Genomic DNA, 72089 nt, shown 5'->3' with positions numbered 1-72089 from the left:
GGAGAAAGGGCATCCCAGAAACAAAGGGACAGGTGACCAGTGAGAGTGTAGGTGTGTTTGTGTGACTCATTTGCCCATCATTATTCTCATATGAATCAGTTTTAAAACCAGGACTTGGACCAAAACAATTCATCCTGTTTAGAAATGTTTGATGATTTTGCAGAACCAACCAGTATGGTCTAAGTGGAACATTCTTAAACACAAGAACATATTTCCTCTCATAGAACTGCATTACCTAGAGTTAGCAATTATTTTTTTTAAAACCAAGGCTGTCTGTGAAAAAGGCAAGGGAGCCCTCTTTAAAGCTCTTGCTATTTCACAAAAATCTCAGTTGCTCTTTTCACAGCCCTAAAAGTGGAATTGTGGCATAAGATGGGGAAAAATTGTTCTCAATTGTTCTAAGTGATTATAAGTCACCATCCATTATAGTGTGCTGCTTTTATTTTTGCTCTGTGACTTGTCAGGTTTGGGAAGGAATAAAATATGTTCTTGAATACTGTGGTAAGAGAAAGATATTTCTGCATTTGATCAAACCTTAGATGCCATTGACTGTACCATTATGTACCATTAAGAAAGGGGAAAAAACCTGTTGACTAAACTGTAACACAATATAAAATTCGTTCCAATTTCCGAGATGTTAAAATGTGAAAATGAATGCGCATTTTTGAATCTATGATATACGGCATTTATTGAGTGCCTTTTATATACCAGGTTCCGTTCCTGATCCTTGACAAACATCACCTCAATTAATTCTTATAAAAACCTAGTCACATGGGTATCCCTGCCCCCATTTTACAGATGAGGAAAGTGAAGCCCAGAGAAGCTAAAGACATCGGCTAAAGATCACAAAGTTAGCAACTGGAACAAGTTCATCATACCTTCCTCTTCTCAAACTTCTGTTCTTAATCTGTGACTCTCTAGTCAAGCTATGCCTTCATAAATTGTGACATTCTTGGGTATTTGCAGCATGTGGCCTGTTTTCAGCTTGGGCACTTTTCATTTATGGCATACACTTATAGGACCTTCACAGTGAGGCAAAGACTCATGCCACCCTAGGTCAGATGGGAAAGCCCAGTTAGAACCTCAGTTTTGTCACCCAGTCAGAACGGTAGAAGCAGAATATATACATTATATACTATAGCTCAGTGGGTCTGTGGATCCTCAGGGCCTGAGAGCAGGTTCACCAGACACTTGACCTGCAGCAGCATACCAACTCCATGTGCCAGCTCTCACTCTCACTGTTGAATGGCCAGTGTTGGACTGCTTGGGTGGTCTCAGGGGCTGAGGCTGAACTAGAAGGGCTGGGGAAGGAAGGCCCTCACATTCTTCACTTAGGAGAGAACCAGGTGAAGCTAGACAGGCAACAGTGGGGTGTAGGTTGGACAGTCTTGATCTTGCTACCTTTCTGCTTATGCTTCCTGAGCCCTCTCTTTTGTGTCAAAGTCCCACTCAGGCTCTTAATTAGCTTTATGGCTGTAGGACAAATCACTTAACCTCTGTTATCTTCAGTTTACTTTAGTATTGTAAAATAGAAATATCTAATTCATACATTGGATGTAAGGATTAAGAAATACTAACTAATTGCAAAGTTGGTCTCAATACACATTAATTCCTCTTCCTTTCACTCTCCCGGGCCATGTATTAAATGCCATTTGTACAATTATCTACCCTTCTACCACCTTAACAAGGCAATAATGTTAATAATTTTTACACAGTTTCCTAAAAGTTGTTCTGTTCATTACCCTATTATCTCAGATGATTTTTTCAACAATCCATTGAAGTAGCTAGCAAAATATTATCTTTGAAAATTTCAGTTAAATAGTAACATTTAATAGTAACAAAAATATTTTTTAAAATTCCCTATTGCAGAGGAAAGAAAAAACTTTATATATTGATAGGAAAGTCTAAACTTGTTTAATATTGCTTGTCTAAAACAGAGGAGAGAGGTTGGTGAATAGATGATTGAAGATAGTTTGAATTCTACCCTGAGTATTATGATACTACGAATGTAAGAGCCACTGAATTTTAAATTAATACTTGAGTAATATAAATAAAAATCTTTTGGGGTACACATTTGAATGCCAAATGGTTCTTGACTATCCAAAAAGTGGTTCTCTTGGTTTTTAGATAGGGTCTTTAGCTTATATGTCTAACATCCCTGAAAGTTTCTGGCCAAGGGGTATTACTGTGTTCAATAGTAATAGAATGCTAAAATACATTTTTATTTTTTTAATGAACTTATTTATTTTTGGCTGCATTGGGTCTTCATTCTTGGGTCTTTTTTTTTTAACATGTTTATTGGAGTATAATTGCTTTACAATGGTGTGTTAGTTTCTGCTTTATAACAAAGTAAATCAGCTATACATGTACATATATCCCCATATCTCTTCCCTCTTGCGTCTCCCTCCCTCCCACCCTCCCTATTCCACCCCTCTAGGTGGTCACAAAGCACCGAGGTGATCTCCCTGTGCTGTGCGGCTCCTTCCCACTAGCTATCTATTTTACATTTGGTTGTGTATATATGCCCATGACACTCTCTCACCCTGTCACATCTCACCCCTCCCCCTCCCCATATCCTCAAGTCCATTCTCTAGTGGGTCTGTGTCTTTATTCCCGTCTTGCCACTAGGTTCTTCATGGCCTTTTTTTTTTTTTTTTCCTTAGAGTCCATATGTATGTGCTAGCATACTGTATTGGTTTTTCTCTTTCTGACTTACTTCACTCTGTATGACAGACTCTAACTCCATCCACCTCATTACAAATACCTCCATTTCATTTCTTTTTATGGCTGAGTAATATTCCATTGTATATATGTGCCACATCTTCTTTATCCATTCATCTGTTGATGGACCCTTAGGTTGCTTCCATGTCCTGGCTATTGTAAATAGGGCTGCAATGAACATTGTGGTACATGACTCTTTTTGAATTATGGTTTTCTCATGGTATATGCCCAGTAGTGGGATAGCTGGGTCGTATGGTAGTTCTATTTTTAGTTTTTTAAGGAACCTCCATACTGTTCTCCATAGTGGCAGTATCAATTTACATTCCCACCAACAGTGCAAGAGGGTTTGTTGGAAGATTTTTAATCACAGTCTCAATTTCAGTGCTTGTGATTGGTCTGTTTATATTTTCTGTTTCTTCCAGGTTCAGTCTCAGAAGGTTGTGCTTTTCTAAGAATTTGTCCATTTTTTCCAGGTTGTCCATTTTATTGGCATAGAGTTGCTTGTAGTAATCTCTCATGATCCTTTGTATTTCTGCAGTGGCAGTTGTTACTTCTCCTTTTTCATTTCTAATTCTATTGATTTGAGTCTTCTCCCTTTTTTTCTTGATGAGTCTGGCTAATGGATTTTCAATTTTATATTCTCAAAGAACCAGCTTTTAGTTTCATTGATCTTTGCTATTGTTTCCTTCATTTCTTTTTCATTTATTTCTGATCTGATCTTTATGAATTTTTTCCTTCTCCTAACTTTGGGGTTTTTTTGTTCTTCTTTCTCGAATTGCTTTAGGTGCAAGGTTAGGTTGTTTATTTGAGATTTTTCTTGTTTCTTAAGATAGGATTGTATTGCTATAAACTTCCCTCTTAGAACTGCTTTTGCTGCATCCCATAGGTTTTGGGTCATTGTGTTTTCATTGTCATTTGTTTCTAGGTATTTTTTGATTTCCCCTTTGATTTCTTCAGTGATCACTTCGTTATTAAGTAGTGTATTGTTTAGCCTCCATGTGTTTGTATTTTTTACAGATTTTTTTCCTGTAATTGATATCTAGTCTCATAGCGTTGTTGGCGGAAAAGACGCTTGATACGATTTCAATTTTCTTAAATTTATCAAGGCTTGATTTGTGACCCAAGATATGATCTATCCTGGAGAATGTTCCATGAGCACTTGAGAAGAAAGTGTATTCTGTTGTTTTTGGATGGAATGTCCCATAAATATCAATTAAGTCCATCCTGTTTAATGTATCATTTAAAGCTTGTGTTTCCTTATTTATTTTCATTTTGGATGATCTGTGTATTGGTGACAGTGGGGTGTTAAAGTCCCCTACTATGATTGTGTTACTGTCGATTTCCCCTTTTATGGCTGTTAGCATTTGCCTTATGTATTGAGGTGCTGCTTTGTTGGGTGCATAAATATTTACAATTGTTACATCTTCTTCTTGGATTGATCCCTTGATCATTATGTAGTGTCCTTCTTTGTCTCTTGTAATAGTCTTTATTTTAAACTCTATTTTGTCTGATATGAGTATTGCTACTCCAGCTTTCTTTTGATTTCCATTTGCATGGAATATCTTTTTCCATCCCCTCACTTTCAGTCTGTATGTGTCCCTAGGTCTGAAGTAGGTCTCTTGTAGACAGCGTATATATGGGTCTTGCTTTTGTATCCATTCAGCTAGTCTATGTCTTTTGGTTGGAGCATTTAATCCATTTACATTTAAGGTAGTTATCAAAATGTATATTCCTATTACCATTTTCTTAATTGCTTGGAGTCTGCTATTGTAGGTCTTTTCCTTCTGTTGTGTTTCCTGCTAGAGAAGTTCCTTTAGCATTTGTTGTAGAGCTGGTTTGGTGGTGCTGAATTCTCTTAGCTTTTGCTTGTCTGTAAAGGTTTTAATTTCGCCATCGAATCTGAATGAGATCCTTGCTGGGTAGAGTAATCTTGGTTGTAGGTTTTTCCCTTTCATCACTTTAATATGTCCTGCTGCTCCCTTCTGGCTTGCAGAGTTTCTGCTGAAAGATCAGCTGTTAACCTTATGGGGATTCCCTTGTATGTTATTTGTTGTTTTTCCCTTGCTGCTTTTAATATATTTTCTTTGTATTTAATTTTTGATAGTTTGATTAATATGTGTCTTGGCATGTTTCTCCTTGGATTATCCTGTATGGGACTTTCTGTGCTTCCTGGACTTGATTAACTATTTCCTTTCCCATATTAGGGAAGTTGTCAACTATAATCTCTTCAAATATTTTCTCAGTACCTTTCTGTTTCTCTTCTTCTTCTGAGACCCCTATAATTCTAATGTTGGTGCATTTAGTGTTGTCCCAGAGGTCTCTGAGACTGTCCTCAATTCTTTTCATTCTTTTTTATTTATTCTGCTCTGCAGTAGTTTTTTCCACTATTTTATCTTCCAGGTCACCTATGTGTTCTTCTGCCTCAGTTATTCTGCTATTGATTCCTTCTAGAGAATTTTTAATTTCATTTATTGTGTTGTTCATCATTGTTTGTTTGCTCTTTAGTTCTTCTAGGTCCTTGTTAAACGTTTCTTGTATTTTCTCCATTCGATTTCCAAGATTTTGCATCATCTTTACTATCATTACTCTGAATTCTTTTTCAGGTAGACTGCCTATTTCCTCTTCATTTGTTTGGTCTGGTGGGTTTTTACCGTGCTCCTTCATCTGCTGTGTGTTTCTCTATCTTCTCATTTTGCTTAACTTACTGTGTTTGGGGTCTCCTTTTCACAGGCTGCAGGTTCGTAGTTACCGTTGTTTTTGGTGTCTGCCCCCAGTGGCTAAGGTTGGTTCAGTGGGTTGTGTAGGTTTCCGGGTGGAGGGGACTAGTGCCTATGTTCTGGTGGATGAGGCTGGACCTTGTCTTTCTGGTGGGCAGGTCCGCATCCGGTGGTGTGTTTTGGGGGTGTCTGTGACCTTATTATGATTTTAGGCAGTCTTTCTGCTAGTGGGTAGGGTTGTGTTCCTGTCTTGCTAGTTGTTTGGCATAGGGTGTCCAGCACTGTAGCTTGCTGGTCATTGAGTGGAGCTGGGTCTTAGTGTTGAGATGGAGATCTCTGGGAGATTTTTGCCATTTTATATTACGTGGAGCTGGGAGGTCTCTGGTGGACCAATATCCTGAACTCGGCTCTCCTGCTTCAGAGGCACAGGCCTGACACTGGCCAGAGCACCAAGATCCTGTCATCTACATGGCTCAGAATAAAAGGGAGAAGAAAAGAAAAATAATAATAAAATAAAATAAAATAATTAAAATTAAAAATTAAAAAAATTATAAAAAATTAAAAAGTAATAAAAAAAAAGAAAGAAAGAAGAGAGCAACCAAACCAAAAAACAAATCCACCAATGATAAGAAGCGCTAAAAACTATACTAAAAATAAAAAAAGAGCAGACAGAACCGTAGGACAAATGGTAAAAGCAAAGCTATACAGTCAAAATTACACACAGGAACATGCACATACACACTCACAAAAAGAGAAAAAGGAGAAAAAATATATATATCGTTGCTCCCAAAGTCCACTGCCTCAATTTGGGATGATTCATTGTCTATTCAGGTATTCCACAGATGCAGGTACATCAAGTTGTTTGTGGAGCTTTAATCCTCTGCTCCTGAGGCTGCTGGGAGAGATTTCTCTTTCTCTTCTTTGTTCCCACAGCTCCTGGGGTTCAGCTTTGGATTTGGCCCCGCCTCTGCATGTAGGTCGCCTGAGGGCGTCTGTTCTTCACTCAGACAGGATGGGGTTAAAGTAGCAGCTGATTCGGGGGCTCTGGCTCACTCAGGCCGGGGGGAGGGAGGGGTACGGATGCGGGGCGAGCCTGCGGCTGCAGAGGCCGGCGTGACGTTGCACCAGCCTGTGGCGCGCCGTGCGTCCTCCCAGGGAAGTTGTCCCTGGATCACAGGACCCTGGCAGTGGTGGGCTGCACAGGCTCCCGGGAGGGGCGGTGTGGAGGGTGACCTGTGCTTGCACACAGGCTTCTTGGTGGCGGCAGCAGCAGACTTAGCGTCTCATGCCCGTCTCTGGCGTCCGCGCTGATAGCCGCGGCTCGTGCCCATCTCTGGAGCTGGTTTAGGTGGTGCTCTGAATCCCCTCTCCTCGCGCCACCCCCCCGCCCCCGACACAATGGTCTCTTGCCGCGTAGGCAGTTCCAGACTTTTTCCCAGACTCCCTCCCCACCAGCTGTGGTGCACTAGCCCCTTCAGGCTGTGTTCACGCAGCCAACCCCAGTCCTCTCTCTGGGGTCTGACCTCCGAAGCCCGAGCCTCAGCTCCCAGCCCCCGCCCGCCCCAGCGGGTGAGCAGACAAGCCTCTCGGGCTGGTGAGTGCTGCTCGGCGCTGAGCCTCTGTGCGGGAATCTCTCCGCTTTGCTCTCTGCACCCCTGTGGCTGCGCTCTCCTCCGTGGCTCTGAAGCTTCCCCCCCGCCACCCGCCGGGGCTTCCTAGTGTGTGGAAACTTTTCCTCCCTCACAGCTCCCTCCCTCTGGTGCAGGTCCGTCCCTACCCAGGTACGTGGGGAGTTTCTTGCCTTTTGGGAGGTCTGAGGTCTGCTGCCAGCGTTCAGTAGGTGTTCTGTAGGAGGTGTTCCACATGTAGATGTATTTCTGAAGTGTTTATGGGGAGGAAGGTGATCTCCGCGTCTTACTCTTCCGCCATCTTGAAGGTCTCTAAAATACCTTTAAATAAGACAGTTCTTTATTGTTTTTAAAATGCTCTTGGCTATTTCCATTCTAAACAACTGAAGCATACACTTAGGGAAAAGCAAAGTATACCTAACACATAATCTGGTTGAGAGCAGAACTCTGAGGAAATGAGATACTTGACAGGGAAACATTTGTCTTTGAGGTGCGACTTCTCTTGGTTTGAGGGTGGACCACTTGGATGAATCCTGTTAGTAATGTATTTGTAAGGCAAACACTTACCCATTTTTCTCAAGGAAGCCCATAAAGTAGGGTAATAACTCCAAATGCAAAAGCTTCAGAATAACATATTAAGTGTTCTGTTTGATAATGTAAATGCAGTATATTAACAAGCTAATGAAAAAAAATTCCCATATATCTGGATTTAGACTGTCCTTTGCCTGAAAATGATGTGTCAGTGGAGTCAGGTGTATTTTTTTTTCTCTGTCTCTCTCTTTCTCCCTGTCTCTCATTTTCTTCCCCTCCCTCTCCCTCCCTCTCTCTCCGCTTCCCTCTCTCTCTCTTTCTTTTTCTTTTTTTAAAAAATTTATTGATTTTGTTTATTTATTTTTGGCTGCAATGGGTCTTCATTGCTGCGCGTGGGCTTTCTCTAGTTGTGGCGAGTGGGGGCTACTCTTTGTTGCGGTGCACAGACTTCTTATTGCGGTGGCTTGTTGTGGAGCATGCTTCAGTAGTTGCAGCATGCAGGCTCAGTAGTTGTGGCACACAGGCTTAGTTGCTCCGTGGCATGTGGTATCTTCCCAGACCAGGGCTCGAACCTGTGTCCCCTGCATTGGCAGGCGGATTCTTAACCACTCTGCCACCAGGGAAGTCCAGTCCGGTGTATTTTTTCCCAAGAAGTGTCCATAAAAATCTGGGAACCACAGCAGGAAGGTCATGCAGGCCTGGACTTCCTTTTACCTCAAGGCCAAGGGAGGGAGGTCTGTGATATGGATATAGACGAGCTTGAAGCAGCACTAGATGGATTAGGCCATTGGTGTCCTACACAGGAGTTAAGATGGAATAACCCTGATTTGGGGCAATGTTTGAGGACTCACATGATTGTCCTAGGTGTCTTTGAGATGAGGGCAGCGTTACTATGAAGGAAATGGGTGTTCATGCACCTGCCATCCTGAGGTGGAAAAGAGAAGGGTCTTAGACTGCGGAGAGAAGGTTTTCCTTCTTCCTTGGGGGCAAAGAGGGAATTGAGCTTGGACTCTGGAATGTGAGGTGTCTAAGGATTCCTGTGCATGGGGTGCAGCTGGCTCCTACCCCCATCAGGAAAAGACCTGTGAGAGCTAGGAGGAGACAGTCAACTTGTGTTTGGGCTGTGACCCTCAGAGTAACCATCTTGAGTCATAGTTGTGGACTACCTTCTTGATGTATTTCTGTTCTCCCAATCTTTCAGCCTTATTTAAAGGGACAGCTCCTTCTTAGATTGCCTCGGGGCGTCGGTAGAGGGTTCTGTGTCCATCTTGAGGCTGAAGTGTAACTGGGAAAGCAGAAACAGCCTGGAACAACTGGTTAGGTATGAGCAGACATGCTGTGCACAGCGTAGAGCAATAATCCAGAGACAGCATCTGGCTGGGGGAGCCCAAGGGTTTGTGGAACATGTCATCATTCTTCAAGTTTTCACTGCTGTCCTTGAGAGGATAACCCAATGAAAGATGAGACTTTCTGCTTTTGCTGGGATGTGAGTCAGGGTTATTTGGGCATGAAAAAGAAGGTTGACCCCTGAAAGCTGCAGAACGTAGAGGAATATTTGAGTTGTACAGCCTTCAACAATCAACTCAGGTATCTTCTTAAAGCCTTCTCAGCCTGGTGTCTGGGTTCAGCATCTTTTTTAGCGTTCCTTTAGCACCCTGGGTTCTATTATTAATGCAAGCAATAATAACTAACATTTATTGAATGCTTACATTGTGCCAAACAGTGAGTTAAGTGCTTTACATGACTTTTCTCATCCAGGACTTTGTTATCCCCATTTTTCAGATGAGGAAACTGAAATAGGGAGAAGTTATGTGGTTTGCCTCATGTCCCACAGCTAGGCATTCATGGAGTCAGAATTTGAACCCCATTTCTGTCCCAGAACTCATGCGCACAGGAATTAGAAAGTACTCATTTTATTTCTCTGTTTGTTCACTTAAAAAAATACTATCAGTTTCCTTAGGATAGTAGCTGTTTTTTTTCTGTGTATCCCTATCTAGTAGCATAGTGCTAGGTACATAATACATGTTTGGCAGATGTTTATGGAAAGGATGACAGAGCCTACGGAGCAAAATCACACACTGAAGCTCTTGGCACATAATAATCACTTAATAAATGTTAGAAATTATTATAATTTTTGGAAATAAAAATACATTTAAAAGAACAGTGGTTTTGTGTAGGAATGTGTCATATACCTTATTTTTTTCAAAATTTTCTTTAATTGCATATTTCTATACACTTTTAGAGAGAAGTGGACTTTTAGTTTCTATGCAGTATTTTGAATATATAGAAGTTGAAGATCATTTTTGATAGAGTTGACATTTGAGCTGTGTTTGCTTGAAGTATGAATGTAGTTAAGTAGAAAAGAGGGCTACGGCAAGTTCAGTTTAAGCCATCTGCAGCGCAACGACGTGAGAATACGGAGGGCATTACACGTGAAAGAATTTCTTATCACATGCTTCCAGGCACCACAGCCTGAGGACAAAAGCCAACTGTCAGTTTAGAAGATTACTGTGATTTTAGTATAACATAAAACTCAAATTTTCTCAGTTTTGGCTTCATAGTCAATCCGTTCCCTTTATTCTTGCTACAAAAGTATCTAAATTAATTTCACTTTTAAAATTTTGTAAATAGAATGTTGTACCATGGTGCCAATTTATTTATGGCGTTGAAATATCCTGGTGTGGATGTCTTTGAAGAGGTAGGTAGATTGAATGAATTATATTATTATTGTTGTTGTTATTTTTTTTACCCTTTACCCATTTGTGGCAGAACCTGCTTGTTGCACACCCAATATCCATTCTCTTTCCTTCTCAGTAATATAATCCTGTAGTTATATGGGGACAATATGTCCAGCTGAAGGACTTAGCCTCCCTTGCGACCAGGTGTGAATGTGATTATGGTATGAAATTCTGTTCGGTGATATATAAGTGGAAGTGTTGTGAGTTATATCTGGAAAATCTCCTTGTAAGGAAAGAGTAGACTCTTCTTTTCTTCTTCCTTCTTCTTATTCCCTGAAATGTGAATATAATGGTTGGAGCTCCAGCAACTTGCTTGAGCCAGGAGGTGACTTTTCGAACGGTAGCCAAGAATGGCAAAGCAACAACAAAGAAAGATCCCGGCTCTCTAACACTGTGGAGACTCCATACTGGCCGAGAACTGCCAATTTCTGGCCACTATACGAAAGAGGTACAAACTTTCTTATTTCCACCACCATTTTGGATGTCTCTGTTATATGCAGCCAAACCTAATCCTAATATGTATTCTGAGGAAGTAACAGAAACTTTTCAAGAGAAATTTTCTTTCTTTCTATCAGTGTATTAAAGTACTTCCATTGTGTGGTGTTTTGTTTCTGTTCATCTCTAGCTTCTTAGTCCTATCGTCCTTCCTTCAAAAGTCTTTTAGGCTTCCCATTAAGATGTCAGCTGTTTTTGAGGACCCTTATTGTTATACCCCTATTTTCAATATGTCTACAAGGGTCTTATGATTTCCTCAGTTCTCATCTCTCTCTTCTCCAAAATCCCTGGGAGTTTCCAGCATAAAATTATAGTTACATCAATGAACTTAGAGGTTTCTCATTATTTCGGAAGGTAGGAACTTTGGAAACAATTGTTCTAAGTGATTTTTTGTAGAAATTGATTTTTAGATAATGTTTCTGAGATGACAGATTAGCAAACACTGAGTTGAACACAGGCAGTCTCGATTTCAACTGATAGTATCCAGTGAGAAGCAGTGAATAGAAAGAAATCCAACTAAGCTTTGACTCCCAGCTCTGACACTTATTAGCTGTAAGAATTTGAAAAAAATACCTAAACTTCTTGAGCCTCAATTTCTTTATCTACAAAATAAATTGTGATAAAGATTAAAAAGAGCTAATACACATGTAAAAATAAACATGCTTTTGTTAACTCTACTGTACTTTGCAAATATAAGGCAGTTTGGGTCAGTGGAAAAAAATCTGGGTTCAGCACTTAGTATATGCTTGCTAGCAGGGTAATTTTGGCCAAATTAGTTAATGTCTTTGAGCCTCTTGTTATCTGTAAAATGAGAAAAATAATAGTATTGCCTTACAGGGCTGTTGTGAGTGTTAAATGCAATAATGTATGTGAAGACTCTAAGACAGTACCTGCTGCCCCCCCAAATGATAGATATTAGTATTCTTGTGGTTGTTACTGCCATTTTTATTTTCTTGAAGATTAATGGCAAACTATGGCTTATTGACACAAAGTAGCTAAGTGGCTGGGTAGTTGAATCATACTGTAAAAAGAGTATCCATTAATAGCTTTATGTCTACCTAAAGGTACATGTTAGGTAGAATACTGCAGGCTCAGCCAATATTTTCATTGATGCTATGCATGAAGGTAAAGTTTGATGATAACACAAAGTTGAGATGATGGAACCATGAGCATGATATAATGAAAAGGACACAGACATTGATGACTGAAGACTTGGCTTTGAGTCCCAAAATTCCATCATGTGATGACTCCGTTTCCTCATCTGCAAAATGATAACACTAGCAAGAATAGGAGGCAGATGCATTTTGTGAACATATGTTCTTAAAGATATATAATTCATGACTCACTCTGAAAAATGATAATGGGCTTGCTTGTTACCATCTAAAGTAGTCCTAATAAGTGACAATAGTATAAGCATAGTTCACCAGCTTCAAAATTTTGCAATTATTGACAATTTCTTAAAAATTAGTGAATTTGAACTATTTCAAATTTTATGCACAAGATGTGCCTTTACTTATATTTCAAATTCATGTACTTAAAATTTGCATAAAATGGAAGCAAATGAATTAATCTGGGCTGCTATGCAGGAGAAAGCTGCATTTTAGAGGTTCTGAGGCCAGCTTGAATCATTGGGAAGACATGAGAAGAGCAATTGAACCAGAACCTGATGATTGTTCCTAAAAAGATCAGCCTTGAAAGAGTGCTGACAGTAAAAATCTTTCATCTTTTATCCCTGTCTCTGAGACAATGGTATTTTGCTTGTGTCAGGGAAAAAGGGCTGGAGCTAACTAGATAAGTTAGATTTATGTATAAAGTTGGATAAAACTGGACTTTGTAGATATACTGGATACTTGTTATTCTCCTGTTTGTCATTCAGACTACAAGATGGTCCTATCCACAGATATCTACCAACACTGGCTGTGTTGAATGCATTCTTTCAGCCTCACCTGATCCCTAAAGCCTTGGGTTTTCATGGCTTTGCAATAGCTACTGTGGTAAAGGGCTATGCGGGGGTCATGCATTTATGCTACTTGAGACCAATGCCCCAAATCTCTGGCCCCTTTTACCAATTCCAGATTTTTATGAAGTATGATATATTTTCCCTAGTGGTTGCTGAAGAGGCCACAGCCTGGGTGTTTAGGGGAATAAAATCCGCATAGAACAAACTTTGATCAGTGGGAAATAGAAGTTGGGATGGAGCTAGCAGACAAATTTCCTCTCCATTTTTTCTACATTAGACTGTTCTAGTCATGGTTTTTCCATATAATCTGTCCAGACATGTCCTGCATGGCCAAGTGGGAACACCAGTCAAACGATTGCTTGTTATAGACTAGTAGCCAGTGTGCCCAGTGCATTATCTTGCATTTTCTTCCCATCCTCCTCTGACTCTGTTGCCTTTTCCTTCATTTTTGCTGCCCTGGGATTGCTCCTGCCAATAAAGTCTTGTTTCAGATTCACTTTTTTCTGGGGAACTCAGACTAACTTACTAACTATGAGCAGTGAATTGAGCTAGGTACTGAGTTCCTACTTTCTAGGAGCTTACAGTTTAGGCCAAGAGACGAATATATGAAGCATGATCCACAATACACAGTTAAGCATGATGACAACTCACAGTCTCATCTTTGAGATCCTCCAAAATGTGGGTGATTGTCTCTAGTTCTGGTTATTATTTTTTGTGTGTGTGAGATAATGGAAACATCTTGATTTGCTTATAACATTGCAGATAGTCCTCTGAGATTTATGTAAGCTCCTCACCTTGTGTAGAGGCCAGCATTTTCCTTGGGGTTTCAATAAGATATTTTGAATGTGTTCGTGTTGCTGTAGGTATTTGGCTTTGGAAGATACATAATTTTTCTTAATAGTAGCAGTTTATTATAGTTTTCTTTTCCTAAAATCAAATTACTATCAGATTTTTTTTTTGCCTTCTCTGTTGAGTCAGATCATTGAATTCAATGATGTTGTTTATCCATAGATACTGTCTAGACTAATTTTTTGCCTGCTTTAAAAACTTAATTTAGCAGACTTTGCAGCCTAGCTAGCTACCTGTATGGTACTATAGAGTAAATGGGCATTTTGGACTTAGATTTTAATATTTCTGAACATTATCATCTCTAAGGGGAGACAAGAACGTGCCCGAATTTGAAAAGTGCCGGAAGTTTGCTTTGACCAAAGGTGGAAGATAAAGCTCATTGTGGGGGCAATCTCTTTGTTTTGGGAGGATTACTTTGGTGAGTTGTCTCGTTCATGTGGATATAAATTAAGAATATAAATTAAACATTGCTGCTTAACAAATTATTTCCAAACTTGCAACGATAATACTGATTTATTGTTTCATGACATTTCTGAGGGTCAGGAATTCAAGAGCAGCTGAGCTGGCTGGTTCTGGCTTGGAGTGTCTTGTGAGTTTGCAGTTAAGATGTTGGCCAAGGCTTCCGTCTTCAGAAGGCATGACTAGGGCTGGAAGATCCACTTCTAGGGTGGTTCACTCATATGGCTGGCAAGTTAGTTCTGGTTGTTGGCAGGAGACCTGAGTTCCTCGCCATTTGAATCTTTCCATAGGCCACTTTGATGTTCCCAAGACAGGGTGGCTGGTTTCTCCAGAGTGAGTAATCTAAGAGAAAACAAGGAGGAAGGGGCAGTGTTTTTTTGACATAGCCTTGAAAGTCACACACCGACACTTCCAGTGTATTCTGTTGGTTACACAGACCAACCCTGATATATTGTGGGAGGGAACCACACAAAGACATGAATGTTAGGATAAGAAAATCATTAGGGAGCCATCTTGGAGACTGACTACCCCACTAAATAGTACTGTTTGTTGTTCTTGAAAGCCATTTTTTTACTGTGGAGTAACCCAAATGCAAATATATCAGACTAAAATGAGAGATAGTTTGTTTGATAATAATATTCTAAAAGGGCTGACTTGACTGGGGATCTGCATGCAACCCTGTAGAGATTAATTTGATGTTAGGTGATTTTTCTGTCTCCTTTGCTGGAGAATCCACAAGAGCAAGTGAGGACCAAAAAAGAGATGCCTACTGGAAGAACTTATGAAAGTAAAATCTTCTATTCTTTTCAGTTGAAACCTTAGTAACTCAAATTTCCTGTACTTCACCTTCCTGGCAAAGTTCCCCACAGGAATTTCTGTGATTATCCCAGAGGGGTCTGGCTTCACATGTGCCCACAAATCAGCCCATCGGGAACATCATAGGACACTACTTTGTTCTTCCTCTTTTCTACCAGCTTCAGATAGGAGTCCCTGTCTGCAGCCTCTACTTTGGGATTCTGGTCCTAGGGCAGAGAAGGGAAAACAGCCTTTTCCTCAACTTTTGTGTCCCACTTCCTTTCCAGGGCCCTGAATGAAGCTGCAATGCCTGTGCCCAGACCAGCACACAGTTTTTCATAAAAAGAGGCCCTTTTTGCCTCTGAGTAACTCTCTCTCCACCAGGAACACAAAAAGGACAAGCAGCAGTTTTATTTTTCAGGACTCTTTTCATCTTGAATGTAACTGACTAACCTTTCACCTTGACTTATATTTACAGGCTGCTACTTTCTCCCATATATTTATGTAGTCTGCTGGTGTCTCCCCACACTGCCAAATGTCTCCCAAAACAATCAGCTGTCAGAGCTAACAAGATCTGTCAACACATGGTATGTAGCACAGAACAAGGCTGTGATGAAAACTGATCTCGAGTATTAAAAATTCAAGCTGTCCTCTTCTGTTCAAGCTTTAAACAAGTGCTAATCATCTGCCTCAAGGTTGTTTGACTTTTGCCAGATCCTCTGCCTGTTGAGCACACGTATGATGCCCCACATATGGCACAATTTACAATGGTCTCTTGCATACTGTCAGGATATTTAACTTGGAAGTGTTAAATAAGCTGAGCCTCATGGCTTGGCTCCATCCATCAAGTCTCCTGACCCAGAGCCCTGGGAATCCCTCGTTGGCTATTTCTCGGTTACTGCACACATTGCACATATCTCCTGGGGATTCTACCTCCTAAGAGTCTTCCACATCTATCTCTTCCCCCTTTATTTCCACTGCCAATGACTTGGTTCAGGCCCTCATTATGGCTTTCCTGGATCACTCCAGTAATATGCAAACTGGTCTCTTTCTGTTTTAATTCACTCTCCTCATTTCTGCTCCTGGAATAATCTTTCTAAATACAGATGAAATCACATCTTTCTGCTGCTTAAAGTCCCCCCATGGGTCTCCCCAAAGGTACTGGGATCAAATTCAAGTTATAAGTCAGCCCACAGATTTTTGCCTACCTCTCTGACCTTATTTCCCCATCCCTCCTCCTGCGCTGTTTGCAGCTATGTAACTTGCAGTTATCTTAAATTTATACATTAATGTCCTATACTTTTGCAAATATTATTTCTTCTACCTATGTGCATTTCCTACTCATCTTCAAGACCTAGGTCAGGTTTCATCTCCTGTTAGACACCTTTTTGTTCTGGGTTAGATGCCCCTTCCACGTTCCACAGTATCTTCTACCTGTCTCTCTCCATGTGAGATGCTAGTATACTGTACTTTAAGTGATGGGCTTTAGAGCCAGAGTACATGGGTTTAACCACATTTCTTTTATTACTAGCTGTGTGACCTCTGGCAAGTTTCTTAGCCTTTTTTATGCCACAGTTTCCCTGACTGTAAATGATAATAGTACTTTTCTCATGTGGTTGTCTTGGGCTTTATATTGAAGTGATATATATGGAGTACTTTAGAATAATGTCTAGCTCAGAGCCTAGACTCTCTGTATGTCAACTGTTCACAGTAATTTATTTTCAGTTTGTTGTTTCATAAGATTCTAAGCCTTTAAAGGGATGAACTTGTTTTCTCAGCAACTATCACAAAGAATGCATTTCTGTGAATCCATAATGAACTATAAGTACCATACATAAGGTATTATACTTTATGGTAGTTTCCTATTTCCCAGTGCTTTGACATATTTAGTTCAAATAGGAACAAGCTAGCAGTGTGCATAGCAAGTCTTTAAATAATTATAGTAAGTGACAGCATATATTTATATGAGATTACATTAGTCATTTCCAAAACAAGGTTTCTAAGCTCAGAGAAGGACAGTCTAAGTTTGCTGGAATATTATTGTTTGGGTGATTTGTATTACAAAATCAGCACTATTCTTTCTTGTTGGTGTGAGAAATCTTTTATTATAATGTATGCCACTAGCTTCAAATTACCACAGAATCCACACATTGGTCATGTTGTTGGCTAAGTTGGAAATTCTCTTTCCTAAATTCTTTGACTCTCATTATTTTTGTATTTTAAGTAATGTTTCAAAATCACATCATGTGTCCAATAGACTAAGAGCAGACTTTTGCCATGTGCATTACACATCTCTGACGAAGAGTTGCTAACTAGCATGAGATTTCATTTTACAGCAACATCTTCTGGTAAATAAACAAGACATGTGTCATCCTCCATTTCCAATATGTTTTTATTAGTAAGTGTAGAATCATTTTGAGACTAACTGCATTGTTTAGCAGTCAATAATCTCCTGGGGGACTTCCCTGGTGGTGCAGTGGTTAAGAATCCACCTGCCAATGCAGGGGACATGGGTTCGATCCCTGGTCCGGAAAGATCCCACATGCTGCAGAGCAACTAAGCCCGTGTGCCACAACTACTGAGCCCACATGCCACAACTACAGAAGCCTGCACACCTAGAACCTTTGCTCCGCAACAAGAGAAGCCACTGCAGTGAGGAGCCTGCACTCTGCAATGAAGAGTAGCCCCCTCTCGCCGCAACCAGAGAAAGAGCCTGGGCACAGCAACTAAGACCCAACACAGCCAAAAAAAAAAAAAAAAAAAAGAAAAATCTCCTGGATGTCTATATTAGAATTAAATTTGACTATGAATGATAGAAACCCAAAATAACAGTGGCTTAAACAAGTTAGAAATTTCTCTGTCATATAAACATAGGCAGTCCTGGGTTGGATGGCAGTTCAGTCATGAGAGACCAAAGGTTTTTTATTTTTCTGCTCTACCATCCTTAATATATAGGTTTCAACTCCTAGTTTAAGATGGCTGCTCCAGCTCCAGCCTTCACATTCTCAGTCCAGCTGGCAGGAAAAGAGGAAGAGGGAAAAGGCACTCTGGTGTTATTTAAGGATAATTCCTGGAAGTTGCCTGTTCCTGACTATTCAGCTGAACTTGGTCCCATGGACACACCTAGTGAAAGGAAGGTTTGGAAAATGTAGTCTTTATCCTGGGTGGTTATGAGCTTAGCTAAAAATTGGGGGTTCTATTTCTGAGAAGATGGGGTAAATACATATTAGAGGACTACTACTGGTGAGTGCTACTTTTTGTCTTTCATTTAACTGTCTCAGGTTACTAGGGTCCAAGAAAAAAAAAAGTTGGTAAAATGGACCTATTGATGTCAAAATTACACACTGAGATAATTCTGACCTTTCTTAGTGTGTTAGCTAGTGTGACAGATTAAAAAATAAAAAATAGAAGCTAATTTTAGAAGGTATGCTGACTTTATGAATTGACTCCAAGTTTAAAAATATATTATTAATGTTGCAAATAACTTTCTCATAAAGGAGCAATACAAAATATAAAGTGACATATTACACCAAAGGCATGGACAACAAAAAGAAAAATAGGCAAATTGAACAGCATCAAGAGTAATAACTTTTGTGTATCAAAGGACACTATCAACAAAGTGAAGAGGCAACCCATGGAATAGGAGAAATATCTGAGAAGGGATTAATATTCAGAATATATAAAAAGAATTTCTACAACTCAACAACAACAACAGAACAATTAAAAAAGGGACAGAGTACCTGAATAGACATTTCTGTAAAGAAAACATACAAATGGCTAATAAGCACATGAAAATATGCTCAACATCACGAATCATTATGGAAATGCAAATAAAAACACTTTACATCCATTAGGATGGCTATTATATATAAAAATCAAAACCAAATAATAAGGGTTGATGAGGATGTGGAGAAATTGGAACCCTTGTGCATTGCTGGTGGGAATGTAAAATGGAACAGCTGTGTGGAAAAGGGTATGGTGGTTCCTCAAAAAATTAAAAATAGAATTACCATGTGATCTAACAATTCCACTTCTGGGCATATACTTAATGTGGGATATTTGTATACCCATGTTCACAGTGGCGTTATTTTCAATAGCCAAAAGGTGGAAGTAACCCAAGTGACCATCAATGAGTGAATGTATAAATAAAATGTGTTATACATATACAACAGAATATTATTCAGCCTTGAAATAATGGAAATTCTGACATATGTTACAACATGGATGAATCTTGAAGACATTACGCTAAGTGAAATACGCCTGTCACAAAAAGGCAAATGCTGTTGGATTTCACTTACAGGAAGTACCTAGAGAAGGTAGATGAAAGAAGATGAAAAAGTTCTAAAGATGGATGGTGGCGATGGTTGTATAACAATGTGAATGTACTTAATGTAACTGAACTGTACACTTAAAAGTGATTAAAATGGTAAGTTTTATATATTTTACCACACTACACAATCATTTAAAATTTTTAAAAATGTGTATTCTTATACACACATGCATTTATATAATCAGACTTGAAACCAATTCCAGAGTTTTTGCCAAGAATCTGGATCTTATTTTGAGATTCCGTTAAAATGTTTCAAAACATACACAAAGAGGGAATAATATATGGGGAACCCCCTGGTTTCCTTAAAGCAAGGCCACCTTTAACAGCTCAATTTATAATAAAACATTTTTCTGAATAATTAATCCATTGCTCCAATTATGTGCTCTCTTTAGTCCAGTGTTTTGAAAGCCAACTATAAACTTTTTATTGCTGTGAACTTTATTTTATAGAGATAGAGGTGTCCCAAGCAAAGCCTTAGAAAACCTGCTGTATCACAGACCCTGCAAAAAAGGAGCAGTATCCTATAGACCAGACACTTTCTGTAAAGAGCCAGATAGTAAATATTTTGGGCTTTGTGGGTCACATTATGCCTGTTGAATACTCTTTTGTTTTTCCTTTTAAATACCCCTATAAAAATGTAAAAACCTTTGGTAGCATGTGGGGGCTCAAACCAAAAAGGGCTGCTTCCAGATTTGGCCCAAGGGCTGTAATTTGCAGATCCTAGATAGAACTTTGAAGCCCTTCTAATGCCAACCCCCAGCAGAGTGGCAGATGTGGGCATCTAACCATGGTCAGCCAATCTTTAGGGTGGCAAGCAACCTCTGTCAGGGCCTAACTCAAATTGGATGGTTTCGAGTCTGGTTATATAAAGGCATGCATATAAAAATACCTGCTTAAATTAAAAAAACTTTATTGTGCTACTTCATATAAGTGGAATTCAATAGGCCTGTCATGTCTATTTCCTGGAACTCTGAGAAGGAAGCATTTAGGAGTGAGCAACCCCAGGAAAAACAGAGAATAGGTCCTAAAGGAGAGACACCTAGAATAGTCTCAGTTCCAATCCCAGTATATACAGGAAACCCCCTTTTCTTGAGGAAACTTAAGTGATATGTTCCTTTTAACCAGAAGAATCTAAATTACTCTCACTTCCTGCAAATGTAAATTGGTGCAAACACTTTGGAAGAGAGTCTGTTAACACCTAGCGAAGTTGAATACGGGCATATCAATGACCCAGCAATTCCACTGTTAGGTATTTCACCTAGAAAAATTTTTGTGCAGTTGTACCAGAAGATACATGTACAAGAATGTTTACAGCATGTAGCATGTGTTCACAGTGGACTCTGTCAACCTGGTCAGATCCCAGCTCTGCCACTTACATAGGTATGTGACCTCAGACAGCTACTTATTTCTCTGTGCCCCATTTTCCTTATCTGTAGGAGGGAAAAATTATTTAATCCTCACAAGGTGGTCATCCCTATTAAATAATTTATGTAAAATGCAGGGCGCATAGCAAATGCTGTATAAGTCTTAGCTGTTGTTACAGCTCATTATAGCAGCATTGGTCATAAAAGCAAAAAAAAGTGAAAACAACACAGATCTCCATCAACAGAGGATGGATAAATAAACTTGTATATTCACATTATGGAATACTATGTAGTATAGGAGTGAAAAGAATGAACTAGAACTATATATATATGACAACAGGTATAAATCTTAGAAACAATGTTAAAAGAAAAAGACAGACACAGAAGGACCTAGGTAGTGTGGCCCCTATGTTACAAAATAAGGAAAATTAAACCTGTTATGTAGAGATGTATACATAGGTAGCAAAAGTACAAAGAAAAGCAAGGTAATGGGAAACAAAACTCAGGATAGTGGACAGGGAGATGGGATTGGGAAATATCTCCAATGACATTTGTAAAGTTCAAAGTTTATAAATTGAGTGGCAGATTCCTGGGTGGTGGTCTTATGTTATAAATATAGAACAATAAATTCCAGTGAACCAAATCTAAAGATAGATTAAAAATTGGCCCAGCCACTATGGAAAACAGTATGGAGGGTTCCTTAAAAAACTAAAAATAGAGTTACCATATGATCCAGCAATCCCACTCCTGGGCATATATCCGGAAAAGACAAAAGCTCTAATTTGCAAAGATACATGCACCCCAATGTTCATAGCAGCACTATTTACAATAGCTAAGACATGGAAGCAACCTAAGTGTCCATCAACAGATGAATGGATAAAGAAGATGTGGTATATGTATACAATGGAAGACTACTCAGGCATAAAAAAGAATGAAATAATGCCATAGGCAGTAACATGGATGGACCTAGAGATTATCATACTAAGTAAGCCCAACAGAGAAAGACAAATCTTATATGATATCACTTATACATGGAATCTAAAAAATAAGACAATAAACTTATTTACAAAACAGAAACAGACTCACAGACATAGAAAACAGACTTATGGTTACCAAAGGGGAAAAGGGAGGGATAAATTGGGAGTAGAAGATTAACAGATGTACACTACCATACTGAAAAAAAAGCAAATGTAAAGATAAAAGTTACATGGATATGAACTGAGCTTGTTGAAGGAAATGGTTAACATGCTCTAAAGGAACTTCATTAAAGAACTAAGTGTTTTAATGTAGTTTGCTCTAGAAAATAGTTTTTTGATGAAAATTTAGTAGCACTGGTATACTTCTGATTAAAAAGTTTGTCTTCATCAATTCAAAGTCAGTGCAACCTGGGGGGTCAAAAGAGCTGGATTAAATCATCCTTTACATAGTTAACAATACCTTAACAATATAATAAGCATTGAACTTATATAATGAGATTTACATATTCATAGGAAAAACAAGTGTTCTGGACGGGGGTTGGGTGGGGAGCAGGTGTCAGGAAAACCTAAATAGTAGTCCAATTGTTAAAAGGTAAAATAGCAAGAGAGTAATTCTTCTCTAGAGATAAGACAAATAGGGAAAATACCAGGAAATACGACTATGTTATAAAAAAGAAGAATGAATTCAATATTCAAGTGATCATTTGGGTAGTAAGTTCGATTTACTTTCCCCAAGATTTAATGAAGCTGGAACATGGAGTTTAGGAGTGGACATACCGTTGAACAGCTTCATTTCCAAAAGCCACTGCATACTTAGCTAGTTTCCCAGGCAACAGCAAATACACTGCCTTCTGGATATCTTCAGGGGTGAGCGTACGACGATTTCTGAAATACATCAGGTTGCAGGCTTCCATAGAAATGCGTTCAAAGATGTCATTGATCATGGTGTTCATCATGTCCAAGGTGCGAGATGATATGCCATTGTGGGGAGCCACTTCCTTTAGGACCCTGTTTATGTAGAGTGAATAATTTCTATGGCCAAATTCAGTGCTGAAATGTGATTTCTTTCTGGAGATTGGGTTTCAATGTCCTTTGGAGCACCTGTTCTTTTTGGTGATGGTTCTGGCCATTGTAGATGTTGTTCTCCTTATCAGTTTCAAGTGGAGAGGAGAAGGGCCTAAGAGTAGGGGGAGCGCTCATATTTATATTGGCATGTCACAATCAGACTGCTGGGGCTTCTCTTTGATTGGAGGTTACTCTTCCTATGTCATAATCACCTAGCAATGACACTGATTTGTTTTTAAGGGAAAATCTTGTTCTTGGCCAACCTAAACCTCTCCTAAGAGGATAGTGTTGCAGAAGGATTGAGGTGGACTTTATGGCAGAAGAGTACTCATTTTTCATACTTTATTTTTTAGCAATTTGTGAGCATAATATACAATATTTTCAGAATTGGCAAACCTCATCAACTTGGGAGGTTGGTTGCAGGAAAGTAAAGGAAAGCAATGCCATAAACCTTTTGTGGGGGGGAATCTCTGTTTATAAAAGTATTTATAAATTCATTTTATAAGCAAATGAACAATTAAACCATTAAAAATCTCAATATGATTTTATAATAAAAATAAATATGTATAGCTAATCTGCTTTTAAAAATTGTGACTTATTTAAAAAATGAATTCTAATTGTTTTGAACCACAGCTCCCTAGGAGCAACCCCATACCACTAGAGAATAAAACAAAACTCCCCTGTTTTATTGTTTAAATTATGATATATGAACTGTGTTCATTAATTTTTTATAATGATATTACTATAGTTCTTGAAAATTTCACAAATTTTATTACATGGTCTGCTTTTTACCAGCTATTGAAGTTTTTCTGTCATTATAAACCAGAAGTGTTTGTAGGGTCATTCTTGATCATGTGTCATGTTGATATTCATGCTTTTAAAAAAAATCTCCATTTGCTTTCTTAATTGAATTAATCCTTGGATAAAATACAAAAGAAATAGAAGTAACTATAAAAATCCCAACTCACAAGCATTTCAATAATTCACAGTTGCCATAACTATTAATGCTACCATGAAAGGTCCTTCACTATGAGCCACTTCACAGATAAGGGAGACTGGGTTATGTGTAATTTCTGGAATGCTATCTATAAGCCCTTCCCTTTTTCTCCCACGCAAGACAGTAAATCTGAAATAAGGCAAGTAAGAGTAATGTTATTATAGGGACAACTTTGAGCAAGCTCTAATTTCTGAAGCCAACAGGCATCATTTGTAAATGTCCATGCTTTATCGCTAGTAACACACCTCAGACTGTCCCCCATCACACTGAGAATGGAGGCTGCTGCTTCCATGTATGGGGTGATGGATCTTTAGTCAGATCTTGCTAATATTGCTTTCAGATTTCTTGAAATATAATAACTTAGCTTAATTATAGCATAGCTTTATTTGCTATCATTTAGAAACAGCTACCAGGTGAAGAACATTTATTCCCTATTCCTCACGTATCCATGTTGGAGACCTTTTACTAGTGTAACACTCCTGGCCTCTCTCTCTTCCTCACTTACTCCTCCCTGGGACAGTCTTCCCTGGGATGGGAGGTTGGGAGACAATGGGCATGCCTATTTCAGCCCCTCTGGACTTTTGCTGGGCTTTAACTGGGCAGCTAAGCTCCTGGGGCTGGATCACTTTTGCCAGCTGCCAGTAACTGAGTAGGTCATTCTGCTTAATTTGGAGGTGCTGTAGTAGGAAGCCTGTAGTTGCCCCACACCTAAGGGCTCTTCTCCAGTTTGTCAGTAATGAAGCTGACATTTTGATCTCCATATTTCTGATCCCTATGACTCTCTCAATTGGTTTTGTGCTTGGGTGGGGAGAAGGAAGGGTGCAATATATTACAGTCATTAAAAGAAAAAGACTTGAAAGCTAACATGATAAGCTGTATGCTAAAATACTGACTGATCAGAAAGTTCAGATAATGAGGAATACTGATTCTGTAAAATTTCTGGCTACTTTAGAGTTAACCTGAATTCTCTTTTAAAATTTAATGAATCATTCTAAAATATGTATGAGTTCACCATTGGTATGGTTTTTCTTTTCCTTCTCCCTTCCTCCTCCTCCAGACAGTCTGGAGCAAGGAATAGACACTTTAGCATAATGTCCTTCAGGAGATGCCTGTTATTATTAGTCTGGGCAATGCAGCAAGTCTGATTATTTTCCATCTACCATAACCTAAGAATGGGCACCGTGAAGCCCCCTATCCTCTTTCCCTTTCTCCTCTGCCCCCACCCTCAAGGTCCTAGCCTTAGAACAAAACCTGATGTCCTTAAGTCGGGAACATAACAGAGTGAAAGGACTAATAACCAGTGTACCAGAGCTCTGGAAGCTATTCAAGTATAGCTGGAGTCCAAAGTTAAGAACTGTTTCATGCATTTTTCCAGGCACTTCTTTTTTTTTTTTTGGTGCTTGAACATACTGTGTCTATTTGGGGCATGGGTTGTATGGTAACCTCCCTTCCATGAATGAGTATGTATACTACTGGGGTTACAACTGCTTGGTCTTTCATTTATTGAGTGTCTTGTCATGACTCAAGGTCATCATCAAGACTCTCAGTGATAATTCCACAATAACTGTGGCAGAAGTGACATCAGTTCAAAGCAGAAAACATGCTCTGACAGGAGTGAGTGTACCCAGTGAACATTTAAACAGCCACTATATTACTTTCCTATTGCTGCTGTAAAAAAAAAAAAACCACCACAAATTTAGTGACTTAAAACAACACAAATTTATTATTTTACAATTCTAGTGGTCAGAAGTCCAAATGGGTTTTACTGGGCTAAAATCAAAGTGTCAACAAAGCTGTATTCTTTCTGGAGGCTCTAAGGAGGAACCTGTTTCCTTGCCTTTTCTAGCTTCTAGAGGCTGCCTGCATTCCTTGGCTTTTCCTCCATCTTCAAAGCCAGTAATGGATGGTCGAGTCTTTCTCACACTGCATCATCCTGACACTGAGTCTCCTGCCTCCCTCTTTCACTTAAGAGGACCCTCATGATTACATTGGGTCCACCCAGATAATCTCCACATCTCAAATTCCTTAATCACATCTGCAGATTACATTTTGCCATGGGAATTAATATTCACACTTTCAGGGATTTGAGATATGGACATCTTTGAGGGGCATTATTCTTCCCACCATGGCCACTGTAAACAGAATGAGAGTGTCAGGGAAGGTCTGGGTCACCAATGGTATAGAAGCGGGAGGTGAATAATACTGTCCTTAGTATTCGGTTGGCCAAAAGATTTGTTTGGGTTTTTTCATAAGATCTTATGGGAAAACCCAAACGAACTTTTTGGCCAACCCAATAGATGACTAGAAATATATTCTAAAAATACTTTCTATATATAGGCTAACTTTCTTGTAATTTGCTTATTTTTTCTAAAAATGAAGAGTTGTTTTTGATTTCTACTTTCTATGCTGTGTCTCTACATTATGGTTCCAAAAATATGCTAAGTAAAATCAATTTTATCCTTGGAAGGCCAGAGGACGACAGTAGAAGAGAGATATTTTTTCTTTATTCCTCCTCATCCTCAAATTTCCTTCTCTATCTCTTTTCTCCTACTTGCTCTCTCACAAGTATTTATTGAACGCCAACCATGTGCCAGGCACTGCATAGGTTACATGTGGGGACGCAGAGACGAAGAAGGTATAATTCCTACTCTCAAGGAACTCATAGTTTATTGAGGTGGGCAGACAGGGAAGTAATAGATCCCTATGAACAGGGACCTAAAGGCTATGACAGGGCATCCACTGGGCGTAGCAAGAAGACGGGGTGGTCCCTAGATCACTCAGCCTGCCAGAGCAGGCTTCTCGGAGGACGGAGGACGTGATGTTTTAGTTGAATGTTAATGGATATAGAAGTTATTCAGACAGATAAGCGTGATGGTAGGGGTAGAGGAGACAGAGTTGTGTAAATAACCTCCAAGAAAGACAAATTTTTGTTGTTGTTTGCTTTTGTTTTTGCATGAGAATGGAAGACCTATGGTCTGGAAGAGCCTGAGTTTGATTGCCCTTTCTTGTCTGGTGGTATTCAGGTGTGGGAGAATGTGTAGTCTCCAGAAAGAGGTAAAGGGAGCCGGTTTGCCAGGGGAGAATCCCGTTTTTGTTTAGGCTGTCGTTCTCAAGCTTGGATGTACATTGAAGTCCACTAGGGAGATTAAACAAACAAGCCCATGCCAGGGCTAGACCCCAGACTAACTGAATCAGGTTCTGCAGGGGTGAGGCTCAGGCATTTTTTCTTTTAACTTCTTTTAATGTGTAGTCAGGGTTGAGAGTCACTGGTTGAGCTGAAATAGAGCAAAATATTTGAAGGTGTTGGAGTGTTCTTTGTAGACACTGGAATGGGAGTTGTAAGGGAAAGAGTTAAGAGGCAGGGAGAAGTAAGAAGGGGAGTTAGGACGAGGAAGGTGGAGTGATAAAGTGAGTAGATGAGAGGACTGATGACAGGTAAAGTGGCTCCTGTGTTCTCTGGTCACAGGTCTCCAGGTTCAGAGACGTGAAGAAATGCAGACTCTGGTGTAAATTTGTTTCTGTGCACCTATCTATCTATCTATTTTTGGCCACGCTGCGCGGCTTGTGGAAACTTAGTTCCTTGACCAGGGATTGAACCTGGGACCTCGGCAGTGAGAGCACAGAGCCCTAAGCCCTGAACCGCCAGGGAGTTCCCGCCCCCCACCCCCACCCCCACCCCCACCCCCACCCCCCCGCCTTTTCTTTTGTTTCTGTGCATTTAAATAAGGCTAATTTTGCTGAAAAGGTTTTTCAGTGGTTGGCAAAGAACAGATCTAGGAGAGCTGAGGAGGGATAACAGAGGAGGGTGGAGCCAGGCTGGGGCTCACTTTGCTGTGGATTCTTACGTTTTATATTTCCATGTTTGAGGGTGAGTAAAACAAACAAACAAACAAACTTTCCATGTTCCTTTTTCCTGATTTGTTGACAATTCTCTGGGGTAGGTCATTCCTCTTTGACTTTTATTCTATCTTCTTTTGCTGGATTCCTGAGGCTGACATTCCTGACCTCACCAGTACAAGCCCTCTCCCTCCCATTTCAGAGTCACCTGTGTCCTGCTTTGGCTAATCTGAAAGCCAGGTCTTATTATCCTTGGATGACCTGAAAGAGAGTAATTAGATTAGCTTTGTGCAGAGTAAGAACATTATAAAGGAATTAGCCTTGAAAATAAGTAGAAGGTTGTCAATTGAAGTTCCCGATGAGTCTGATGTTCTTTAGCAGAAAACAGAAAATGTATTGGGACAACAGAGCGAAGAAAAATTTTAATTTTGTTTTCATTTCTGATTCACATATTATAGGAAAACATCAATTAACTAAAAAGTAACTGCCCCCCAAATCAATAGATTATCATTGTAATATGGACTTCCCTCTAACTATAATAAGAGTGCTCTTGCTAAGCACATAGAGTAGGAATAAAAGTTGCCCAAGCTCACCTGTCCAGGAAGTTGTGGAACCAGGAGATAATGGAGGCCTGTGAGACATCCAAGTTGGAACTCTTAACCACTGGGCACACTGCTTCTCATTTGCTGGCCAAGATGGGAGGACGTTCCAAGCAGGAGGAAAGGAATGACTAACAACATGGAGGCACAAAAATCACAAGTTATTTTCAAGAACGAGAGAAAAGTGTTTTGCTAGAGTAGAGGGATTATATCTGAGAGAGACGGAAAGGTATGGTGGGTTTAGTTTATAAAATGTTTTAAACTGTAGTCTAGGAGTTAAAATTATTCTGTAAGTATTTGTGAGTCACCAAGAAGTTTAAGTATGTATGTGACTGGCTCCAAGTGATGTTTTGAGAGAATGGATTTGGTGCCAGGTACAGGAACAAAGAGAAGAAGAAACACGAACAGAGCCCAGCAATGTCATTGTTTGGTGGCCCAAGAGAGGGACAATAGAGGTCTGAACAGGGTGTAGTGAGGATGGGAACAATGAACTGTCTTTGAGATAATTGGTAAGATTTGATGATTGATTTACTATTCGTGGCAAAGGAGAAGGAAGAGTCTAATATAATGCTAACCTTTACTGAGTACTGACTATGTGTCTAGACACTGTTCTAAGTACTTCCCAGGTATTAACTCAATTAGTGTTCACAAGCCTATATAGGTATATATAAGCCTATATAGGTGATATAGGTACTAACATCACCAGCATCTTTTTTGCACAGATGGGGAAACTGAGACACAGAATAGTTACATAACTTGCCTCAGATCACACAGTTGGTTAGTAGCAGAGCTGGGATTCAAACTCAAGCATCTGGCTGCAGACCCCATGCTCTTCACCCTCAGACATCCCATTTCGCTTGTAATCTGTAATGTGTATGGTGCTCTACATGCTGCAAGTGTTTGACTATTGCGTGTTATTTCATCTTCACTAGAGTCTAGAGAAGTAGGTGGGACCAGTAGTACTTCCCATCTCACAGCTGTAAATTTGACTGTTGCCAACAAGTAAGTGGAAGGACCAAGACTTAAACCCCGATCTTCTAACTCCGCCTCCAGTGCTCAGGCCAAAGCCTCATGCTCTATAGAGATTACTGTGGGGGGGAAAAGGGAGAATTCATTAACCAAAGTACAGTTGGAACAATGGAAAGGATGTGATTTTAGAATTTAGAGTGAAAAATCTGATTTTAAGCACTGGAAGTTGCTTTTCTCACTTTACTTGCATTAAAGTCCCTAAAGCTGTGATATATATAAAGGAGGAATCATTACTTTCCTCAACAAGGGAGAAGATTCTGATAGCCATCATATAGATTTACATTCTAGACAGGTCAGAGAGGAAAAAAAAAAGAAAACATCTTTACCTAGGGGGAAAGGATGATTGATTCTAAATTGGGAAAAAAAGATTTAAGGAAGGGAACCTATACTCAGAGAATCCTAATAAGGTTTTAAACCACATCTCTTCTTCAATTGTCCTGTGATGCCCTTTTAAGCTGGTTACACATAAAGAAACAAGAAAGATATTTTAACATCACAAAATTAGAGGCTGATAATTATAATAAGAAAATTATGTTCATTTTAAAACAGCTAAACTAGAAACCAGGAGCTGTCAAGTGTCTTTCTTTAAGTACATAAATTTTTTCCCATTCTAGGTGATATAATAAAGTCTTGCCCTGGTTACACTCAAAGAAAAAATACCCAGTGTTCTTGAACTTAAGAAAATCGAAATACCTAAATCCAGTGTCTCTCCAGGGCCCAATAAAAGAATACAAGTCTTTCAACACCTCAGACTGAAGACGTTCACACCAAAGGCCCATTTCCAACATTCTTGTTGTTGAGTTTTATTTTAAGACCAGCCTCTGAAGTAGTACAGTCTCTCTCTAATCTCTTTGGGCAAGGCTGTGTCACTACAGATGTCTTAGAGAAATGATGGAATTAGTGAAGCTAGCTTGCTCTGGAGTATGCTGGAAGCTGCCATCTGAGGACATGATCTTTCCATTCTATTGTGTCCTGAAATCATAATACCTCATTAACACCTGCAGAGTACTTCCTACCTTCCAAAGTATTAGGAGTGTATTAAAAGAATAGCACTGTGGGAAGAGTTCCCAAGATAGTATAGTAGGAGGACCCTGAGCTCACCTCCTCACGGGCACACCAAAATGAAAACTATTGATGAGAAAGATTAGAACCTACCAGAAAAGACCTTCAATAACTAAGGATGTAAAGAAGGAACCACAGCCAGATGGGTAAAAGGGACAGAGTCACGGTATAGTCAAGACCCATAACCCTGGGTGGGTGACCCACAAATGGGAGAACAATTACAATTTGCAGAGGTTCTCCCCAATGAGAGAGAGGCCTGAGCCCCACATCAGGCTCCCCAGCCTGGGGGTCCTGTGCTGGGAAGATGAGCCCCCAAAACATTTGTCTTTGAAGGCCAGCAGGGCTTCAAAGAGCCAGAGGGTGGTGGGAAATAGAGACTCCACCCTTAAAGGGCATACACAAAATCTCACACACTCTGGGACCCAGGTCAGAAGCAGTAATTTGAAAAGATCCTGGGTCAGAATGACCTGTTGATCTTGGAGAGTCTCCCATAGAGGCAGGAGGCAACTGGTACTTACCCTGAGGACATAGATATTGGCAACAGCCATTTTTGGGAGTTTGCTCTACCATGTGGACACTGGTGCTGGCAAACACCATTTTGGAATCCTCCCTCTCGCTTATTAGCACAGGGACTCAATCCTGTCCCCACCCACCACCCTGTAGGCACCAGTACTGGAATACCTGAGGCGCCACTAGTTGGGCAGGGACACAGCCCCACCCATCAGCAGGTAGGCTGCCTTAAGACCCCCCGAGCCACTTCTGGACATGGCCCTGTCCATCAGAGGGCCCAGAACCTGGTCCCACACACCAGGTTGTTGGCACTAGACCTGGGACCCCCAGAGCCCTGTAGCCAGACACCCTGGGACCTGGCTGTGCCCACCAGTGGACTGGCACCAGCCCCAGGACAACTGCAGCCCCACAGCCTGTTGTGGCAGGAACCAGCCCACCCACTGGCAGGCAGACACCAGCCCTGGACTCACTGGCCCCCACTTCACCCACCAGCAGGCCACCACCAGCTCTGAGACACCTTGGGCTCCTTAGCCAGCTGCCCCAGGATCCAGACCCACTCACCAGTAGGCCAGCACAAACTTCAGGTCACCCCGGACCCACAGCCAGCTGTGTCAGGAAGCAGCCTCACCCACCAGTGGGGAGACACTGCCCCCAGGACCATCAAATCCCCACAGCCAGCCTTGTCAGGACCCAGGCAACACACAAGTAGGCTGGTACCAGCCCTGGGACTCCCCCTGGGCTCTGGCCCTGCCCACCAGCAGGCCAACTCCAGCTCTGAGTCACCTTGGGCCCTTTGGCCAGTGGCCCCAGGATCCAGCCCCACCCACCAACAGGTTGACACTAGATTCGGGAACCCCAGGGCCCTGCAGCCAGAGTCCTGAGGACCCAGCTCTGCCTACCAGCGAGCCAGCACTAGCCCTGGGAGCCCTTGGTCTTGGCCGAACCCACCAGCAGGCCGATACCAGCTCTGAGGTACCTTGGACTCAGCCAGCCTCCCCGGGACCCAGCCCCTCTCACCACTGGGCCAGCAGCAGCTTTGGGACACCCTGGAACCCACAGGCAGTTATGTCAGGAACTGGCCCCACTCACCACAGGCCAACACTAGATCTGGGAACCCTGGCCCCACAACCACCTGCCCCACAACCCAGCTCTGCCCACTAGTGAGCCAGCACTAGCCCTGGGACCTGCTGGGGTTCTGCAGCCAGCCACATTGTGACCCAGCCCCACCAACCAGTGGCTGGCAGCCTCTGCACAAGGCAGGGCCTGGTAACCAACCAAACCAGGGGCCAGCCACACCTACCAGACCACCCACAGTAGTCAGCCTGCCACAGCTGAAGGACCTTCGCAGCCCTCACTGGGGGCACCACCGGAGCATATAGTTCTGGTGACCAGAGGGGAATGAACTGCTAGAATGCATAGGATGTCTCCTATAAAAGGCCCATTCTCGGGCTTCCCTGGTGGTGCAGTGGTTAAGAATCTGCCTGCCAATGCAGGGGACATGGGTTCGAGCCCTGGTCCGGGAAGATCCCACATGCTGCAGAGCAACTAAGCCTGTGAGCCACAACTACTGAGCCCTCGTGCTGCAACTACTGAAGCCTACGCGCCTAGATCCTGTGCTCTGCAACAAGAGAAGCCACCGCAATCAGAAGCCCATGCACCACAACAAAGAGTAGCCCCCGCTCGCTGCAACTAGAGAAGGTCTGCGTGCAGCAACAAGGACCCAAGGCAGCCAAAAGTAAATAAATAAAATAAATAAATTTCTTAAAAAAAAAAAAAGGCCAATTCTCCAAGGGTGGGAAACATAACCAACCTACCAGACATATAGGAAAAAACACAGCAAATTAGGCAAAATGAGGCAACAGAGGAGCATGTTGTAAATGAAAAAAAAAGATAAAACCCTAGCAGAAGAACTAGGTGAAGTGGAGATAGGCAGTCTACCCAAGAAAGATCAAGGGAATGATCGTAAAGATGATCAAAGAACTTGGGAGAAGAATGGATGAACGGGGTGAAAGTTAGAAGTTTTAACAAAGAGTTAGAAAATATAAAGAGGAACCAAACAGGTAAAAAATACAATAACTGAAATGAAAAATACACTAGAAAGAATCAATAGTAGATTAAATGATAGAAAGGAATGGATCAGCAAGCTTGAAAACAGAGTACTGGAGATCACTGAAGCTGAACATAAAAGAGTTCAATACCACCAAACCAGCATTACAAGAAATGTTAAAGGGACTTCTCTAAGTGAAAAAGAAAACACTACAACTAGAAACATAAAAATTATGAAAGGGAAAAGCTAATCAGTAAAAGCAAATAGACAGTAAAGGTAATAAATCAACCATGTACCAAGCTAGTAGGAAGGTAAAGACAAAAGAGGTAAAATCATCTATATCCACAATAAGCAGTTAAAGGATACACAAAACAAAGAGACATAAAATATGATATAAAAACCAGTAATCATGAGAGGAGGAGTGTAAAAAAGCAGGGATGTTAAAATGTGTTTGATATTAAGTACTAACAAAAGATCAAGATGAAAAAAAATTAATTACATGGGACTGAGTGAACTGATGAGGATGATTATAATTTTTGTGACTTTCTGTTTGAATAAAAAAAAAATCCCACAAGGACTCAGAGGCAAAAAATATGCAAATCAATTTTCACTGCAAAGTAAAGGAGCTGTTACAGTGGAGGATTACTGGACTGAATGTCAATACTATGACGTAGTATGAGTGTGTTTCGTGTTTGGTAATTGCAATCATTGTTGCTTTTGTTGTGGTCATCCATTTACAATGCTTGGTGTCAGTTTATTTATCTCTTGTAAAAATAAAATACAGTGTGTGTGTGTGAGTTGTGAAAAAAAAAAGGAAACTTTTAAAAAAGAAGGTAAGCAACTTAAAATAATCAGATAGATAGATAGGTAGATAGATAAATTGTTATATATAAACCTCATGGTCTGGGACATCCCTGGTGGTGCAGTGGTTAAGAATCTGCCTACCAGTGCAGGGACAAGGGTTCGAGCCCTGGTCCGGGAAGATCCCACATGCCACAGAGCAACTAAGCCCATGCGCCACAGCTACTGAGTCTGTGCTCTAGGGCCCGTGAGCCACAACTACTGAGCTTGCATGCCACAACTACTGAGGCCTGTGTGCCTAGAGCCTGTGCTCCACAGCAAGAGAAGCCGCCGCAATGAGAAGCCCGCACACTGCAATGAAGAGTAGCCCCTGCTTGCCACAACTAGAGAAAGCCCACGTGCAGCAACGAAGACCCAATGCAGCCAAAATATAAACAAATAAATAAGTAAATAAATTTAATTTAAAAAAGATAACATTTAAAAAACAAACAAACAAAAAGACCCTCATAGTAGCCACAAACCAAAAGTCTGTAATAGATACACACACAAAAAAGAGAAAGGAATCCAAACATAACACTAAAGATAGTCATCAAATCACCAGGGAAGAGAACAAAAGAAAAAAGGAATAAAAAAGAACTAAGAAAACAACTCAAAAGCAATTAACAAAATGTCAATAAGTACATACATATCAATAATTACTTTAAATATAAATGGACTAAATGCTACAATCAGAAGACAGAGTGGCTGAATGGATATAAAAATTAGATCCATATATACATATACATAAATACCCATATGTATAAGTATAGTGACCCTACAAGAGTCTCACTTCAGATCTAAAGACACACACAGACTGAAAGTGAGGGGATGAGAAAAGGTATTCCATGCAAATGGAAATGAAAAGAAAACCAGGGTAGCAATACTTATATCAGACAAAGTAGACTTTAAAACAGAGGCTGTCGTAAAAGACAAAGGAAGACATTACATAATGATCAAGTGATCAATTTAAGAAGATATAACAATTGTAAATTTATATGAATCAACATAGGAGCAATCTAAATACATGAAGCAAATATTAACAGACATAAAGGGAGAAATTGACAGTAACACAATTATAGTAAGGGACTTCAGCACCCCACTTACATCAATGGACAGATCATCCAGACAGAAAATCAATAAGGAAACACTGGCCTTAAATGACACATTAGACCAGATGAACTTGTTAGATACATATAGAACATTCCATCCCAAAGCAGCAGAATATACATTCTTTTCAAGTGTACATGGAACATTCTCCAGGATAGATTGCATGGTAGGCCACAGAAGAAGCCTCAGTAAACTTAAGAAGATTGAAATAATATCAAGCATCTTTTCTGACCACAGTGCTTTGATACTAGAAATCAACTACAAGAAAAAACCTGCCACAAAACTCCACAAAATTGGAGGCTAAACAATGTGCTACTAAACAACCAATGGATCACTGAAGAAATCAAAGAAGAAGTAAAAGATACCTGGAGAAAAATGAAAACAAAAACACAATGATCCAAAATCTATGAGACATAGCAAAAGCAGTTCTAAGAGCCAAGTTGGCAACAATACAAGCCTGCCTCAGGAAACAAGAAATGTCTCCAATATACAACCTAACCTTACACCTAAAGGAACTAGACAAAGAAGAACAAACGCAGAGTTGGTAGAAGGAAAGAAATCATAAAGATCAGAGCAGAAATAAATGAAATAGAGACTAAAAAATAGACAATATCAGTGAAACTAAAACCTGGTTCTTTGAAAAGATAAACAAAATTGATAAACCTTTAAACAGACTCATCAAAAAAAAAGAGAGAGGGCCCAAATCAATAAACTCAGAAATGAAAAAGGAGAAGTTACAACAGACACTACAAAAATACAAAGGATCATTGGAGATTTTGATGAATATTTATTTGCCAATAAACTGGGCAACCTAGAAGAAATGGACAAATTCCTAGAAATATACAATCTCCCAACACTGAACTAGGAAGAAATAGAAAATATGAACAGACCAATTACCAGTAATGAAATTGGATCAGTAGTTTAAAAAAAAAATCAAAAAACTTCCAACAAACAAAAGTCTAGGACCACTTGGTTTTGCAGTTGAGTTCTACCAATCATTTAGAGAAGCGTTAACACCTATCCTTCTCAAGCTATTCAAAAAAATTACAGAGGAAGGAATGCTTTTGAACTCACTCTACAAGGCCAGTATCACCCTGATACTGAAACCAGACAAACGTATCACACAAAAAAGAAAATTATAGACCAATATCATCAAAGAACATAGATGCAAAAATCCTCAACAAAATATTAGCAAACTGAATTCAACAATACATTAAAAGGATCACACACCATGATCAAGTGGGCTTTATTCCAAGAATGCAAGGATGGTTCAATATCTGCAAATCAATCAATGTGATATACCATATTAACAAACTGAAGAATAAAAATCATATGATTATCTCAATAGATGCAGGAAAAGCTTTTGACAAAATTCAACATCCATTTATGATTAAAAAACCTCCCCACAAAGTGGGTATAGAGCGAACATATCTCAACATAGTAAAGGCCATATAAGATAAGTGCACAGCTAAAATCATACTCACCAGTGAAAAGCTGAAAGCATTTCCTCTAAGATCAGGAACAAGACAAGGATGCCCACTCTCACCATTTTATTCAACATAGTATTGGAAGTCCTAGCCACAGCAATCAGACAAGAAAAAGAAATAAAAGGAATCCAAATTGGAAAGGAAGAAAACTCACTATTTGCAGATGACATGATACTATACATAGAAAATCCTAAAGACGGTACCAAAAAACTACTAGAGTTCATCAATGAGTTCAGTAAAGTTGCAGGATACAAAATTAATATACAGAAATCTGTTGTATTTCTATACACTAACAATGATCTATCAGAAAAAGTAATTAAGGAAAACAGTCCCATTTACAATGGCATCAAAAAGAATACCTAGGAATATATCTAACTGAGGAAGTAAAAGACCTGTACTCAGAAAACTATAAGACACTGATGAAAGAAACTGAGGACTACACAAACAAATGGAAAGATATACTGCATTCATGTATTAGAAGAATTGATACTGGTTAAATGACCATACTACCCAATGCAAACTATAGATTCAATGCAATCCCTATCAAAATACCAATGACATTTTTCACAGGAATAGAACAAAAAATAATTTTTAAATTTGTATGGAAACACAAAAATCCTGAAGAGGTAAAACAATCTGGAGAAAGAAGAACAAAGCTGGAAGTAACATGCTCCCTGATTTCAAACTATACTACAAAGCTACAGTAACCAAACAGTATGGTACTGGCACAAAAACAGACACATAGATAAGTGGAACAGAATAGAGAGCCCACAAATGAACCCACACTTATATGGGCAATTTATCTATGACAAGCGAGGCAAGAATATACAATGGGGAAAAGAAAGTCTCTTCAATATATGGTGCTGGGAAAACTGGACAGCTACATGTAAAAGAATCAAACTGGACTACTATCTCATACCATGCACAAACATAAATTCAAAATGGATTAAATACTTAAATGTAAGACCTGAAACCATAAACTTTCTAGAAGACAACTTAGGCAATACACTCTTTAACTTTGGTCTTAGTAATATTTTTTTGGATATGTCTCCTCAGACAAGGGAAACAAAAGCAGAAATAAACAAATGGATTACATTAAGCTAAAAAGATTTTGCACAACAAAGGAAACTATCAATAAAATGAAAAGGCAGCCTACTGAATGGGAGAAGATATTTGTAAATGATACATCTGATAAGGGATTAATATCCAAAATATATGAATAACACATACAACTCAATATCAAAAGAACAAACAACCCAATTGAAAAGTGGGCACAAGATTTGAACAGACATTTTTCCAAAGAAGACATACAGGTGGCCAACAGACACATGAAAAGATGCTCAACATCACTAATCATCAGGGAACTGCAAATTAAAATCACAATGAGATGCAGCTCAATATCAAAAAAACAAACAACCCAATCCAAAAATGGGCAGAAGACCTAAATAGACATTTCTCCAAAGAAGATACACAGATGGTCAGCAAACACATGAAAGGATGCTCAACATCACTAATCATTAGAGAAATGCAAATCAAAACTACAATGAGGTTATCATCTCACACTGGTCAGAATGGCCATCATCAAAAAATCTACAAACAATAAATGCTGGAGAAGGTGTGGAGAAAAGGGAACCCTCTTGCACTGTTGGTGGGAATGTAAATTGATACAGCCACTATGGAGAACTATATGGAGGTTCCTTAAAAAACTAAAAATAGAACTACCATACGACCCAGCAATCCCACTACTGGGCATATACCATGAGAAAACCATAATTCAGAAAGAGTCTTGTATCACAGTGTTCATTGCAGCACTATTTACAGTAGCCAGGACAAGCAACCTAAGTGTCCATCGACTGATGAATGGATAAAGAAGATGTGGCACATATATACAATGGAATATTACTCAGCCATAAAAAGAAATGAAATAGAATTATTTGTAGTGAGGTGGATGGACCTAGAGACTGTCATACAGACTGAAGTAAGTCAGAAAGAGAAAAACAAATACCATATGCTAACATATATATATGGAATCTAAACAAAAAAACCAAAAAACAATGGTTCTGAAGAACCTAGGGGCAGGACAGGAATAAAGATGCAGACATTGAGAATGGACTTGAGGACATGGGGAGGGGGAAGGGTAAGCTGGGATGAAGTGAGAGAGTGGCATTGACATATATACACTACCAAATGTAACATAGATAGCTAGTGGGAAGCAGCCGCATAGCACAGGGAGATCATCTCAGTGCTTTGTGACTACCTAGAGGGGTGGGATAGGGAGGGTGGGAGGGAGACGCAAGAGGGAGGGGATATGAGGATATATGTATACGTATAAATGATTCACTTTGTTATACAGCAGAAACTAACACAACAGTGTAAAACAATCATACTCCAATAAAGACGTTAAAAAAATAAAATAAAATCGCAATGAGAGATCACCTCACACCTGTCAGAATGGCTATTATCAAAAAGACAACAAATAACAAGTATTGGTGAGGATGTGGAGAAAAGGAAACCCTTATGCACTGTTGGTGGGAGTGTAAATTAGTACAGCCACCATGGAAAACAGTATGGAGATTTCTCAAAAAAATTAAAAGTAGAACTACCACTTGATCCAGCATTTCCACTCTGGGGTATTTACCTGAAGAAAATGAAAACTCTAATTAGAAAAGATATATGCACCCTATGTTTATTGCAGCATTATTTATAATAGCCAAGGTATGGAAGCAATCCAAGTGCCCATCAATAGATGAATAGATAAAGAAGATGTGATACACACACACACACACACAAAATGGAATATTACCCAGCCATTAAAAGAATGAATTCTTGCTATTTGCGACAACATGGATGGACCTAGAGAGTATTATGGTAAGTGAAATGTCAGACAAAGAAAGACAAATACTGTATGATTTCACTTATATGTGGAATCTAAAAAACAAATGAACAAACACAACAAAACAGAAGCAGAGTTATAGATACAGAGAACAAACAGGTGGTTGCCAGAGGGGTGGGAGTTGGGGAGAGGAAAGAAATAGTTGAGGGAGATTAAGAGCTATAAACTTCCAGTTGCAAAATAAATGCATCACAGGTATGAAATTACAGCGTGGGGAATAGTCAATAACTATGTAATACCTTTGTATGGTGACATATTGTAACTAGACTAATTGTGGTGATCATTTTGAAATTTTTACAAATAATCACTATACTCTATAACAGAAACTAATACAGTGTTGTAACTCAATTATATTTCAAAAACAGACAAATAAACAAATAAACTCATAGAAGAAGAGATCAGATTTATGGTTACCAGAGGAGGGGATGGCAGAGGGGGAATTGGAGGAAGGAGGTCAAAAGGTACAAACTTCCAGTTATAAGATAAATAAAGTATTACTAGGGATGTAATGCACAACGTGATAAATATAATTAGGGAATTCCCTGATGGTCCAGTGGTTAGGATTCCAGGCTTTCACTGCTGGGGGCCCAGGTTTGATCCCTGGTCGGGGAACTAAGATCCCACAAGCCGTGCCACGTGGCCAAAAAAATAAATAAACTAATAAATATAATTAACACTGCTGTATGTTATATATCAAAGCTGTTAAGAGAGTAAATCCTAAGAGTTTTCATCACGAGAAAAACAATTTTTTTCTTTTTGCTTAATTTTGTATCCATATGAGATGATGGATGTTCACTAAACATATTGTGATGATCATTTCGTGATATATTAAGTCAAATCATTGTGTTGTCTACCTTAAACTTATACAGTGCTGTATGTCAAGTATATCTAAATAAAACTGGAAGAAAAAAAATAAGTATGGGCTCAGTGCCCATGAATTAATAGAAAAATAATTTCCTGGAGACCAGGACAAAGTGCTTTTTGTGGGAGTTGGCCACCATTTTCATGGGGCAGCTGCTGTTGGTGTGAGTGGTGGCCAGGGTCCTCAGACACAGTGACCTTCAATCATGCCAACTTTTTTTTTTTTTTTTGAGGAAAAATCACCAAAGTTGATTTTTCAAATCAACTTTCAAAGATGAGTGGTTCATGTAAACAAACTAGGAACAAATTATTAACTACCTACTATGTGCTAAGCACCATTCTAAATGCTTCATTTTTTTCATTTTAGCCTCTCAACAGCTCTGCGAGGAAGGTATTATTATCCTCAAATTAGTGAGTTCGTGGTTATTCTTATATTTATGTTCACTCACTTGTGTTTTGATATGCTTCTTTGAATGAGAAAAAATGGAGTGGGCTCTAGGTTTTCTGTTGGAAGTTGCCCAGAAGTTCAGATATTCACGTGGGAGTATGCTGATCATGTGAACGGCATCTATATCTTAGTAGGAAAAAAATGAGAACGGCTAGGCTAGAGCTTGAAATGTAATCCTGCATAGAATTTTCCACCACTAGGGGAAATGTCAGGTAGCACATTCATACATATTTTTACTTTTAAAATTATGTGTTTAATTTAAGGTACATATGAAAAAAATGTTGCCAGCATATAGCGCCATAGTTTCTCAGATTTTATTACTTAGGACCAGTGTAAGCAAAAAACCAGGGCTGATTTACTTAAAGACAATGTAAAGAAAAATATTAAATAATGAATATAAATATTAACTAATGAATATGAAAGATGTTATGAGGATATAACAAAATCTTGAAGTGACTGACATTTGGGAAACAAGGTCCCTGCCTGGCCTGAGGTATGGAGCTCAGGCCAGTGGTAAGTGCTGGTTTGTATCAGTTTTTGTTGGATCAGCACTCACTCACCTTCTAGGACCCTAGGAATCTTCTTGTAACTTTAGTTACTCCAGATTGGAGTGTTCAAGAATGGAATAAAGTTGAATTTGAGTCAGACAACCAGGACCCTGATATGTCAGTTCTCCCCCTTAACTATTGGTGGTCATAAATACTCAGAAAGAATTAGTGGGCTCTATGCCTTGTGGCCTTTTTCTGGGTGAAAGTCAAGAGCTGTTATCAGCCAACTTTCTGTGGAAGAGGCAGGAAATAATCCATTCTTCTTTGATATTGCTGAGGTTTCCAAGACCTTTATTATTCTTATTATTTATTTTTATTGCAGTGGTTTTCTTTACTTCTCAGAGTTGAAAGTTGTTCAGGGACTGTTTATCAAGTACTAGCGGTGTGTCTGGCACAGTGCTGACCCGGGATACAGAGAGAAATGATAGGCTCTTCCCTTTGAAGATCTATGGAAAACCTTTTTACGGAGAACTCCACATGCTGGTCAGGGAGATGGACTAAGAAGCTGATTCAGGATGGGTAAACCCAGAAAATAATGAAGACCTCTAAGAAAACCTCTATATAATATACTGTGATAAAGAAGGAATTGGGTTGGAGAAAACTTAACACAGAATCATAGTTGCATATAGATGGATGTATCCTTGAAAGTTTAGGTATCCAGGTTTGTCCTTAAGCTGCTAGTAAAAGACAGTAGCTACCCCTATGATTTCTGAGTATCTTCAGAGATGGGATTTCCACATTTTTCTCACAATACTCATACCCAGGATATTTTCTAATGTCTATGCTAAATCCCTTCTATTGAAAGTTAAGCCTGTCCTCTTTTAGAGAACAGCTGTCTGCTGTTTCTTTCAGTATCATGAATAATTGGAAAGAATTTCTTCTGAGTTTTCCCTCCCCATCTCCAAATCTGTGTTCTATTCGAAATTCTACTATTTTCAGGACCTCTGGTCATGAATTCTATCCTCCTGTTTTTTTCTTCTCACTTTTTAACCCCCTCCCAAATAATTACACATCACTTTCAATGTTTCCTTCTGACTATATAAACATGAATTTCTTTTGGTTATTCTTTGAAAAACTCTTCTCTCATTGTTCAAATTTCTAAGGTCTTTCATTCGCCCTTCTTGCATTTTTTTACTTCAAATTTTCCTTCTAAAGGTCATAAATTTTAATTTTATTTAAAGCCTAAGTCTTTTTACCTTTTAGTTGGATTTAATTTTCCTTCTCAGGGAGTCAGTATTGTCCCTTTTGCACATATGCACCTGGGCAAGGTAAGGGAGCCCACTGGTTTAAATCATGCTTTGCTGGATTGTGAGGACTGGAGTCACACTCCAATGTGTGAAAATCCAAGGGAGAAAATGACCCCTCTACTACACTGAATGATTTTCTGAATGATCTCCAGGAACTGGATCTTTAGGGGCGCATTAATGCTGTTACTAGCAGGGAAGGAGCAGATGGAAAATAAATATACCTGAGGGCTCAGAGGCTATTGCTGCTGCTGGAGGCAGGTAGTTAGGCAACAGGAAGTAAATACAGCAGAATAGTAGGAAAAAGATATTTACCTTTGGTCCCTTGAGCGACACGAGTCAGGAGCTAGAGAAAGATTGTCCCAGGGTTTCTGCATGGGGCAGCCTTAACAGGTGGTTTGTAGAGCCTTCTAGCCATGTAGCAATTGACTCTGAGCAGCTGCATCTTACAGACCTGAAAATAGCCTGAAGGTGAGTTTTCTCAGTCCCAAGAGTTGCATAAAGCAGAGCTGGTGAGAGACACGACAGCTGTACATCAGTGAATTTTGAACAGCACTCTATAAAGTACTTTCCATGCCCATTGTTGGAAGGGGACCTCATAACAACCCAGTGAGGAGCAAAGAGATGATATCATTAATACTCTGTTGAATAGATAATGAAACTGTGGCTCAAGGAACTTAAATTACCCAAAGTCATGTACTTGGTTTTAATGTTATTCCAAGCTTCCCAGGGCATAAGAGATTGAGGGTAGAACTGGATCCTAATAACAGTTTATAAGCATTATTAATCTTTACTCACCAACTTTTGGGAATTTCAGATCTCCTCAAATTCAATGATAATAGTAATAATAATGATAATAGTAATTATAATAAAAACACAGCCACCAATGTTTAAGCACTTACCACATGCTGTTTAAACCTCACAGTAAACCTAACACCTAACAGTGATATTATTATCCCTGTTTAGCAGATGAAAAAATGAGGTCCAAAGAGGACTAGTACTTTGCCCATGCTAACACATCTAGTAAGTGGCTGGTGTAAGATTATAACCAAAATATATATTATTCCAAAGTCACATATTTCCAGCGGGAAAAAATCAGGGATTAATTTAAGGAGTCCCCAGGGATGTCCTCTGGTACTCAATAAGCACAGTCCTACTGGCTACAGTAACATTCCTTCCCCTCTCAGGTAGTGACCCCATGGGGCTACTCTGACTCTTGGCCTTGGCTGGTATGGGTTTCTGTTCATGGTGGCTCTGGCTACTTCATCCCTGACACCGTTACTGTGCCTTGTTACTGTGTGCTCCAACAGTCACTCCAGTGAAGGAGGGCCCAGTATGAACTATTTCCCAAACAGCATTGCCTGGTGCTCTGGTTTCTTATAGAGATTTCAACAGTAAAGCTCTTTATCTCTCTTCTAAAAACTTGGGCATAAACCCAGAGAGGCAGAGCCAAAGGGCTTAACCAGTATGCCCTTTGCTGTGCTCAGAAGTGCTCTTCTTTTTCAAGAGCTACTTCTCATCTTTACACAAATCATGTTGTCCCTCAAATCTTCCATCCCTTAGCAGCACACTCCTTTGCCTTTCATGCAAATAGAGCCCAGTGGGCCAATCACACATGACCAAGTGGGTCAGATCTCTTAGAATTAACACACCCTTAGACCCTTAAACTTGAAGACCCATTGCCCTCATTATTATGACCATTGCTTGTTGTTTATGTATTGGATCCTCTTCCATTAAATTGTGCTTGTGATATTTTTTGGCAACTTGTCTTTGCATTCACACATACAGTGATTGCTTGATATGTAGTTTATTATATGAATAAATGAATGAATGAATGGAGGTAAACAAAACTAAGTGGTTTCTAGTTTTTGCTGATTTTAGGCTAGGTTCCTACCAGAATCCTTAAATCAGCTGTCCTCATTTATGCCTCAGGGTATTTGTACATGTTCCTTTTTCCCAGAAGGTTCTTCTCTAGAGTTTTGCATAGTTTCTTCCTTCACTTCATTCAAATCCAATGTAACCAACCTCCTCAGAGAGGCCTTCCCAGACAAATCCATCTAAAATATTTCCCCTTGAAGTTCTCTATCCCCTTATTCTGATTCAGTTTTTCTCAACAGAATTATTTTATGTTGGCTTATGGTCTGTTTTACTCACTCAGTTCCATGAAGGTTGAGACCTTTGCTTTGTTCCCTGCTATATCTCTAAAGTTTTAAATAGTCACTGGCAGATAGGAGCTTAATAAATGTTTGCTGAATGGGTGAATTAAACTGAGAAAGGCTCCCCGAAAGGGGTGTGTGCCCACATGCAGAGGCTTCCTTAGTCTTTGTTAGGCACTACTCTAGCAAAGACATTCAAAGTTCAACAGTTTGGTAACATCTAAAGTGTTGACTCCTCAAATTAATTAACTGTTTATCTCTTCTTGTTGCTCCTTGCAAATGTGCATCTAGAGCTATAAAACTCTTAGTTCAGAGTTCATTATTTCCTGGTGTTTACAGCTGGGCAGCTTCATTATGAATGACAACTTATAGTAAAACCTGGTTTATCTGCCATCAGAGGAAAAGGTAGACTTTAATGTAATGTAAATTTATTTTTAAATACCCTTATACTAAAAAGAACCTATTTTGCTGAGATTAAAATATTTAACTATTTTTTGGAGCTTCACTTCTGGACATGATGGAGTAATAATGTTTAGATTTATAAACCCTCTTGCCCGAAATAAGTGAAAAGCAGGGCAAAATATATGAAACAATGGTTCTCAAGATATTGGACACCAGATAATGAAAAACAGTGAAAACAAATCACGTGTGTCTTCCAGTTGCCCCAATTTACTGTCTTGAGACAGTTTCTATAGGCTGTGGTGTAGGGAGGGGAAATTAGGACTCCCCAAGTTTAAGGGGCTGAAGCTGGAAGTGCAGGTAGGTCAAATGGTCAAGAGTTCACAAGACAGAGTAGAGAGGAGAGAGATGCACATAGAGAGAATTTCAGAGACCAGCATAGGCTCCCTTTGAGTGGTCAACTGAGTGTTGATCAGCTCAGGCATATGTACAAGTCAACTGCATTGGAGGGAAAAACCACTCAAAACTCTTAGAGGGAGCAATCTCTCTGGCTCACACAGCACAGGGCATAGTGCCTGTTCCCACCAGCAGAGATGGAAAATGTCATAATTCATGGGGCATCAAGTGAAGTATTCAGAAGCATTTTCTCTTAGTAGAAGAACAAAATTAGTTTTATTCTAAATGCTGCTCTGTCACGCCTAACAAAGCTTAAAAGCAAGACCTGAAGTTTCCAAGTAACTTGACCATGTGTCAGAACAAAGCTCAACAGCATAGTAAATATCTGGCATCCACTAGAAAGTTACCAGCAAAAAACAAGGAAGTACAACCCATAATAAGATTAAAAACCCATAATAAGATTAAAAAGTTTATTAATAGAAGCTAACAAAAAATGACACAAATGATAGAATTAGTAGACAAGAACATTAAAACAATAACAATATGCTATATATTCAAGAAACTAAAGGAAAGATTAAACATGTTAAGTAGAGACAGGAGAGATATAAAAAAGACGCAAACTGAAATTCTGGGGGTGAAAAACGTACTAGATAGTATTAATACGGATTAGATATTACACAAGAAAATATTAGTGAACTCTCCAAATTTAATAATAAGAAAAACTTAATAATAAGAAAACAAACAACCCAATTAAAAATAGACAGAAGATTTGGACGAACGTTTTGCCAAAAAATATATGTGGATGGCAAATAAGCACATAGTAAATATGCTCAACATCATTAGTTATTAAGAAAATCTGAATTAAAAGTACACTGAGATACTATTACATCCTTAATTGAAAATGACTGACTCTACTATGTGAGGGTATGGTTGTGGAGCAACTGGAACTCTCATACGCTGCTAGCAGAACTGTAAAATGGTACAATAGCTTTGGAAAACAGCTTGGCATTTTCTTAAAATGTTAAGCATATACGTACTGCCTGATCATTCCAATACTAGGTATTAATCCAAAAGAAGTGAAAGCATATGTCCATACAAAGACATACATAAATGGTCTTAAGATCTTTATTTTTAATAGCCCCAAACTAGAAATAACTCAAATATCCATCAACAGGTAAACAGACACAAGTTGTTTATATATTCATATAATGGAATTCTATTCAGCAACTTTAAAAGAATGAACTATTGATACACAAAACAATACAGATGAACTTCAAAATAATTATGCTGAGTAAAAGAAGCCAAACAAGAAAGAGTGCATAATGTATGATCCATTTATATAATTTTAGAAAATGCAAAATAATCTAAAGTGATAGAAAGCAGATCTATATTTGCCAAAGAATTGGTTGTGGGAGCAGAGAGAGGTAGGAGGGAGGCATTCCAAAGAGGCATGAGTAATCTTTCAGAGGTATTGAGTATATTTATTATCTTAATTGTGGTGATTGTTTCACAGATGTTTGTGTATATCAAAACTCCCCAAAGTGTACACTTTAACTATATGTCTTTTACTGTATATAAATTATAACCTACTGTATAGCACAGGGAACTCTACTCAATGCTCTGCGGTGACCTAAATGGGAAGGAAATCCAAAAAGAGGGGATATATGTATACATATAGCTGATTCACTTTGCTGTACAGTAGAAACTAACATAATATTGTAAAGCAACTATACTCCAATAAAATTTTTTAAAAAAGAAAAAAGAAATAAAGCAAATCTCCCATTGCATAAATAAATATTAAAAAAATAAATTATACCTCAATAAAGTTGTTAAAAATATGCAACAATTTTTTTCATGAAAATCTCTCAAAAAGGAATTTGAAAAAGAATTTCCTTTTTCTTGCATTTCTTAAAAGAGCCAAATGAGCATATACATCCATCTATATGCAACTATGATTCTGTGTTAAGTTTTCTCCAACCCAATTCCTTCTTTATCATAGTATATTATATAGAGATTTTCTGAGGAACTCTGGGGTCATCATTATTAATATGAATTATTATTAGACAGCCTCAGACAAATATAAGTGATTCAGCCTATACCTTGGATTTGGTCTGCTCTTCAAGTTCTTGTGGCCCCTCTCTCTGCTGTTAGCTTCATGACCTCCTGCCAACAGCATGTCCTCCTCTAACCTGAAACTTTATTTCATGCGCTATTGGCCTCAAGTGTGTTACCAAACTTTCTACAGAATAAAGCTCACAGGCCATAAGCAGATGCTCTCATTCTTTACTTCCCAGTACTAAGAAGTTCTCACTCACTCCACTTCCTTGGGCTACGCCCAGCCTTCTCTCCTTCTGCACTTTCAAGATCAATCCCAGCTGGTGGGACATCTATTACCTTTCAAAGGCTTGGCCAGTAAGCAGTCTTTGCTTAGTAAATGAATGAATGAAAAATGATTAAATAATTCTATTACCTGAACTATGCTATCTTCTTTTTTGTGCCTCTATTTGAGTTGCTGATCTTTCAATGCTGTTTTTTTAAAGAGTGCTGCTCTGTGGGATCTCACTGTTGCTCATGGTGATGGGACATTAAAGACCAGGGCTCTAAGGTGTTAGTCACATTACATTGTAAGCATCTAAGTCACAGAGATGAAAGGAACAACCTCGTGAATACTGTGGAAAATGGCGTGAATTTGGTTTTGTTGTCAGCTCTAGGCATATGAAAATTGGTATAAATTTTGTTCACCAAGCAGAGAGCTAGATATTTTCATATTACTTTTTCTTCTCTTCATCATTCTAAAAGTTTTAAGTTATTTCCGGTGCCTCTTTTAATCATTTATTTTGAATGCAACAAGGCTTTCTCTGCAGGTTTGTTGACAGCTTTTCACTGAACTTTTCTGGGAACAAGCATGTTAATGGCATATTTAATGTCAGTATAAGCCATTGATTTGGGTTTGTGATATTTGCTGGAACATTGTGTCCTGAATAAAACATAAAAACGCACTAAAATGTAACCTCAGAAACTGAATATTTAAATAGTCATGAATGAGAAAGCAAAATCCAATTATTTTTCCCCTGTAGTATAACAGAATGTAGAAATTTAAATCTATTGGATCAGTACTTGATTTTAAGAAGTGTTATGTTTCAGGAAAATTCCTTTTAAGAACAAATATAGAATATAAATAAGGACATCAGAAAAGTATCTTGCTGAAAATAGCTACAAAATGTGTAATGTATATGATACTAAAATTCATTTATTGGCATTTATCATTGAAATATTGGTCTTTGGAAATGAATTGCTTTAATGTAGATGAATTTGGTATTGCTGCTGTTATAATAAAAATATGCTAAATAATAACCCCTGTGAGGTTGATGGTTTATTTAATCTTCTTTGCATTGTTGAAAATTATTATTCTGCTTTTGTAGTCATCATTAATTTAACTTCAGAATCTGTGTTCAGAAATCTTAACTTTGAGATAATAAAACAAGACTAAGTTTTTTTCTCCACTGTGGTAAATTACAGCATTGGCCATAATTCTTCAACCCTCCCTGTGTCCATGTCCTCTGCTATGTGAATTTGTAGTTCTTCTCACCTCCATGGGTGCGGTATATTTTATCTGCCCTATGATATTGTGTTTGAAGAGAATGGAGCAGATGTGATGGTGTGCCAGTTCTGAACCTAGGTCTTACATGATTCCACTTCTCTTGTGCCTCTGCTATTGCCATGAGAAGAACATGCCTAGTCTGGTGATAGAAGGAAGAGGATGAGGGACACATGGAGTAGAGCCATTTAAACTGAGCCCAGCCTAGCTCAGCTGATCACAGATGTGCAAGTTAAATAAATGCCTATTTTTATATGCCACTGAGATTTTATGTTTATTTGTTACACACGTTATTGAAGCAACAGCTGACTGATATATCCACAGATACAGAAAATTTCAATGCCAATACCAAATATAGTTATCCTCGGTGAGTTTTCTAAATATTTGTAGTAAAATGACACATACATAATGTTTTGCTTGTGTGTTAAGATCCTAGGTTAGAAACAATCATGGCATCAATTTCTTGGAAATGTAGAAGTTAATCAAACCATGATAATATTAAATTAAATTAGTGATATGGAAAGCTTAAAATTTGGGTTGTGACTACATCTTACCTATTCATCTTTTAAACAATGCCTATTACTTAGCAGGCATTCAATAGAAATTTGATGAATGAATAAATGAATGAGGGAGTACAGCTTCTTTTCCTTCCTTAATTTTCTTTATTTTTCCTCTTAATGGTTTACTACAAAAAGGCAAACAATCATTGCTCTAGGTCAGTGGTTCCACCTGGATGTGATTTTGTACCCCAGGGGACATTTTGCAATGTCTGGAGACATTTTTGGTTATCATAACTGGGGGGTGGTGTGCTAGTGACATCTGGTAGGTAGAGGCCAAGGGTATTGTCAAACATTCTACAGTGCACAGAATAGGGCCCCAGAGTAATTTGGCCCAAATAATGTTTGTGTGTCCTTTGAGTTTCTGGTTTTCTCTTGTCTTGTAGGACCCTGAATCTTTCTCTGGTGTTTCTTTTTGCCTTCCTTATGTAGTATCCAAAGATTGCTTCTGATTTTCTTTTTATCCTTTTCTTCCCCAGTCCTTCCAGAACTGCCTCTTTGAATCTCATCACTTTTCAGTGTCTTCCCTTTAGTCAGTACTCTTATGACCAGAACATTTTCAATATTTTGATACTTAAGATGGACTTTCTCTTTCTGGGAGCTATTTTAGCTTAATTCCCTTTTCTCTTCCATGAAGATTTTCTGGAAACCCTCCCTTAGGTATCTGCAAAGGCTTGTAGTGGAAGATCTAGATATAGTGCTGCTGTAAATTGATGTGTTTTTTCCCTAATTACAGATAATTTAAAGTTTGTAGTATTATTGGTTTTTTAGTTATGATGAGTTGTGGGATTTATGTATGTGCATTTTTAAAATAGATTTATTTATTTATATTTTATTTTTGGCTGCATTGGGTCTTCGATGCTGCACGTGGGCTTTCTCTAGTTGCGGTGAGCGGGGGCTACTCTTCATAGTGGTGCGCGGGCTTCTCATTGCGGTGGCTTCTCTTGTTGCAGAGTACGGGCTCTAGGCACGCGGGCTTCAGTATACTGTTGTGGCACGTGGGCTCAGTAGTTGTGGCTCGTGGGCTCTAGAGCACAGGCTCAGTAGTTGTGGCACATGGGCTTAGTTGCTCCGTGGCATGTGGGATCTTCCCGGACCAGGGCTCGAACCCGTGTCCCCTGCATTGGCAGGTGGATTGTTAATCACTGCGCCACCAAGGAAGTCCTGTATGTGCATTTTTTCTTCTTGCTAACCTGTATAGTTTTTTGGAGGATGTGTGTAGAGATTCAGATTTAGGTGGCCACAAATACCTCAGCTCTCCAGAAATGATGTCATTTGTCTTTTAACTTTGCTTATAGTAAGTACCCTTGCAGTACAGAAGTTTTGCAATTTTATGCAATGAAACCTGTCTGTCTTTATTGCTTATGGACTTTTGTTATGCTTGAGAACGTTTTCCCTTCTCCACGATTGTAAAACTGTAATTTAACATTTTTCCCAGTATGATATTTTTAATAATAAAAAGTTTAAATCTGAATGTACTTAGGTTGTGGGAGGTAGGAATCTAAGTTTAATTTTTCCTATAGTTATTAAAGTAACTAGTTATATAATATAAAATAACATACTATTTCAGGGAGTTTATGGATCCTTCCCAAATTCTTAGACTAAAGAAATATTAAAGCCTATATAGGGAACGTGTAAAGGATTTCAACGTGAAAATACTTTGAAGGCAGGAGCCAAAGCATGGGATCCATGACCGAATCAAAGTTTACTGAACAGAAGTTGAGATCAATATTAATAAGAAATATACCCGCTTTACATAAGCATTTGCAAGCTATACCAACTTAATAACCATTTAAAGTATTTAAAGACTAGTGAATGTGTTTTATGCACTCAGTCAGGAATGGCAAATAAATTTTGATTCATGTGTCAGCTCCAATTGATTGATAATAGCTGCCTGGAACACTGGGTTAGGAAGGGTTCTGAGCCTAAATTTGAATCCAGTTGGAAAGAAGGTTATAATGACTACTGATGGTTAGAAGTGGGGTGGAGGTATTATGAATGCAACATACTTGCCTATCCACACAATCACCTTTTGTCATGATCATCATTACCTGGGGTGGTGTCTGGCATATGACAGAGCTTGGATAAAGAAGCTAGGCTGTTTGAGTTTTAATCCTGGCTCTGCCGTAGAGTTAGTCTGTTTGGGATGCTATAACAAAATATCACACACCGGGTGGCTTAATACAACAGAAATTTATTTCTCACAGTTCTGGAGGCTGGGAAGTCCAAGATCAAGGTGCCAGCATGGTTGAGTTCTGGTGAGAGCCCTCTTCCTGGTTCGTCGCTGGAGTCTTCTCATGTGTCCTCATATGGTGGAAAGGGGTAGGGAGCTCTCTGTGGTCTCTTTTATAAGGCCATAATCCCACTCATGAGATCCACCCATATGACCTAAGTACCTCCCAAAGGCTGTACCTCCTAATACCACCATCTTTGGGGTTAGGATTTCAACATATGAATTTGGGGGGACACAAATGTTCAGACCATAGCAGTCACATACAAGTTGTATAACCTTAGGTAAATTATTCAGCTTCTCAGTATTTCACTTTATCTGTGCAATAGGGCCAATAGTTGTATTTGCAGTATAAAATTGTAAAGAATAATGACTTTTTTGTAAAATGCTTAGAATAGTCCCTGGTTTATTATAAGCATTAGTTATTATTATTATTGTCATTAGTATCAGTTATTTTATTATATAATATATTGTATTAGTAGTAGTATTATTATAGATGCTAAATAAATATCTGTGGAATGAATATATTTAGCTGTTTTATTACAATGTTCCTTTTGTGCATAGGAAATTATGCTAGTATCTGTGAATCCATTAACCATGCTTTTGGAAAGTGAAGTTATACTCAATAAGAGAATCACATCCAAGGTGTTGCTATGTTATACTTAGTATCTACTTACTCAAATTACAGAAAAATTAAATAGTTTTTCATATTAGTCTTGCAAATCCAGATCTATAAAGAGAACCTATTTCCTTACCAAATTCAGAACAGATTAGTGGGAAGATGAATATGAGTGTTACGAGCTCCCCAGAATAAAGCAGTTATTAAATACAGGGCCTTAAACATTTTGGTGCATGTCTCTTTTTGAATTATGGTTTTCTCAGGGTATATGCACAGTAGTGGGGTTGCTGGGTCGTATGGTAGTTCTATTTTTAGCTTTTTAAGGAACTTCCATACTGTTCTCCATAGTGGCTGTATCAATTTACATTCCCACCAACAGTGCAAGAGGGTTCCCTTTTCTCCACACCCTCTCCAGCATTTATTGTTTGTAGATTTTTTGATGATGGCCATTCTGACTGGTGTGAGATGATATCTCATTGTAGTTTTGATTTGCATTTCTCTAATGATTAATGATGTTGAGCACTCTTTCATGTATTTGTTGGCAATCTGTATATCTTTGGAGAAATGTCTATTTAGGTCTTCTGCCCATTTTTGGATTGGGTTGTTTCCAAAATGTTCATTGCAGCTCTATTTATATTATCCAGGACATGGAAGCAACCTAAGTGTCCATCAACAGATGAATGGATAAAGAAGATGTGGCACATATATACAATGGAATATTACTCAGCCATAAAAAGAAATGAAATTGAGTTATTTGTAGTGAGGTGGATGGACCTAGAGACTGTCATACAGACTGAAGTAAGTCAGAAAGAGAAAAACAAATACCGTATGCTAACACATATATATGGAATCTAAGAAAAAAAAATGGTCATGAAGAACCTAGGAGCAAGACGGGAATAAAGACACAGACCTACTAGAGAATGGACTTGAGGATATGGGGAGGGGGAAGGGTAAGCTGTGACAAAGTGAGAGAGTGGCATGGACATATATACACTACCAAACATAAACTAGGTAGCTAGTGGGAAGGAACTGCATAGCATAGGGAGATCAGCTCGGTGCTTTGTGACCACCTAGAGGGGTGGGATAGGGAGGGTGGGAGGGAGGGAGACACAAGAGGGAAGAGATAGGGGAACATATGTATATGTATAACTGATTCACTGTTTTATAAAGCAGAAACTAACACACCATTGTAAAGCAATTATACTCCAATAAAGATGTTAAAAAATAAATAAATACAGGGCCTTAATATCATTAAAGGTGAACTAGAATATTCTGACCTTTGACATTTATCTCCACAGTCAAATCTGTATTAGGTTAATCAACTTCAAAGGAATTAATTTGAATAACATAAATCTTATTTAAGTATGTCATATTTAAGTAAACTTTGCACAGCAGATGAGCATATGAACTTGAATCCTATTCTCATGAAGAAGTTTTTGAACATAAGGGGAGTGTATTTTGATTTGTTTGTGTACATTTACTGCAAAGAAAAAGCCAAGCAGTCATCAATAGTACAGCTGGGGGAAAGTATTGGATTTAAGCTTTGCTTTAAATGAATCTGTTTGTGTTCTGTTTTGGATCACTTCCTGAAGTCAATATTCATCAACCTTAAAGGACCTCTTTGAGCTCTAAAAAGATGTGTACCCATGGAGATAACATTTAGGAAGACTACAATTGTATTTTAAAATTCATGTCTAAAATTGACTTCTCTTTAAACATAATCATTCTTATCTTTCAGGAAACAAATCACATGAAATTATGTAATTGTATTTATATTTTCTGTTGGAAATTTTAGAGAATGTGACTAAGGTGATCTATGCCCAATGTATGAATCTCATCAGGTGATCTATGCCCAATGTATGATGCATCAGTAATATCAGCATCACCTGGGAGCTTGTTAGAAATGCAGGCCCTCAGGCCCCACCCAGACCTACTGAGCCAGAATCTGCATTTTATTCAGATTCCTGGGTAATTTGTGAATGCACTCAAGTCTGAGAAGCTCCGATCTCTGTAGTTGGGACAATCGAATGAACTGAGATTTTTGCTAAGCATCTGGTAGGTGGGGTAGTCCATGACACAATTTAGACTGGTGGTCACTTAGATTAGTAAAAGTTGGATAAGGTGGAAAAAAATGTTGCTCAAATGGCATCTTGATTTTTATGAAAAAAGGTCACCTGAGGATATTAAAATGAAGAAAGGCAGTCTGATCATTGTGTATCATGCTCCTTCCTGTCCTGTCATTTACGTAATTAGAAACGTATCCATTGTCTGCTTTTATAGCCAGATGCACACTGGACAGCCCATCACATCTGGTTAGTGATTCAGGAGTTCGATTTTCATGGGACAAAGTTATCTAATTACAGTGTCACTAAACTTGTGCTAATTTCACAGCATTCATTTTTCAGTCCTTTATGGAGAGTGAGATTAGGAAACATCCAGAAAGAGCAAGTCAGGTCTCCTGTATGAAGTCTGCAGTCATTGGCTAATTTAAAATAGAACAACCACAAAGCCCAACCCACATACAATCCTGTTATCTTCTGCAGACTCTTTTTCTGTTAAAGCTGATATCCAAGGATATTTATCCTTTCCTTCCTTGGCTAGAGCACCAGGGGATTTAAGGCTCTTTTTCATATGGTTTGTCATGAAGTAAGGGTAACTGATAGTTGATCTCCCTGCTCCTGGAGACAGAGCAAGCTAATGAGGTTTGATGACTGCCTCTGGTTAAAGAAGCAGGACTGCTGAACGCACTAGTGACTCTATTGACCCCAGTAAGCAGATTTTTATTGACAGCCTGTTGACATAACAAACTAAGAGCTTGTGATTTAAGTTTTTCTCAGCCCTTAAATAAATAAGATTTTTTCTAATAGTACTTATTTTACTATTGTCTAGGTTGTCTTGATTAAACACACCTACCACATTCCTGGAAGCTCTCTCATTGTTTTTTAGTTATTTACAAAATGTGCTTTTGTGTGTGTGTGTGTGTATATATATATGTATATATATATTTTTTTTTCTTTTTTTTTTACTTCCCCTGCCCCGTCCCCAGCAAAACTCAGCAACATATAAAACCTGGGTGCTGTAATTGATTTTTCAATTTCAGTGCTGTTGAGAGATGGAAGAAAAAGGGTTACATCAGAACCCATCTGGAAACATTCTGCTCTAAATCAACCTATACTGGTGGGTAACAGTTGTTGCCTTGGTGAGCTTTATTGCCATTGCTGATGTAGCTTGCTCTAGCCAACCTACCACAAGGGACATTTAATGGGAGCCCTGTATTCAAGCCCCTCTTGGAAGAAATCCATAAAAGAGCAGAGATGTGAACCCAGCAATAAATCCTAGAGGCATTTGTGCTGGAGTCATGAAATGATACCAATAACTCCTTAGTAACACATTAAAGGGACAATAAAGGGAATTCACCAGGTTTTTTTTTTTTTTATGTATTAGGGCTATTTTTAATGGAAACTCATCAAAAACACAACAGGGCATATGACAGCAGCTGTATGCCCATTGCTTTTCATTTACTTGAGATTTTATCTTGAATTCTACATTTATTTTGCCACTTATAGCACATTATTTAAAACACTCTTGAAGATTGGTTCAGCCATACTCTAGGGCCCTAAGTGGGTTCATCAGCCTACAACAAGCTCCACACTTGTGCTCAACCTTATAAAGTTGCTTTCCTTAATCTCATCTCGTTTCCCTCAATAAGTCAGCTGAGTACTCAGCCAATCAGTATAGGCTGAGGTGTTCACCTTATATGTCTAGCACTGTGCTAAGTGTCACAAAGAATATGAGGAAGGAGACACACTGCTTCTATTTTCAAGGAGCTCAGAGGAAATTTAGAGATGCTCAGAATATAGGGACTTCCCTGGTGGTCCAGTGGTTGACTCCGTGCTCCCAATGCAGCATGGGTTTGATCCCTGGTCGGGGAACTAAGATCCCACATGCCGCATGGCCGAAAACCAAACCAAACCAAACAAACAAAAGACAATAGAGATGACCAGAATAAAACAAGTGAGCTAGGTAGAGAATAATGCAAGGTAGAATTAAATGCTAATCGTTTAAGGAGGGGAGAACTCAGGGTGGCTGCAGTAGAGGGTTTCTATGAAGAACAGGATCTAAGCGGGGCTCTGAACAGGAGGCAGAGAGTGAGGCCAGGTGGGAGGTGGTGTAGGTCATAATGGTGTCCAGGCAGACTGGGCTGTCTGAAGCAGAAACTTTATGTTGGAGATTGGTGGGAAAACTTGGATGGATTTGAGACAGGCTGGGACCTGGGACCCTTTGCTGCAGTGCTACACAATTTGCACCTGGACACACTTCTCCCCCAGCAACAAAATACAAAGAAACTGTATGGGACTAAAAATAACTGCATGCATGCGCAGTTAGGGCAAACTCTGGACAAAAGATACAAAGAGACCAAAAACCCAGCTACCACTTTTGAAGAGCCTGGAGCAAAAGCAGGGGGTTGGGAGCAAAAGCAGGGTACTGCGCATGCCCCCTGCACACAACACCACCTAAGGGGTGGGCAAACCACCTAAGCCACCCTTCTGGCCCGACCCCTGGACACACCCCTACCCTTACCCCATATAAGGAACAAACTCGCCCCCGCCTCGGGGAGCGAGCAAGCAAAGGAATCTGCTGTTTGTTTTTGCTTCCCCCCTTCTGCAGCAGGGGCCCCAGTAAAGCCTTGCCTGAATTTCTTGTCTGGCTTCTGATCAATTTCTATTGATTAAGGCAGCCAAGAACCCTGGTCGGTAACAGATTGGGGGTAGGGTACAGGGTATAGGAGGACTTCACTTGGAGAAGACCAAACTGGAGTCAGAGAGGCAAATTTTGGGGCATCTTCTAATGTGTGAGAGGGTAAGGGTACAGGCATCAGGGATGGGGAAGGGGGGAGCTGAGGAGACAGTGTAAAGGGTTTGGGACCTCTTTCGCCATCTCGCAGATTCTTTAGTTAGCTCCCTTCCTACGCAGTGTTTCTCGGAATATGTTCTGTGAACCACTTAACGTTGGACTTGTTTAAGAGGCGGACTTCAAAGTTGTACCCAGGAATCATTGAAAATGTAGATTTGTAGTGAGTCCTCACATATTTTACATATGAGGAAACAGATTCAGGAAGGCTAAAACTTGCCCAATCGTCACAAAGTCCAGCACAACTTCAGCTGGAGTTTGTACGCAGGTTCTGAAGTCCATTCTGTTTCCACCCAACCAGATGCCGATCTTTTTATTCTCTCTATTGCATGGCGAGGCTAAACTGGCAATGTTTGTGTTGTTGTGGCTCTGATATTTTTATTTTTTAAAAAAAACTTCTGTTTTTTTTGTTTATTTGTGGGGCAAACTTTCTAATAATAGAGGGAATAAAAAAAAAAACCATCCACAATATTTCATGTCATCAAGTCAACTGTTATCATTTGTAATGTTTCTAACTGGCTTGTTGATCTTCCCTACATATTGTACAAAATATTCCTTTGTGTAACTTTCAGCATTTTCCTAGTTACATAGAGATGAGACAAACGTTGCAAAATGTCCACAATCAATAAATCTAGGTGAAATGTTCTTGGTTTCTATTTTTTAGAAATCTAATTTTTTCTGTAATTTGAAATTTTTCAAAGCGAAAAGTTGCTGGGAGAGAGGGAAGCTGCTTTTGCTCCTCTTCCTCTTCCCACCTTCCCAGTGACTAGGAAGTGGCAACTAGCCCAGTGACAGCCTTGCCTATAGAGATAAAAGCCACACGTTGAGGAAAGCAGATTCTTCCCCGCGGCCCTGGATCCTGTGTCTCTGTGCTATAATGCACAACACAGAAACAAACATCTGTCTTATTCAAACAAAACAAAACACCCCCTGCCCTCGCGACAACAAAAAAAACCTCATGAGATGTTATGAATGCGTTTTCTGGAGCTGGATTGTCTGGGTCCAAGTCTAGCTCCACTGCTTGCTAATTAGGCAGGTTAATTAAAGCTCTCTATGTCTCAGTTTACACATTTATAATGGGCACAGTATCACCTTTCTCATAGGCTTGTTGTGGCCATATGTTGTTCACAACATGTGAAATGTTTAAAATAGTGCCTGGCATAGAGTAAGCACTCAATAAGTGTAATTATTATTACATGTATTTAAAACATATATTTAAATATAATTATTGGATGCCAGACCTGGCTCTGAGGCAAGTTCATGGGAGAAGTCGAAGGAAGAAAGTGAGTTGCGTATTGGTTTGGGATTTGAGATAGCTCTACAATAAAAGGAATGCTAGTGCCAAGCTAGGTGTGAATCTGTGTTTTATGTAATAAACAAACTATCAGAAGAGCATTGGAAAAGGGAGTCTATTCATTTACTTACAGACTCCTTGTGCTAGGAGAGGGAAGAAGAAACCTCTAGGTCTATCAGTCTGTGAGAGCCAGGGTTATATCGCTGTCACGCTAGGGTCAGAGGCAGACAGTTGAGAAGGTGCTGGCCTGGCAGGTGGGGACCAAGGCTCCTGGCTGTGTGATTTCTCTGCTTTCAGTTTTCCCATCTGCAAAAGAAGGTTTGATTTAAATGTCTGTTTTAGCTCTAGAATTTAAAAGTAAGCATTGCCTTGAAAAGTTCTTTGAATTAATTAATTAATTAATTTATTTATTTATGGCTGCGTTGGGTTTTTGCTGCTGCGCGCAGGCTTTCTCTAGTTGTGGCGAGTGGGGACTACTCTTTGTTGCGGTGCGTGGGCTTCTCATCACCGTGGCTTCTCTTGTTGTGGATCATGGGCTCTAGGCGCGCGGGCTTCAGGAGTTGTGGCACGTGAGCTCAGTAGTTGTGGCTCGCGGGCTCTAGAGCGCAGTCTCAGTAGTTGTGACGCATGGGCTTAGTTGCTCCGCGGCACGTGGGATCTTCCCAGACCAGCGCTCGAACCTGTGTCCCCCGCATTAGCAGGCGGATTCTTAACCACTGCACCACAGGGAAGCCCTTCTGCCCATTTTTTGATTGGGGTGTTTGTTTTTTTGTTATTGAGTTGTATGAGCTGTTTGTAGTTTTGGAAATTAATCCCTTGTCAGTGGCTTTGTTTGCAAATATTTCCTTCTAGTCTGTAAGTTGTCTTTTTGTTTTATTTTTAGTTTCCTTTGTTGTGCAAAAACTTGTAAGTTTGATTAGGTCCCATTTGTTTATTTTCCCTTTTATTGCTATTGCCTTGGGAGACTGACCTAAGAAAACATTGCTATGATTTATGTCAGAGAATATTTTGCCTATGTTCTCTTCTAGGAGTTTTATGGTGTCATGTCTTATATTTAAGTTTAAGCCATTTAGAGTTTATTTTTGCATACGGTGTGAGGGAGTGTTCTAACTTCATTGATTTACATGCAGCTCTCCAGCTTTCCCAACACCACTTGCTAAAGAGACTGACTTTTCTCCATTGTATATTCTTGCCTCTTTGGTCAAAGATTAATTGACTGTAGGCGTGTGGGTTTATTTCTGGGCTCTCTATTCTGTTCCATCAATCCACATGTCTGTTTTTGTGCCAATACCACACTGTTTTGATTACTGTAACTTTGTAGTATTGTCTGAAATCTGGGAGGGTTATGCTTCCAGCTTTGTTCTTTTTCCTCAGGGTTGCTTTGGCAGTTTTGGGTCTTTTATGTTTCCACATAAATTTTAGAATTATTTGTTCTAGTTCTGTGAAAAATATCATGGGTAATTTGATAGGGATCGCATTAAATCTGTAGATCACTTTGGGTAGTATGGCCATTTTAACAATATTAATTCTTCCAATCTAAGAGCATGGGATATCTTTCCATCTTTGTATCATCTTCAATTTCCTTTATCAATGTCTTATCGTCCTCAGCTATAGGAGTCTTTTACCTCCTTGGTCAGTTTATTCCTAAGTATTTTATTTTTTGATGCAATTTTAAAAGGGATTTTTAAACTTTCCCTTTCTCATATTTCATTGTTAGTGTAAAGAAATGCAACCAATTTCTGTATATTAATTTTGTATCCTGCTACTTTACTGAATTCGTTTATCAGTTCTAGTAGTTTTTGTGTGGAATCTTTAGGGTTTTCTATATAGAGTATCATGTTATCTGCATATAATGACAATTTAACCTCTTCCCTTCCAATTTGGATAACTTTTATTTCTTTTTCTTGTCTGATTGCTGTGGCTAGGACTCCCAACACCATGTTGAATAGAGGTGCTGAGAGTGGGCATCCCTGTCTTGTTCCAGATTTTAGCAGGAAGGGTTTTAGCTTTGTACCATTGAGTATTACGTAGGCTGTGAGTTATGTCGGTTCCCTCTATAACCACTTTGGTAAGGGTAAGAGTTTTTTTTTTTGGTCTTTTTGTTTTTGTTTCCTTGTCATGAATGGATGTTGAATTTTAGCAAATACTTTTTCTGCATCTGTTGAGATGATCATGTGGTTTATTTTTTTAAATTTTTATTTATTTATTTATTTATTTTATTATTTATTTTTGGCTGTGTTGGGTCTTCTGTGCGAGGGCTTCCTCTAGTTGCAGCAAGCGGGGACCACTCTTCATCGCGGTGCGTGGGCCTCTCACTATTGCGGCCTCTCTTGTTGCGGAGCATGGGCTCCAGACGTGCAGGCTCAGTAGTTGTGGCTCACGGGCCTAGTTGCTCTGCGGCATGTGGGATCTTCCCAGACCAGAGCTCGAACCCGTGTCCCCTGCATTAGCAGGGAGATTCTCAACCACTGCGCCACCAGGGAAGCCCTGATCATGTGGTTTTTATCTTTTCTTTTTTTGTTGTGGTGTATCACATTGTTTGATTTTCATATGTTGAACCATCCTTATGACCCTGGGATGAATCCTGCTTGGTTGTGGTGTATGATCCTTTTTATGTGTTGTTGGATTTGGTCTGCTAATATTTTGTTGAGAATTTTTACATCTATATTCTTCAAAGACATTGGCCTGTAATTTTCCTTTTTGGTGTTATCTTTGTCTGGTTTTGGTATCAGGGTGATGGTGGCTTCATAGAATGACTTTGGGAGTGTTCCCTCTTCTTCAGTCTTTTGGAAGAGTTTGAGAAGGGTGGTATAAGTTCTTCTTGGTTTGGTAGAATTCCCCAGTGAAGCCAGCTAGTCCTGGACTTTTTTTGCAGGGAGTTTTTTAAATTACAGGTTCACTTCTAGAGATCAGTCTGTTCAAATTATTTCTTCTTGATTCAGTTTTGGTGGGCTGTATGTTTCTAGAAACTTGTTCATTTCTTCTAGGTTGTCCAATTTGTTGGCATATAATTGTTCATAGTATTGTCTTATGTCTTTTTTTGTATTTCTGTGGTATTTGTTGTTATTTCTCCACCGTCCTTTCTTTTTTTTAATTTTTTAAATTTGAGTCCTCTCTCTTTTCTTCTTAGTGAGCCTGGCCAGAGGTTTGTCAATTTTTTTTACCCTTTCAAAGACCCAGCTCTTGGTTTTATTGATTTTTTCTATTTTTAAAATCTCTTATTTATTTCCTCTCTGATCTTTATTAGTTCCTTCCTTCTGCTGACTTTAGGTTTTGTTTGTTCTTCTTTTTCTAATTCTTTTAGGTGGTAGGTTAGGTTGTTTATTTGGGATTTTTCTTTTTCTTTTTTTTTTTTTTTAATTTATTTATCTATTTATTTATTTTTGGCTGTGTTGGGTCTTCGTTTCTGTGCGAGGGCTTTTCTCTAATTGCGGCGAGCGGGGGCCACTCTTCATCGCGGTGCGCGGGCCTCTCACTGTCGCGGCCTCTCTTGTTACGGAGCACAGGCTCCAGACGCGCATGCTCAGTAGTTGTGGCTCACGGGCCCAGCCGCTCCGCGGCATGTGGGATCCTCCCAGACCAGGGCTCGAACCCGTGTCCCCTGAATTAGCAGGCAGATTCTCAACCACTGCGCCACCAGGGAAGCCCCTCTTTTTTTTTTTTGAGAAAGGCTTGTGTCACTATGAACTTCCCTCTAAGGACTGCTTTTGTTGCATCCCATAGATTTTGTATGGTTGTGTTTTCATTGTCATATGTCTCAAGGTATTTTTTAAATTTCCTCTTTGATTTCCTCATTGACCCATTGCTTTTTAAGTAGCATGTTGTTTAGTCTCCATGTAATCTTTTTTTCTCATTTCTCTTTCTGGGGTTAATTTCTAGTTTGATGCTGTTGTAGTCAGAAAAGATGCTTGGAATAATTTCTATCCTCTTAAATTTGTTGAAGCTTGTTTTGTGCCCTAGTATTTGGTCTATTCTAGAGAGTGTTCCATGTACACTTGAAAAGAATGTGTATTCTGCTTTTTTTTCGGATGTAATGTCCTGAAAATATCATTTAAGTCTAACTGTTCAATTGTGTCATTTAGGACCTCTGTTGCCTTATTGATTTTCTGTCTGGAAGATCTGTCCATTGATGTCAGTGGGGTGTTAAAGACTCCTACTATTATTGTATTCCTATCAATTTCTCCCTTTATGTCTGTTAATATTTGTTTTATGTATTTAGGTGCTCCAATATTGGGTGCATATATGTTAATGAGTGTAATATTCTCTTCTTGTATTGATCCTTTTATCATTATGTAGTGTCCTTCTTTATCCTTTGTTTTAAAGTCTATTTTTTCTGATATGAGTATTGCTACCCCCACTTTCTTGTCATTTCTATTTGCATGAAATATCTTTTTGCATCCCCTCACTTTCAATCTATGTGTGTCCTTTGCCCTAAAGTGGGTCTCTTGTAGGCAGCATATTGTAGGATCTTGTTTTATTATCCAGTCTGTCACTCCATGTATTTCGATTGGAGCATATTGTCCATTGACATATAAGGTAATTATTGATAGATATGTATTTATTGCCATTTTAAACCTTATTTTCCAGTTGATTTTGTATTTCTTCTTCATTTCTTTTTCTTTTTGTTTTTCCTTTTGTGATTTGATGATTATCTTTTGTATTGTGCTTGTGTCCTTTTCTTTTTCGTTTTTGTGAATCTGTTGTATGTTTTTGATTTGTGGTTACCCTGTTTTTCAAGTATGTTAACCCATCACTATAACCACTTTCTTTAGACTGGTAATCATGTAGGCTAAAGCATGTTCAAAAAAAAATTCTACATTTTTTTTACTCCCCACACGTTTTATGATTTTGATGTTCTTTTTTACAGTTTCATGTTTATCCTTTTTCTGTTCATTGTAATTATCATCACTTTCACCAGAATTTTTTTTTTAATCTGTGTACTGGCTTATTTAAGTGGTTTACTTTCCAACTGTGATTTTCTCTTTTCTGTAGATTTTTGCTTCTTTTCTATTTAGAGAAGACCTTTCAGTATTTCTTTTAGAATAGGTATTCTTTTCGTTTTTGCTGTATTCTTTTTGTTTTTGGCTTGTCTGAGAAATTATTTATCTCTCCTTTTATTCTAAATGATAATTTTGTTGGGTAGAGTATCATAGGTTGCAGATTTTTCCCTTTCAGGACTTTGAATATATCTTGCTACTCCCTTCTGACCTGTAATGTTTCTGTAGAGAAATCAGCTGATAGCCTTATGAGGGTTCCCTTGTAACTATCTCTTTGTTTTTCTCTTGCTGACTTCAGAATCCTCTCTTTACCTTTAACTCTTTTTTTTAAAATAAATTTATTTATTTTATTTGTTTAATTTTGGCTGTGTTGGGTCTTCATTGCTGCACGTGGGCTTTCTCTAGTTGCGGCGAGTGAGGGCTACTCTTTGTTGTGGTGCACGGGCTTCTCATTGCAGTGGCTTCTCTTGCTGTGGAGCATGGGCTCTAGGCACGTGGGCTTCAGTAGTTGTGGTGCACGGGCTTAGTTGCTCTGCGGCATGTGGGATCTTCCTGGACCAGGGCTTGAACCCGTGTCCCCTGCATTGGCAGGTGGATTCTCAACCACTGCGCCACCAGGGAAGCCCAACCTTTAACTCTTGCCATTTTAATTAAAATATGTCTTGGTGTGGGTCTGTTTGGGTTCATCTTGTTTGGGACTCTCTGTGCTTCCTGTACCTGGATATCTGTTTCGTTCTTTAGGTTTGGGAAGTTTTTAGCCATAATTTCTTTAAATACACTTTTGATCCCCTTTCTTTTTCTTCTCCTTCTGGGATCCCTTTTATGTGTAGATTGGCACAGTTTATATTATTCCATAGGTCTCATATATTGCTTTCAATTTTTTCATTTGTCTTTCTGTCTGCTCTTCTAATTGCGTGATTTCCATTATTCTAGCTTCCAGATCACTTATTCGTTCTTCTGCATTATTCAGTTTGCTATTTATTGCCTTTAGCTTAGCTTTTGTCTTGGCAAATGAGTTTTCTAATTTTAATTGGCTCTTCTTTATAGTTTCTAGTTTTATTTTACAGTAATCTGCATTTCTATTGATAACTTTTCTTAATTCCTTCAGTATTTTTATTACCTCCTTTTTGAACTCAGGATCTGGTAGACTAGAGAGAGCTGTTTCATTGTACTTTCAGAGGAATCCTCTCGATCATTTAGTTGGGAGTGGTTCCTCTGCTTCTTCATTTTACTTATATTTCTCTGACTCTATGAGGTTAGAAGAAACTGTTACCTACTGTGGTCTTGAAGGGCTGTTTTTACGTGGAAGCATCCCTGTGTAGATTGTGTGAATCTAATATTTTTGGCATGAGGGTTGTTTTTAGTATGGATGCCTTCCATGTCTTTCCTCAGTGTGCTGGCTGTTATTCCCTTGATAAGGGGGTGTGATTGGTATTGTGATGACCAGAGCCTGCATTGGATATTGAGCAGAGCCTCCTCTTCGCTCTGTGGTTGTCAGAGCCCTGTCTGGGACAGGGTGTGCTCCCCAGTTGTTGGAGTAGAAGCCCCCAGATCCATTTCTGAGCTGTGGTGTGAGGTAGGCGGGACTGGAACACTTCTGCTAAGAGAGGAGCTGCTGTGTATTCCTCCACAGGAGCTGTCTACTGAGAGGTGCACTCTGTGGTGTCACCTGCCACCTGTTGTGTGGGCTCACAAAGTATACTGTTGTTGGCACTGCCCCCAGCCCCACCACAACCATGGGAATGCAGGCAATCAGCCCAGGTGTCCCTCAGGTGCTGTGCTCACAAAGCCACCAGCACAGACTCATTGGCACAGATTTGCTGAAGTCAGGCACCAAGACTGCTATAGTCATGCACCTGGATCTGCTGTGGGAGCTATGACATTAGCCCAGACTCTGACCCCGCTTCTGCATGCACATGTGCCCTCAAAGTCCGCAGCTGCTGATGCTGGACCCACCCCAGCCATGGGAGCACCAGTAATCTGCTCAGATGTCGCACAGGCACTGAGCTTACAAAGCCATTGGCGGCGCATAAGTCCACGGATAGCACAGCACTGGGAGATGGCTCAGATTTTAATCCTGCTTCCGAAGTTGCACAGCCCCTGGGAATGGGCTCAGATTTAAGACCTGCCTTTGCTAGTGGATAACCCACTGGTGCTTGCACACTCCCAGAACTCGTCAAGGTGGAACTGTGCCTGCTGTAGGCACGCTGAAAATGAGGCTGCTATGGCAGGGCCCTGCCTCTCCCTTTGCACACATTAACAATGTGGCTCCTATGGCAGACCCAGACTCAGTTCTGTGTACCTGATTGCAGCTCAGACCACACTCCAGCCCCTTCAGGCTGTCTCCGTGCAGCCAACCCCAGTCCTCTCTCCCGGTCTGTCTGCTGAAGCCCGAGTTTTAGCACCCAGCCCCCATGCACACCAGCATATCTGTATCTTGGCCTGGAGAGTGCAGGGAGGTGGCCAGGACCTCTGTGCTGGTTTCTCTCTGTTCTGCCTGCTGCAGCCCAGCTGCTGCACTCTCCTCTGAGGCTATGAAGCTCTCTTTCTTCCCAGCTGATCTCCCAAGCAGTGAAGTGTGTTCCCAGGGTGAGGGAACCTTTCCTCTTCCACAGCTCCCTTCCAGGAGTGCAGATCCTGTCCCAGTTCCTTTTTTTTTTCTTTTATCCTACCCGGTTACATGATGATTTTTCTTGCAATTTTGTTTGTACGAGATCTCCCAGCATTCAATAGGTATTGTGTGAGAATTGTTCCACATGTAGATGTATTTTTGATGTATTTGTGGGAGGAGGTAAGCTCCACGTTCTTCTATTCTGCCATCTTGATCTCTGCCCTCACTTTGGTATTATGAGACCTTATATCTATATCCATCTCTGCATCTGTGTCTCTGTTGCTCTCCATTTAAGTCTATATCTTTATCCATATTTCCATATCTATATCTATCTACAAGGAAGCATATAGCTTGTATTATTTTACAACTTGCTTTTTTATTTGTGAAGCAAGTCTCAGGCACCATATCATTTCATCTGTATTTCAGAATACATACATCTTTTTCCTAGGGGTGTTCATACTGCACTGAGATGGTAAGGGAAGTGACAATAATGTTGGTATCAGTCATTGCATTTGGGTCACGGAGAATAACTGGGCATTTCTTATTCTAATACCTTTCCAGTAATAGCAACAACAATCACTAACATTTATATAACGATTATAGCTTTTTCAATCTCATTTTCTCATTTTATTCTTTTCTCATTTCATTTTATTAGGAAGCACTTTTATTTGTATTTTATAGTTGAGGAAAGAAAGTGCAGAGAAATGACAAGACTTCCTCAAATCGATGTAACATGCTATGAGTCTAGGTCTGAATCCTGTGCCCCATCAGTATCCAAGAAGATGCTTTGGGATTTTAATTGGATATTAATTAATAATTTGGATTGGAAGTGTTCTCTTATCAAGACAGAGAAGACAAGACTGAAGTAAGTATTTGATGATACATTTAATAAGATTCTACATATAAGAACTTAATGCCAAACATACAATATAAAATAATTATTCCCCTCCCAAAGTATAAATATACCCTTAAATTTTAGAAAAGACTGCATACCAACTGGCCTAATTGGTTTTGTTTCTGTCTGTGAATTTTTGGACCTTTTTGTAAAGTAACTAACATGGTCTTCCCTAGCATATAAATTTGGTCACAAATTTTAAGCCTGAAACCATATTGTTAAGTAAGAACAAAGAGCTAGTTAGGTGATCTGTGGAAAGGTAGACAATAATGGATGTGCCTCCTTTCCAGCAGGGGAAATCAAGCCCTTCTCCTTGTTACTCCTCTCTATCAGAGCAAACTGATTACTTGGATGTGTTTTGAATAGTTCATCTAAAATGGCTCGAGGCAAGCAGACACTTGAGGTTTTATAATCAACCTTCGGGCTTCTATGGATCATTCTTATGCACAGAAGGCATCTTTGACAGGCTTACAATCACACACAGGTTTTTCTGGGGGATTAAGTTGGTTATTTTTGTATGCTGTTAAAAGGTTTTCTATCTGGGTTGCCAGGTTTCCACGGAGAGAAAGAAACAAGTATTTTTTAACTTGAAAAAGTCCATGATAATACTAGAATTAATAACTAACAATTATTTTCATAGTGCTTTGGAGTTTATCAAGAGCTTTTATTTATCTTATTAACAACAACTCATTGAATGTGGCATTATTTTCACTCTCGTATCTTTTTAAAATTAATTAATTAATTTATTTTTGGCTGCATTGGGTCTTGGTTGCTGTGCATGGGCTTTCTCTAGTTGTGGTGAGTGGGGGTACTCTTCATTGCAGTGCGTGGGCACTGCAGTGGCTTCTCTTGTGGAGCATGGCTCTAGGCACGTGGGCTTCAGTAGTTGTGGCCCACAGTCTCAGTAGTTGTGGCTCGTGGGCTCTAGACCGCAGGCTCAGTAGTTGTGGTGCATGGGCTTAGTTGCTCCACAGCATGTGGGATCTTCCCTGACCAGGGCTCGAACCCGTGTCCCCTGCACTGGCAGGCAGATTCTTAACCACTGCGCCACCAAAGAACTCCCTCACTCTCATATCTTAGATGAGGAAACTGAGACTAAGAGAGTGACTGAAAACTACATCTTTCAAGCACAGGTTCCAATGTTTCCTGTAACCAAATCTGTTGCCTTGTATACTCAGCAATCATAATGAACAGTGATTTCAGTTTAAGGGATTATCCTTTTATGAATCAAGGGTAATGTCTCTCTTTGATGATAAAGGTTACCCAAAGAGGAAAGCATCCAATCTGCCACCTTTTCATGCTTCTGGCTCTACTGAGGGGAATGCCTTTTGGTCCCAGGGAAAATTATTTACCACACAGGCAGTCCCCAAGGAAGCCCAGGGTTTACACATGTGTCTAAACACTGCTTGACGCTCTGACCAGGAGCAATTTTCCCAGAGGCTACAAGCACCCTGCACCTTTTGGCTCAGTTTCAAACTGGAGACAGGCTTGGAAAGAAAAGATCTTTCTCCTTCACTTCCCTGGGGAAGTCTTGAGAAGATGTCTCCTTTGTTACTGGTTCCCAAATTGCCCTCTTGAGTGGTCTTGGACTGATCTAGAGGGGTCTGCAAGAAGTTAATGGGTACTAAGCATGGCCTGTGAATGAGATAAATGAAGTGTCTCCCATGGAAGTGTTACTATTTTTCAGGTAAATGAGGTTGCTATTGTACTTAATTAAAATAAAAATTAATTTAAGAGCAATGCCAAATGCTTAGTAACATTTTGCCATGATATATGTTTGTAACCAATGGTTATGAAAACTACTGCCATGATCATATGGAGAATGGCATTTTTTAACGTGCAAATCTCCTCTTACACAGAAATGCTGGGAATGACTACTTACCTCCAGAGGAGCAGGACATCAGAAGGCAGTTTATTACATTCTTTTTCATACTGCTTAACATACTGCTGAAAGTCACAATATCTCCCATTATTGATAGGATGCAGAGTTTTCTCCTATGAGGATTGAGCCACAGGGATCCTCAGAGATCAGCTAGTCAGAGTCCTCATTTTAAAGATGAAGAACCTGAAGCTAGGAGAGGTGAAAGGACTCACCCCAGGGCACACAGTTGAGGTAGGCTGAACCCACAACTGAAATCCTTTGACTCTTTGAATCCAGAGTACCCACTCTGCTGCCACCACTTATAGTAGCCGTTAATTATAGCCTCATTATCTGAATCTTCATAGTAGTCCTGTGAGGTAGATAGTATCATTTCCTCTTTACAGATGGAGAAACTGAGGCACTAAGACATTAGGAACTTGACCAAAGTCATACACAAATTACTACAGATTGAGTGGCTTCAACAACAGAAATTTATGTTCTCACAGTTCTGGAGGCTTAAAGTCCAAGATCAAGGTTGTGGCAGAGGTTGGGTTTCTGGTGAGGTCTCTCTTCCTAGCTTGTGGCAACCACCATCTTGCTGTGTTGTCACTTGGTCCTTTCTCTGTGCACGCATGGAGAGCGAGTTCTAGTCTCTCTCTTCCTCTTCTTATAAGGACACTAATCCTATTGGATTAGGGCCCCACCCTGATGTCCTCATTTAACCTTAATAAGACTTTAACCTGCTTAAAGGCACAGTCACATTAGTGGTTAGGGCTTCAACATATGGATTTTTTTGGGGGGGGGGTTGAGGGGGACACAATTCAGCCCATAGCACTCTGTGTTTCAAAATATTCTCCAGAGGCATGTAAAGTTTATGTGCCTACCATCAGTTCATAAAGAGTTTTCCCCTGTATCCTTGTGTACCCTGTATCCTTGCCAACACTGGGTATTACTATTTGAAAATGTTTGTCAATTTGATGTCCAAAAAAATGGCCTTTTGTGGTTCTAATTGTAATAATTTTTCAAACATGTATGTATTTTTGTTTTATGGATTTCCTATTTATTCCATTTGTCCATTTTTAAATTTGGTATTCATTATTTGGTACGTATGTGGGCATATATACCTTTTGTCACATATTATGAAAATTTTTTTAAAAGTCATTTTTACTTTTAATTTCTGTTAAGGGTTATCACCATTTTAATTTTGTTGTGATTTATTTGTTAGATAATATTATACTTTAAAATTGATTATTTTTCTTTTTAAATATTTTATTTATTTATTTATTTGGTTGCCCCAGGTCTTAGTTGCGGCTCTCTGTTCCTTAGTTGTGGCATGGGAACTCTTAGTTGTGACATGCGTGTGGGATCCAGTTCCCTAACCAGGGATTGAACCTGAGCCTCCTGCATTGGGAGCGTGGAGTCTTAACCACTGCGCCACCAGGGAAGTCCCTAAAATTGATTTTTAATTACCAGCATTTATCTCCCCTTCTTTATTTTATACAGGAAATAAAAGTTTATTGTAGCAAACCTATAAAATTTAGATAAGCAAAACAGAAAAAAATCACTTAGATGTTACCTTGGTAACTGTTTTTGTGTATATTCCTCTAAACTTTCCTATGCAAATACATATATTTATGTAAATACATATATTATACATAGACTTTTAAAAGTTGTTCAGAAAATGGGATCATACTTGTATCAAACCCAAATTAGGCACAACCTGAAGCTGTTTGGCCCTGTTTTGCCTTGCTCCCCTGATGGAGCTGCCCGGGCAAGTCTCACCTGCCACCACTGTCCTTGCCAACTGAAAGGAGGGATGCTGCACCTGTCCTCTGGCTGGACTGGAACTGCAGAGGCTGTGATATTCCCACTGGCTGTCTGGAGAGGCTAAGTGACACAATCTAGAAAGGGGGAAAGGGCTAATGCCTTTGACTTTGACCAGTGAGAGGAAGATAGGAAGGGACCAGCAGAGAAATTGTTCATCCTTTCTCCACTCAGTGGATTGTTCTGAGGAGCAGTGTTACATGTCCCCTCTCTGGGGACGTTTTGTTTGAGCAACCAGCTGTATTGCTTAATAACATGCCACAGTGTATTTGCTCTCCCTCTTTCCCTGACCGCTTCCCTTTTCCTTCCCTAATGCTTCTCTAAGATTGTAGCTCCAATGAAGCATTAGCACAAAAGCTTAGCCTCATTTCTATGAGACAATTTTGGCGAATACTATTTTTGTATTTTTATCCCAGGATGGCAGATAGGTCTGTTTAATCTTACACATTAATTCTGATAATCTATATTATACATAGACTTTTTAAAGTTGTGCAAAAATGAGATCATACTCATATTGAACCCAGTTCGAACCAGTGTATTGGTTGTGGCTATTTGTGAGGATTGTATTGGGAAAGATTCTAAAGCTCTATTCTGATCTCAGCTGGAAAGAGAGTTATGATTTATGAGCAATATCTGCAGTACACGTTTAGAATGGGCTTGGCAGAGCAGTAGAATGCGTGAGCCAAATTGACCTCCTGAGAAGTTATCCAAGTTTATATGGCAAGAGGGGTGTTTTTCCCACACCCAACATGGAATATTATCATTCTTTAAAAAAAAAAAACTTTTCTAGTTTTTGGGTTAAGATAAATTATACCTTATTTTATTTTCTATTTCTTTGATTTGAAAGTAATTTTTCATATCATTACTGAGTTTCCTTTATGAATTACCCAATTTCCTTTCCTGTCCCTTCCTCCTTCCTTTCTCCCTCCCTCCCTCCCTTCCTCTCTCTTTTCCTTCCTCCCTCCCTTCCTTCCTTCCTCCCTTCCTCCGTCCCTTCCTTCCTTTCCTAAATTTTAAATTTCATTTTGAAATAAAGTAATTTCGATGTGTACTATTTAAAAGTCAGATAGTAAAATGGCTAATAACAAAGAACAGCTGCCCTTCTCCAATTTTTCTACCCCTGAGTCCTCTCCCCATAAAACCATTTCCATTTCTTTTAGCTGTCATTTCTTTTTGGGGGAGGGAGAAATTTGTCTCAGTGTTTCTAAGTAATATGCTTACACTGCTACTTCTTGATTTTTCAATTGTAGATATTATCCATGGACTTTCTACTATGGAAGATAGGAATTTATCTTCCTACTATAGAAGATAAGAATTTCCTGTCTTACATATTTCCAACTACTATCTCCTCATACCTCCCCCCATACTTTTCCTTCTTGCATTCTCCGGATACAGATGTATAATAATTTTGGGATAAGTCAGTATTCAGGATACACATTGTTACTACTATATAAATACTGTAACAGCTAAATCTCAAAGTGTATTATGATTTCTTGCTCAACTGCCCCCCCCACCCCGCCCCAGAGTTGATTGCCTCAGTTTTTGTGTTTTATCACTAATGTAACTCCAGACTCTCTGGTATAAAACCATTTGGTATAACCCA

Source organism: Eschrichtius robustus, chromosome 2 (assembly GCF_028021215.1).
Source record: "Eschrichtius robustus isolate mEscRob2 chromosome 2, mEscRob2.pri, whole genome shotgun sequence".
NCBI classification, from domain to species: Eukaryota; Metazoa; Chordata; class Mammalia; order Artiodactyla; family Eschrichtiidae; genus Eschrichtius; species Eschrichtius robustus.
The sequence above is the reverse complement of the archived record's forward strand: the minus strand, read 5'-3'. Positions refer to the sequence as shown.